The sequence below is a fragment of the Citrus sinensis genome, chromosome 2 (assembly GCF_022201045.2).
Source record: "Citrus sinensis cultivar Valencia sweet orange chromosome 2, DVS_A1.0, whole genome shotgun sequence".
Taxonomy (NCBI): domain Eukaryota; kingdom Viridiplantae; phylum Streptophyta; class Magnoliopsida; order Sapindales; family Rutaceae; genus Citrus; species Citrus sinensis.
Window position 1 is genome coordinate 10,152,642 of NC_068557.1, and position 70,914 is coordinate 10,223,555.

The 70,914-nt window shown below is 33.5% G+C and overlaps 9 protein-coding genes and 1 non-coding gene across 15 annotated transcripts; 4 read left to right on the top strand and 6 right to left on the bottom strand.

Moving 5' to 3' along the window:
• The first annotated feature begins 1,946 nt into the window (after positions 1–1,946).
• Positions 1,947–4,883, top strand: LOC102627723 (receptor-like protein EIX2). Its single transcript, XM_025095141.2, has one exon. The coding sequence runs from the start codon at positions 1,947–1,949 to the stop codon at positions 4,881–4,883; it is 2,937 nt and encodes a 978-aa protein (XP_024950909.2).
• Positions 4,884–5,410: 527 nt separating this feature from the next.
• LOC102626560 (uridine/cytidine kinase UKL1, chloroplastic) lies at positions 5,411–11,000 on the bottom strand. Of its 2 annotated transcripts, none has more exons than XM_006469976.4 (14): positions 10,626–11,000; positions 10,202–10,293; positions 10,038–10,107; positions 9,768–9,883; positions 9,574–9,670; positions 8,611–8,690; positions 7,995–8,189; positions 7,604–7,687; positions 7,416–7,476; positions 7,064–7,124; positions 6,720–6,813; positions 6,533–6,605; positions 5,909–5,991; positions 5,411–5,838 (listed from the first exon to the last, which is right to left on the bottom strand). In XM_006469976.4, the coding sequence occupies exons 1-14, from the start codon at positions 10,786–10,788 to the stop codon at positions 5,692–5,694; spliced, it is 1,416 nt and encodes a 471-aa protein (XP_006470039.1). In that variant the 5' UTR covers positions 10,789–11,000; the 3' UTR covers positions 5,411–5,691. The 2 variants fall into 2 exon arrangements, with proteins under 2 accessions (XP_006470039.1, XP_006470038.1); XM_006469975.4 differs by having other exon boundaries at positions 9,768–9,886; positions 10,626–10,999.
• Positions 11,001–17,151: 6,151 nt separating this feature from the next.
• Positions 17,152–18,519, top strand: LOC107175845 (UPF0481 protein At3g47200-like). Its single transcript, XM_015527625.1, has one exon. The coding sequence runs from the start codon at positions 17,152–17,154 to the stop codon at positions 18,517–18,519; it is 1,368 nt and encodes a 455-aa protein (XP_015383111.1).
• Positions 18,520–19,737: 1,218 nt separating this feature from the next.
• LOC102626264 (mavicyanin-like) lies at positions 19,738–20,580 on the bottom strand. The gene is made up of 2 exons (XM_006469974.4): positions 20,344–20,580; positions 19,738–20,237 (listed from the first exon to the last, which is right to left on the bottom strand). Exons 1-2 carry the CDS (start codon positions 20,513–20,515, stop codon positions 19,891–19,893), a joined length of 519 nt encoding a protein of 172 aa, XP_006470037.1. The 5' UTR covers positions 20,516–20,580; the 3' UTR covers positions 19,738–19,890.
• Positions 20,581–21,284: 704 nt separating this feature from the next.
• LOC102625976 (triacylglycerol lipase 2) lies at positions 21,285–24,910 on the bottom strand. The gene is made up of 9 exons (XM_006469973.4): positions 24,647–24,910; positions 24,427–24,540; positions 23,036–23,176; positions 22,829–22,939; positions 22,353–22,496; positions 22,209–22,249; positions 22,060–22,139; positions 21,825–21,920; positions 21,285–21,663 (listed from the first exon to the last, which is right to left on the bottom strand). Exons 1-9 carry the CDS (start codon positions 24,827–24,829, stop codon positions 21,341–21,343), a joined length of 1,233 nt encoding a protein of 410 aa, XP_006470036.1. The 5' UTR covers positions 24,830–24,910; the 3' UTR covers positions 21,285–21,340.
• A 3,095-nt stretch (positions 24,911–28,005) lies between these two features.
• On the bottom strand, positions 28,006–31,910 carry LOC102625689 (hypothetical protein). Its single transcript, XM_006469972.4, has 3 exons — positions 31,539–31,910; positions 29,138–29,218; positions 28,006–28,820 (listed from the first exon to the last, which is right to left on the bottom strand). Exons 1-3 carry the CDS (start codon positions 31,696–31,698, stop codon positions 28,360–28,362), a joined length of 702 nt encoding a protein of 233 aa, XP_006470035.1. The 5' UTR covers positions 31,699–31,910; the 3' UTR covers positions 28,006–28,359.
• A 9,764-nt stretch (positions 31,911–41,674) lies between these two features.
• On the top strand, positions 41,675–50,720 carry LOC102624559 (ribulose-phosphate 3-epimerase, cytoplasmic isoform-like). Of its 5 annotated transcripts, none has more exons than XM_006469967.4 (8): positions 41,675–42,085; positions 42,377–42,381; positions 43,191–43,253; positions 43,353–43,459; positions 43,585–43,682; positions 43,878–43,970; positions 44,098–44,139; positions 44,634–44,983. In XM_006469967.4, exons 1-8 carry the CDS (start codon positions 41,969–41,971, stop codon positions 44,787–44,789), a joined length of 681 nt encoding a protein of 226 aa, XP_006470030.1. In that variant the 5' UTR covers positions 41,675–41,968; the 3' UTR covers positions 44,790–44,983. The 5 variants fall into 5 exon arrangements, with proteins under 5 accessions (XP_006470030.1, XP_052291256.1, XP_052291254.1 ...); XM_052435296.1 differs by having other exon boundaries at positions 41,923–42,085; positions 42,377–42,419; XM_052435294.1 differs by lacking the exon at positions 41,675–42,085 and adding an exon at positions 45,743–46,077 and having other exon boundaries at positions 42,377–42,419; positions 44,634–44,800.
• Positions 50,721–53,712: 2,992 nt separating this feature from the next.
• On the bottom strand, positions 53,713–54,736 carry LOC102624272 (calcium-binding protein CML38-like). The gene has a single exon (XM_006469966.4). It carries the CDS (start codon positions 54,592–54,594, stop codon positions 54,169–54,171), a length of 426 nt encoding a protein of 141 aa, XP_006470029.1. The 5' UTR covers positions 54,595–54,736; the 3' UTR covers positions 53,713–54,168.
• Positions 54,737–55,989: 1,253 nt separating this feature from the next.
• TRNAK-CUU (transfer RNA lysine (anticodon CUU)) lies at positions 55,990–56,062 on the top strand. The gene has a single exon. It is a non-coding gene; the product is annotated as a tRNA-Lys (tRNA).
• A 1,654-nt stretch (positions 56,063–57,716) lies between these two features.
• Positions 57,717–59,807, bottom strand: LOC102623799 (putative UPF0481 protein At3g02645). Its single transcript, XM_006469964.4, has 2 exons — positions 59,520–59,807; positions 57,717–59,403 (listed from the first exon to the last, which is right to left on the bottom strand). Exon 2 carries the CDS (start codon positions 59,383–59,385, stop codon positions 58,096–58,098), a length of 1,290 nt encoding a protein of 429 aa, XP_006470027.1. The 5' UTR covers positions 59,386–59,403; positions 59,520–59,807; the 3' UTR covers positions 57,717–58,095.
• Positions 59,808–70,914: the final 11,107 nt, after the last annotated feature.

Below are 70,914 nucleotides of genomic sequence, written 5' to 3' on the forward strand. Positions count from 1 at the left end.
TATTGTATAAAAAATTAATTTAACAAATTAATCTTAAAAGTATAATAATAACATGAAAAGTTTTATGTTAGCTTTATTGTTAATTTGATAAATTAACATTTATTCTCTTCATTAATATTCTCGAGAAGGCAAGAATTTTGTAAGCATGTTTTTATAAAAGGAAAGCAAAGTGAGGGTGGGAGTGTAACATACTTTACAATAAGGGTGTCTTGAGATATTTTTTGAAATATAGAGAATAAACAGACCCTTAAATTAAGATATAGGGACTAAACGAGAATTTACGCTTCTTTTCTAATATAAATGTCTGTATAGCCATAAACTCTTATACAAACTTATTTTGTACAAACTGATGTGGCATGATAAAATTGGTTGAATTAAATATCTTTTGGCCCACATGATTTATTTCTATTATTTTATATTTTCATTCAACTAATGAATTAATGCCACATTAGTTTGTACAAGAGTTTGTGACTGTATCATCACTCTTTATAGAATTAGGGATGACAATGAATCAGATTTGACTCAAGATCCACGTGATCTAATTCCAATCAGATTAGATTTGGGTCAGTTTAGAATGGATTTGGATCGAATTTGAATATCAATGTGTGGATCTAAGACAGATTTGGAGCTAGTCTGGATCTATTTTAATATCTAGATTCATATCCATATACACCTATCTTTTAATTTTATTTTATTTTAAAAACTTCTTAAGAATTGTGTAATTATAAATGATAATAAATTTCATGCATAGCATATTAGACTTATTAATGGTATTTACTATGTATTTAAAATTTTAAAACTTAAAGGTTAGTTTTGTAAATTTAAATAATAATAATAATAAGACAAAAATAATTAAAGTCAACTAGCCCTAAAGCATGCACATGCAATATTCCAATTGCAAGTCAAGTAATAATGCATGGCAATTTATTTTATTATATTGGCCAAATAATTTTTAAGGAATATAGTTATTCATATATGTAGTTAAATATGTTCATAATAAAAAAAATAAAGCATTGAATATAAATCATATTTAATTTATATGTCATTATCTATCTTGTTGGAATGATGGTGGGTGTGTAGTTGATATCAGAATGATGAAGGAGATAGTAGGCCTCCCGCTTCTTCCTCATAAATCTCAGATAACGATTCAATCGTTCGGTAAGTTGATGTACAATCTTGGCTCTTCTCTTCTTTTCGTATGGCTGGACTGCGGTAAGCATGTCTTCTATTCTTTTTTGCAGGATTTCGGCTAGACCAACATATTTCCCCGGGGAACCGGTAAATACTTCGGCTACGAAAAAGGGTTGTGATAAGAAACGCTCAATTTTTCGCGCCCTTGCTACAGTTAAACGATCCTCTTCGGACAGTTCGTCCAACCCAAGGATAGCTATAATGTCCTGAAGTTCTTTGTAACGTTGTAAAGTTTGCTTAACTCTTTGCGCCGTTTCATAATGTTCCTCGCCAACAGTAAAATATTAGATTGATCTTATTACTTCAATCACTTTTGAAAGATATTTTATTATCTTTGTTATTTGCGTGATTTGGTGTAAAAGTATAAACTACAATATTTATTATATTTTTGAAACAAATTATATAATTTAATTGTTATCATTACATTTTAGTCATTAATTTTCATTTAAAAAAATTATTACTCTTTTATTGTTAAGTTTTAGAATTCATGATGTATATGAAGTAAATTTAGATTTTAATTTTTTTTTGTTTGAGCATATACAGATATTTATTTCTTTTTTAAATCTAAATATTCAATGATCTGGAGTAAATATAGATCTTAATTTTTATTATAGATCTGAATTTAAATCAGAATAGATCCAACCCATATTTGTTATGAAAGTCAACCTTTTTCAAAACAGTCATGAAAGTCAAGCTGCCATGGACAAATAAATACAAACGCTGCTTCAACAAAAAACCAATACATGGCAACAAACATGGCAAACAACCAATACATTCAGCCCGTCTTTCTCGTTCTTCTCTCAGGATTCTTGTTTTTCAACTCCGTCAGGCTCAGCACTTGCCAGAGTATTGCTCGTTGCGTGCAGAATGAGAAAGAAGCGCTTCTGAAGATCAAAGCGAGCGTAACAGATCCCTCAGGTCGACTCTCTTCGTGGACTGGAGAAGACTGCTGCAAATGGGAAGGTGTAATCTGTGACAACAGCACAGGAAAAGTTGTTCAGCTCAAACTACGGAGTCCCGAGATTCCTGACAGTTTTACGGACAATGGAACAACTTATCAACTAGAAGGTGAGATCAGTCCATCTGTGCTTGATTTGAAGCACTTAAATTACTTAGACTTGAGCTTAAACAATTTCCGAGGAAGTAGAATTCCAAACTTTCTCGGTTCACTAGAGAAGCTGAGGTATCTCAATCTCTCTGGTGCATCCTTTGCTGGAAATATTCCTCCGAGTTTTGGGAATCTTTCGAGCTTGCAGATTCTTGATCTCAACACATTTTACTATTCGTCGCTAGAAAGTGATGACGTGGAGTGGCTCAGCAGGCTTTCCTCTTTACAATACCTTAATTTGGAAGGTGTGGATCTCAGCAAGGCTGGAAGCAGTTGGGTTCAAGCCACTAATATGCTTCCTTCTCTTTCTGAGTTGCACCTACCAGCTTGCGGGTTATTCGAATTCCCTCCCCTTTCAGTGGTCAACTTTTCTTCCCTCTTATTTCTTGATCTCTCCAGCAATGATTTCAATTCATCAATACCCCAGTGGTTGCTCAACATTAGTAAGCTTGCACATCTTGATCTCAGCGCAAACAATCTCCAAGGCAATATTCCAGATGCATTTGCCAATATGACTAGCCTCCGCGAGCTTGATTTGTCTGAGAACTCACTTATTGGGGGTCAGATACCGAAAGATTTGGGAAGTCTCTGCAACTTGTGGGATCTTGATCTTTCTGGTAATGACTTGGATGGTGAGATAATTGAATTCGTAGATCGTTTGTCTAAATGTGCCAACAGTAGCTTGGAGTCACTGGATTTGGGGCAAAATAACCTGGGTGGATTCCTTCCCAATTCTCTCGGACAATTGGAAAACCTCAAGATTCTTCAACTGTGGGGAAACTTGTTCCGGGGTTCAATCCCGGAGTCCATTGGGAACTTGTCATCCTTGAGAGAACTTTATCTCCACAATAACCTAATGGATGGCACAATTCCAAAAAGTTTGGGGAAACTATCTCATCTTGTTGTCTTGGATATTTCCGGGAATCCATGGATTGGGCTGGTGACAGAAGTTCATTTTTCGAAGCTCAAGAACTTGAAGGAATTGCATATTGCCAAGTATTCCTTAGCGCCACGGCTTACCTTGGTGTTTAATGTGAGTCCCGAATGGGTGCCTCCTTTTAAACTTCGATACATGAGGCTGAGATCATGTCAATTGGGCCCCAAATTCCCTGCCTGGCTGAGAAACCAGAATGAGCTGCATACTTTCATACTCAGAAATGCTCAAATTTCAGACACCATACCAGAGTGGTTTTGGCAGTTGGATTTATCAGTGTATGAACTTGATCTTGGTTATAATCAGATAAGTGGCAGAGTTCCAAACTCCTTGAAGTTTCTACCCCAGTCTACAGTTTATTTAAACTGGAACCTATTTTCCGGTCCTTTTCCGCTGTGGTCTTCCAATGTGAGCGCCCTTTATTTGAGCAACAATTCTTTTTCAGGACCAATTCCTTCAGATATTGGTGATAGGATGCCCATGCTGACAGATATGGATATCTCCCACAACCTCCTTAATGGTACCATTCCTTTGTCCATTGGAAGACTAAGTTCTCTTACCACCCTTTCAATCTCCAACAACAATTTGACGGGACATATTCCAGAATTTTGGAATGGTTTGCCCTTCTTGTATGCCGTGGACGTGTCAAACAACAGCTTATCCAGTGAAATACCAAGTTCCATGGGTTCTCTACGGTATCTTAGGTTCTTAATGCTGAGCAACAACCGTCTGTCTGGGGAGATCCCTTCAACCTTGCAGAATTGCACAACCATTCGTACTCTTGATCTTGGATATAATAAGCTTTCAGGTAACATTCCAACATGGCTAGGGAAAAGCACATCTCTATGGATTTTACGTCTGCGATCAAACTTGTTTTTCGGAGACATTCCCTCACAGGTATGCAGTCTTTCCTCTCTTCACATTTTGGACCTTGCACACAATAATTTGTCCAAATCAATTCCCTCGTGTATCGGGAACTTGACTGGTATGGCATTGGATATGGACTCCGAAAGATATGAGGGGAATGTTTTGGTGACAACCAAAGGAACAGAATACTTGTATGAGTCAACTCTTTATCTAGTGAACAGCATTGACCTTGGTTACAACAGCTTATCTGGGGAGATACCCGATCTGACAAATCTTTCAGGACTCGTCATTTTGAACTTGTCCACGAACCATTTGACAGGGAAAATACCAGACAGCATCGGGAGCTTAGGACGATTGGAAACTCTAGACCTCTCCAAAAATCAACTTTCTGGAGCAATTCCGCCTAGCTTGAGTTCTTCAACTTTTCTGGCTCACTTGAACCTGTCATTCAACAATCTTTCTGGTGAAATCCCATCAAACAATCAATTCCAAAGCCTCAACGATCCATCCATTTATGCGGGCAACCCTGAACTTTGTGGATCTCCTCTATCCAACAAGTGCAACAAAGACTTGGGAACATCTGATTTCACTGAAGGAGATGACGAAGATGGAGATGACTTCGACAAGTTGTTGTTTTACAGCAGCATAGCGGTGGGATTTATAGTGGGGTTTTGGGGAGTTTGCGGAAGTTTAGCGCTGAAAAAGTCTTGGAGGCTTGCCTATTTTAGATTTTTTGACAAAGTCAAAGATAGGCTAATCTTGCTCGTCATCCAGAGAGAATAGACAAGATAAGAAGCTCTGTCTTGCTACACTTTATTTAGTTCTCAATGTTGCTTATATGTCAAAGAAACATTCCTTTTAATGCAATAAAGCAGTGTTGCTTATCTGTCAAAGAAATATTCCGTGTAATGCAATAAAGCAGTGTTGCTTATATGTCAAAGAAACATTCCTTGTAACGCAATAAAGCAGCTATTTCAAGTTGAGTCATAAACACAAATCATCTTAATTCCTTAACGTACACAACGGAAGGATAAAATAAACACATTTAATATAAATTTTTCCACCATTGAGACTTTACTTGAGCTACTCAGCTACAATGTACTGTCGCTGGACTGACACAAATTGTCTTCGCTACATCCATGCGGATATATTGAACCGTAAGAGGTAGTAGACTACATATAATACTAATATCCAATGTCGTGTCTATTAGCATTCTCATTTCCATTATTTTCATGGCTTTTTCATTTTGTTGAATATTTGCCATCAGGCAACTCATAAGCAAGGCAGCTAATGGAACATGAAAGCTCCAATTGAAACTTGAAAGATACAACATACCATAGCAACTATTGAAGATTACTGCATCCGCGCAAACAAAAATTAGTGAAAAGAAAAATGAGAACAATCAGCATTTGTATTATATTTTGCAAAGTGGGGGTCTCCCTTCAGACTTTTTTCCCCCCTTTTCTGTTTATTTTTCATCTTTCAGGAAACATGCCTCCCTCAGCTTTCAAAATATTGATTTATGTTATTTCTAGGGAAATCAACCCATTTGATAAGAGCTAACAATCTCCACTACTTGACCTTCAGCATATCAATCATCAGTGCCAAAGTAACGGTCACCAAACTCACCCAGACCAGGTATCACACGGAATTCTTCATTCAAAGCAACATCAATCTCTGAAGTGACAATTTTCAGTGATGGAAAACGTTTGCAAACACAATGGATTCCCTCTGGAGCCTGAAGTTAAATCATAAGATTAGTACATTACATGAAGGATGTACCATAACCAGTAACAAGAACCACTTACAGAGATGAGATTCAAGAATATAATGTGGGATTCTGGAACTCCTTTCTCTACGAGTAGTTGAATAGCTTGGTTGGCAGAGTTCCCTAAAAGGAAAACAATCAAGAATGGTTTCAATTATCAGCCTAGGTATATAATGTCCATCATATAATGATCCAGCAAGCAATCGCAGAGGGTGCCACTAAAAGTTAGGAAATGTATGTGAGCATCGTATTGCGCTTTATCTCAGGTTCAGAAAGATGGGTGATTCATTTATCAGTAAATCAATAGCTTGTGTGCAATCACCTTACTTTACGATTAGTATTTAAGTGAAGATACAGTTTCAAGGTAACTTCCAGAAAGCACAACTTAAACTAACAATTTGGTGTTTTTTTCTGCAAATAAATGTGAAAATGACAGCTTTGTTCATTATAGAAGGGATCAGCCCCTCCAGTCATCAAACAGCCGCCTCAAATATTTTTCAACGGATAAGTTAGTTCATGACATTCCATTGTGCTCTTTCTTGAGTACCTTCTGTTTTAAAAATGAGCCTCTTACATCTAGAGGGGGAGAAAGTGATGACTACAGCATAACAAATTATTGGCAGATGCCAAGAAAAAAGAAAGTGTGAAAGTACTTCAAGGTTACCTGTGGCAAGAACAGGATCTAGAAGCAGCACATGTCTTTCTGAAATATCATTTGGCAGCTTCTCATAGATAAGCTGATTACATTGAAACCAATAATGCATTATTAAAATTAATTCAACTTGTAGGATCAAAGAGGGAAACACTCTCTTTCTAGAAAATCTCTTCTACAACGAAATTATATTATTTACCTGTTTGCCATTGTCCCCATCACGGTGAATCAGAATTTTTCCAATTTTTATTCCTTTGCAACATGCACGCAATGCATTTTCCATGCTTTCACCACTTAACATCAAAGTAGAAACATGTTATTATCTATCAAAGAAAAACAAAGAAAGCAACTAAAATAAAATTTGCAGTGGAAAATTCCTCTATAAAGCTCTATGCCAAGCTTCCAGAATCACATGCTGAAGATTAGACCTTAAGATTCATCAGAGTCGTAAGATTGATAATGGCACCAGCTCGCTAAATTCAAGTGCACATGCCATCCAACTGACCAAGAAAACAAAACCTCAGTGAGAGGCGGAGAACTCACCTTCGAACAATGGAGACCCCACATAGTTTCTTGCAAAAATCGACCCCAGTATACATCGACCCTGATGTAAAGTAACAGAAATTTTTCAGAGTTATTAATTTTAAGGCCAAATAATGTAAAGAGGAAACAAGACAATAGATAATTTGAACTGACAACAAGCAAATATACCAGGTTAATCAGAACAAATACTGCGTGCCCAAGACTAGCAATAAACAAGAGAGAGAGAGATTCTAAATCCTAAAAAATCAACACACCGATAAGCCAATAGTAGAGGCACACCCATTTTCACATAGCTAATGCATTGAATAGCAGAAATGAACTAAAGCCTCGCTATTCATTATTCCTAGCACACCTGTTGGGGTCACTACTTGCTTCTCAGTGAATGGCAAATGGCCAAGGCCATGTTCCACAACCTGAAAAGTCAAAATCAAGGAAACAATAACATTTTTCAGCATGTCTGAACCCAAAACTCATCACAAACAAGCACATGCGCACACATATACTAATGAATATCAGCTAAGCAATGGAGACATAAATTACCAGCCGAATTAGTCGATCTGAATAAAACACAAAATCATGCTTCGATATTCCCCGGTCTCGAATCAGTGTATGCATACCTCTTATCTGAAACACGGTTCTCCCACATCAGAATAAACTAAGAAAACTAAGAACCTTATAGAGTTAAAAAGAGTAAGCGGTAAATGAACTCCATATCATACTACAAGGCAAATAGGAAACATTGAGAATACAGTTATTATCTTAAGTCAGTGCAGATGCCCTTTCATGGGCACTGGCTTGGCATAAAGTAAAATTCTGTGCTGACCATTAACAAGCAAATGTATCTAATCTATATTTCTGTTTCATTACAGAATTAAACCCAGAAAATAAAGTGAAAGGAAAATCAATAATACAAACACATAAGAAGATATACCTGGAATGTTGACTGAATCACATACACATTGGGATATATTTTGCAGAGGTCATGCTGACCAAGCTTTGTGTGGATATGTTGCACAATCAAATCAATGGCAACATGGTTATCACCTCCCCGGGGTATGATTACATCAGCATACTTTTTTGACGGCAGAACAAAATCATCAAAGGCAGGTTTCACAAACTTGGCATACTGAAATTTTGCATAATTCAAACAATCCATTTTATCAATTAAAAAATAAAAAGAAGTTTAACAAATTAAAATTAAAGAGGCCTACAGATCATATTTCTGACAGCAGCAAGTCTGTGTGGAAATTAGAACCATACAAGACATATAAGACATAGTGGCTTTGACATATGCATTCCATAATTATTCACAATGAGAACTCTTGTTTAGATGCTTAAACCATCGTTAACAAATATATCCACTCATAAAGATAGGCTTTCGCTTTAGCACAGATAAGCAAGGAAAAAGAAAAAAACATTTTGCTTATTGAATTACCAATAGGTTCTAACTAAAAAATTAACTAAAATTATGACCAATAGGTTCTAACTAAAAAATTAACTAAAATTATGTTGTATATTAATTGAAGATATCAAATAAAAAGCCTTACCTGTTCGAGAACAGAATCTACGTCTCTACCCCTCTCAACTGTGTCACGTCTTATTCTACGAGCAAGCCTCACATCAGCATCTACAACCAATGAATATCAACTGCCAACATAAGATATTGAAACGACAGAGCAATTGCACGAGCAAGTAGAGCATGATAGATTCAAAAAAATAACATTCTGATGTGCTATTCTATTATACTGTAAAAGCCAACTCTCTATCGATCCAAAAGCTACCCATCCCAAAACAAATAAACACACAAAAACACATGATGCAAATTGAGAACGATTAACCTGTCTTAACATAAATGATTTTAGGCAAAATAAAAGGACATCTATTATGTTATCTTCAGAATTGTCCAATATGATGAATCTATAGCATCAAAAGAACCTAATTATGAGAAATATGAAGTGTAAAAACACAGTTTTTTCCTTTTAAAACAAAACTGAAGTGCACATTACTACAGATCCTATTAGCATACCAAATTTGGGAAGCAGCCTCTGAAATGAGTAACCATACAAATGAGTATTCATGGCCATTTGACGGCTGAATACACAGTTTGCAACCAGAAACAGATTGGCAAGGCTGCAGAAAATTGATTAACTAATTGCCAACTAGAACTCAGAGAATAACATAGAAATTTTCCATCAGCTCTAGAAATCACTTGATTTTATAAAAAGATAAAATTTATATTCGCTTTAATTCTATTCCTTAACTATTGCCAAAGATAAATATACCCAAAGGACTATCTATTACATATTTGATACTAAAACTATACTTGATGACATGAAGCATCCTTGTTGCCAAAGAAAAATATCCCCAAAAGACTATTCATTACATATTTGATACTAAAATTAAACTAGACGACACAAAGCATCCTCATTCAACAATTGAAATCTAGAACAGCTAATACATTTAAAACTGACACTAGCAAAAAAGATTCAACAGGATGGAAGAGGTCAAACCTGTGTCAACAAAAATCTTCATATTCATCAGGCTGCGGACATGCTGGTCATGAAATACCAGAATTCCCTCCAAGATAATAACATCTGAAGCATTGACCTGTCAAAAAATGAAGAATATGAGGCTTAGTATCTTCTGCCTCCCAAGGTAAAAACATCAGATAGTCACACTGTCTCAACATTTATTAAGTACGTACCAGTCGAAAACTATCTGAACAACGTCGATGTTTCTTAAAATCATAGATTGGAACTTGGTATGGTTGCCCAGATTTGAGGGTTTTAATGCAATCTAGAAGCTGCTCGGTGTCAAAAGCTTCTAGAAGAAGAGCAACATAAAATAAAAAATCGAGTGCAGTGTAAATATGTTTTGGCAATGCAAAAAGACTAATGAAACAGTAACAATTAAACTAAAAAACAGTAAGAGAAAAAAAAATAAAATTAAGAATCCAGTCACAATTATTAATTACCAGGATGGTCAAAGTTGTACTCGTGAACACGTTCAGACTCTTCAGGTGTCAAACCACGATAGAACGAATCCTACAGCATGCACAATAACAATCAAATCAGAATACAAACACATTCGAAGAAAATAGTAAAATGAATTTAAAAAATAAATAAATAAATAACAAACCTGATTGACAAGCACTACACGGTGATCATGCAGTTGTTGGATGATCATGTCACAAACAGTGGTCTTACCTGAAGCTGTACCTCCAGAAACTCCTGCACATTTTTTTTTTTTTGTTTGTAATTTCATATTAGAAGACAACATAAACAATTTTCAAAAGAAGATCACCAAACATGCACAAGATTATGAACCAATAAAGTCTTGAGTATCAGTAAAATTGCTTCAAGAATCAACAAAAAGCACTTCCAAATCGCTTGAACCAACAAAAGGCACAGAAATTGGCTTCCTTTAAATAAAAATAAAACACGTGCCAAATTAAAACCTAAAAGAAATGGTTCGTCAAGAACAAAAAAACTAAAATTTACTCATCAGAAATTGAAATTAGGGGGAAAAAGAAAGAGTGAAAGAGCGAAAGTGAGTCAGTTACCGATAACAAAAGGCTGTTTGGGGGCGTTGACGTCGGCGACGGAGGGAGCCGTAGCGGACGAAGCTGGGGGAGAGGAAGTGGGGCCGTCGATGCGCAGGCCGGAGAAGTGGGGCCCAGAGGCCTTCTCCATCACGTAGTCAATCGACGTCGTTGCCTCAGGCATGGCTCCCAGTCAGTTGCAGTTAATATATAAGAAATGCAAATTCGCAGAGGAATCCTACAGCCGCGTGGTAGTGTTGATTCGAATTGTACAAAGACTGAGACAGCACGGGTTGTTATTTTAGTGGCTTCTTTCTCACAATATTCTTTTCTCTTTTTTTTTTCCGAGTCCGGTGGGTTTTATAATTTCGCCTTATTTTCCCCTTACTGTCAATTTTTTCAAATTTGTTCATTTAAATATTTTATATGACTGCTCAATATTCGATCGTTAAGGGGTAATGTACAGCCGTCAGTCATATAGATGAGAACCGGAATATGCCGCCATGATGTTCGTTTTGTTATTCGTGTCGTCTTTCTATTGGTAAGAAAAGACAAAAAGAAAATTTTTTTTTCTTTTAATGAGTCTGTTTAACATATGGCTAGCCACGTAACATCGTTAACTTTTCTGATGACTTGGATGACGTAATATTGTTTAAACAGATTTTTCAATGTTGAACTGAAGTTTTCGTTGAACGTTTAATTAATAAAAAAATTTATTTTTTTTTATTTTTATCTTTTTCATTTATATTACCACACAAGATTTGATTAAAACTCCGCTCAGCACTTAAATCTTATCTAAAATTCTAAATAAACTTAAAAAACTAATTCCAACAAGACTCCATAAAATACTGCCCATGTGACATTTCCGAAATAGAAAAACAATTTACATCTAATAAGCCATTTTATGGTAAAAATAGGATTTGGCATCTTTATTCTTGACATGAATTGGTGTAGAAGATTATATAAATAAATGATGGATCAAATGATTCAAGTGATTATTAACATACATCAAAACCTCTTGTGTTCACACTAGAATGATAATTTTGCCTATAAAAACCCATTCGCTATGGGTGATTTTATGGTTAATAGGTATTTTTTGTAGTATAAATCAAAAGTTATAGTGGGTAGTATGCGGGTTTAGTTTAAAAAAAAAAAAACCACAAGATACTTGTGCGGATATCCACTAACCTGCTTAATTTTTTTTAAATCTTTCAGTATTTTAAGTTTTAATATTTATTTAAATATAAGGTAAGAGTAAGATCGAACACTAAATGTAAAAGTAATATATAAGATAATTATAAGAATTATGTTGGATGGATGCTAAGTAATGAGAATATAAGCTAAAGATATTAATTCTTCGAGCTTGGAGCTTGGTGTTCACCGAGATGGATCACGAGTACTATTTTTAGATGCTAGTTTGTGGATTGTGATTCTTTATTCTTTGGCTTTTTAAAATAAAGTATTCGTGATGGTTTTAGGTACCGTTTACATTTTGGATTGGAATGGAAATCTTGAAGAGTTAGAATCCTAGGATTGAGAGTGTGGAGTAGGAGTGAGAGTAGGTTATTTACTTACATTGGAATGAGATAATGGAACTGAAATCAGAACCCCAATTTATGTGTTTACATTGTCTTAGATTGGAAGTAAATAATTTTAAATTATAAATTTACCCTTATTTAAAGAATTATAATTTGTAATTAAAAAATTAATTAAAAAATATATTTAAAAAATAAAATAAATATTTTATTATATTTGTAAATTAATAATAATTAATAATATTCTTAATTATGTAAATCATAATTTTTTAATTAATTTAAATTTAAATTATGTGAATAAAAATTATTAATAATAGCAACACAAATGAAACATTATTATTGATAATATAGTACAAAATTAATATTTTCTTAGAATAAAATATTTACTATTATTAATTAAATAAATAATTAATACTTATTAAAATTAATGTTTAATATTATTATTTTTAATGAATTTAATTTATAAAATAATATAATATTATTATTTAAATAAATATAATATTTATTTATTTATTTTTATTTTATTAAATTTCATAAAATAAATATGTTTATAATTATTATTTTTAATAAATATGATATTATTTATTTTATTAAATTTTATTTATTTATTTTAATTATGAGGGTAAAAATGGAAGAGGGGGGAGTGGATTCCCACTCCCACCTTCCCCCATGGGAGTGGAAATCTCACTCCCCACTCCAAAATTAGGTGGGACCTACGGAGTGGGAATCCTACTCCCGCTTTAAATATGGTAAGTAAACACTGGAGTGGGAGGAATTCACACTCCCACTCTAAAAAGTAAACACAGCATTAATGTACTTGAATTAAAGAATTTGTATTAAATTGATACAATTTATGTACCTGTTTTAATGGCAAATTTCAATTCATTTCTAAGATAAAAATGATAATTTTTAATTTATCTAAGTGAGAAAACTTCAATTTACTCCTCATTTTCATTTAAAAGATAAGGGCAAATAGGACCACATTGATGAAATTTTTTTTTATATATCTTCTTATCAGTAAACAGATATAAATTGATGTTTTCATACTTTTGAGGGATAAATTGAAAATTGTCACTCTAAAAAAAGATAAATTAAAGTTTAACATTATTTTAATGTTGAGGCTTTTATGTACTCACTTACATTGCTAAAAACTAGAATTAAGAATGTCATGGATATTTTTTGGGGTAATTTTTTAAATATATAGTTTGAATTATGTAATTTATATTTATAAGTGCAGAAACTCATGAAAATTCATTAGGTACCAGTGCAGGTTTAGAAATTGCTGGAACTAAGAGTGGCAACTGGACAGTCCCAAGCCCATATTGCATGGAACAAACCCAACCCTTAATAGGCCAGTCCAATTTCGGACGAGCCTAATGTGCGAGCCTTGGATGGGTTTGGGCTTCTGAAATGTTTTATATATATATATATATATATATATATATATAGTAAACCCTATCTTACATGCATATAAGATACATTCCCCTCACATAAATAGTGCATGTGTGAGACCCACATACCATTCATGTGAGAGGAATGTATCTTACATGCATGTAAGATAGAAGGACCCTTATATATATATATATATATATATATATATATATATATATATAATTTAACATTTGATTTTAAAAAATGACACTACCTCCCCTAAAAAAATTAAATTGCAAAAACTTACAACATCTAGCATGTAATTTTTAAGTGTTCAACATAACTCTACCCCTAAAAAGAAAATCAAACTAACAAAGATTCACATCACTAGCAAATTATCATGGGATGAGTATTTTGTGCAGTAAACTCATGCGGTACTTAAACAACTATTATCCGAAGATTACTAAATAAGCCTATTGAGTTTCTTGGTTAGTTAAGTAACGTTTCTTGTGGAAGAGCTAGAGAGAAGAGTGAACAAATAAGCCAAAGAGTAAAGAGTGTGTGTTTGCGTAAAAGAGTCTTGAGAGCTTGCTTATAAGTACTTGTGTTGCTCTTAATTGTTGCTAGCTTGCTTCAAATGCCAAGTACCATACCATATTTTTAAGTAGACTTGCTTAGTTCTAGAATATTATAGGCTTAGAGAGTTTTCAAGCATTGCTTAGCAATGCCTAGAATGATCTAAAGAATCTATGTAAAAGTTATAAATAATTTAGCAAATTCTAGAGACTTCCTAACTATGCACAAGTGTGAAAGGTGCTAAAGATGGAAACTTCTAAAGACAAGCCAAGCTAGCACAACTTAAACTAGCAAAGTTAGCCTCTATGGCTTGAAAACTTGGACGGTCTGCGGCAAAATGCTGACATCTTAAGTTCATAACAAATTACAAGTTTATAATTCCACAACCACAAAAGAGAGTAATCCAATATTTGGCCATCTTCTTCCTCATCTTTTAATTCCTCTCGGATAAAAATTTCCTCTACAGGAACTCCACCTAATAGGAGAAAAAAATAATGTGACTATAAGTTGTTTTATTTTTTTATTTTTTTCCCTCCCACCGCGTGAACATTTTCTGCTTCTTCCTCCTCAAGGATCGAAGGTAATCAGAAAGGTTTGATATAATAATCCAACATAAAATAATAATCATTACTAAATCAACTAATTTAACATAAAATTAAAAAAATTAATAATCAGCAAAAATTATCTAACTAAATTATTCTAAAAGACCTCTCAAAAAAAAATTATTCTAAAAGAACAGAAACACTTAAATGATTCACTAACTAGTAACTAAATTAACAGTTAGCAAAAATTTATCCACACAGCTAAGCAAATCAAGAAATCAACACAAATCCTTTTTCGTGGCTCGGCGTAGTGAAATGTGGGTCGGCGCGTGTGTAAATTTAGATTTTTTTTTTTATATATTTTAGATTTTAAAATAAAATAAAAATTAAAAAGCCGGTTAGGCCCAAGCACGGTCTTTATTGCTTAAGCCCAGCTCATGATGGGCCTGTAAAAATTAGGCCTAGATCTAGGCCGTCAAATACATTGGCAAACCCACACCCTACGTTACCGTATCATCTCTAGTTCACACTCATCTAACAATTTTAGTTATTGGATCCAATGAATTTTACATTCACGAGTCAACTAAAATCAACATAGGGACTCAACGGTAGAATATGGCCTCTCAAGACTCAATATTACGGGCGGCAAGTTTTTAGCGCTGAGACAAAGCTAAGTGATTATGAGATAATAGAGCTTTTTTTTAATATTGTTATATAGGATTAGGACTGTCTCTACATCACCGTGGCATGTACTCATCTGAAACGTTGTTTAAATTCTTTAAACCCTATCTAATATTCGATAGATATTCATTTCACTCACATTTCGTGAGAGAGAGACTGTCTCCACATCACCGTGTCATGTACTCCTCTGAAGCGTTGTCCAGATTCTTTAAACTCTGTTTAATATTTAAGAGATGTCCACTTCACTTACATTTCGTGAGAGGGATATCCATTTCACTCACATTTCATAAGAGACGTTCGAGAAATATCCACTTCACTCACATTTCATAAGAGACATTTCGTGAGAGAGAGACTGTCTCCACTCAATTATTTAATAATTGTAGGAGGACTGGAACTAACCCTATAATGCTTTTTTGGAAGCTCGAAACCTTATTTTTAACATTATAAGTGTAAGGGCTCTTCCACTGTGCCAAAAACCCATTGGTATACGATAATAGAGCTTGAATCAACATCAAATTTATTTATTTTAAATGAGATGTTAATTTCTATCAAAAAACCAAATGAGTTGTTGGTTACTTCATACAACGTCAGTTAGTTAAATAAAGACAACAACAATTAACAGTAAAATGTAAAAAATCAAGTGAATATATAATACTTTGTCTATGTAATTTTTTTTTTTGGAATCTTTTGCAAAATTCTACTACTTATATGCAAAATTAAATTCTCAAATAAATAATGTCGTGCAAAAATTATGGCTATATAGTTTCTTCTTCATATATAAATATTTTCTTCACTCTTCACATTACTGTTTTAATTTTTATACGTTCTAAATGTTGAAGTCGCACATTCTTAACTTAAAAAGGCTTTTATTAGTTATTACTCATCCATCATCTAATTCCAATAGATCTTCTTACGAATTTAAATCACCACTCATATTAGTGAAAAGGATGTGATAAAGAACAATTTAACTGCCCTATGGGCTTGATCTAGTCGTTTTTTATTATTATTTTAATTAATCACTTGAATTGAATCACTAAAAAGACTAAAAGTTGAATTGTTTTTCCCCAATCCTACTTTCTTTTTAATTAAAATGAGAAAGGACAATTTGATACGTAGCATATTATCATAACATTGCCATGCATGTGTGTGCAAGGACAGAATATATGGGATTGAACATATAAGTAAATGTTAAATTGAAATTTTGCTCATTTATTTGTAAGTTTAATTTTTTTGGGCCCTCCAAAATAATTCACAATTTTTACTATTATTAGCTCCATCAAACCAAATATTGATCCAATTGCCACTGCATAATATAAATAAGCCATATTATAGAGTTAGAATAAATAAGCATAACATTATTGAGTTTAACTACTGTTTATTAGTTATTTATTTGCTTTTATATACAGTACAAAAGTATTAAAAGATCAATGACATAATAAAATAAATATTAAAAGCAATTAAATAAAATTTTTATACTCAAAATAGACACAAATGTGGGGTTCAAAATATTTCAACGTCCACACAAGGACCACAACTCACAGTCCTCTCCCCCGTCTCAGTCGGTCGAAAGAAGTACAGAGAAATTGTTGCTATTGCTTTAGTCATTTCTACCCAACATCACTCGCAAGCTAAAATTTTTCCTTTCTAATTTTTCTAATATTCAATTTTCAGGATTTTAATTCCCCGACGAAGGATTTGTAGACTTGCATGCATTGCTTCACACTCAAAAATTAACTCCTATCTAATTAATCACTTGAATTACTTGCACTCTTTCGACGAAGCCCTCATCGGAATTTTGTTTCACAAAATATCAAATGCGTCATTACATTTAGAATAAAGATTATGGATAATCAAGAGAATCCAACGGAGATTGTTAACAAGAATACTGCATCGGAAGATGATCGTCATTTCGCCATTTCAATCAAATCATTGGTATCATCACTAGAACATATGATGGCTGATGATAACATATCAATATCTTCCAATTGTTGCATTTTCAGAAACCCAGTAATACTCTCGTGTCACAACCAAAAAGCATTCGCCCCCAACGGATTTTCCGTCGGCCCATTTCACCACGGCGAAGATCATCTCAAATTGAACGAGAAAATCAAACTCAGGTACTTGCAAGGCCTCCTCCGCCGCTCGCCGAACCCGAAAGAAAAGCTGACGGAGCTGCTGGAAGAAATAACCTCCTTGGAGGGGCTGGCCCGCGAGTGCTACGCTGAACCAATCCGATTTGACAAAGAGGAATTCGTAAGGATCTTGGTGGTTGACGGATGCTTCATTATTGAATCAGTCCGTAAGCATTCCAACGAGGTGAGCAAAGAACCTGACGATCCCATTTTCTCAATGGCTTGTTTAATGGAGCTTTTGAATCATGATTTGGTCTTGCTGGAGAATCAAATCCCTTGGTTTGTTCTTGAGCGTTTGTTTGTGTTGACATTGAACCAAGAAGTTCCCGGAAACATGGATCTAATTCGACTTGTGCTTCAGTTCTTTCAAGGGTTGTTTTCGTCGGATACAATACAAATAAATTCGGATCAGTACAGGAGCCATAAAATCAAACACATTCTCGACCTCTTACGATATTCTTTAATTCTACCAATACGATCCGAAAAATACACTGAGAAAAACGCCGGATGGGAACCCTTCAGCTGTGCTGCCAAGATCAACGAGGCCGGAATCGAGTTCAGTAGAAAAAGAGACTACAGCACAATCCTGGACATAAAATTCTACAATGGGACTCTTGACATCCCACCATTGGCAATACACGAGACCACGGAGACAATCTTCCGAAACCTCATCAGCTTCGAGCAATGTTACCCGAATTGCGACCCGTTTATCACGTCTTACGCGAAGTTCATGGATAATTTGATCTACACCACGAAGGACGTTGATCTGCTCACGGAGAAGGGCATTCTGAACAATTGGTTGGATCCTGACGATGCGACGTTGTATTTTAACAAGCTGTATAATGATACACATGTGAAGAAGTTTTATTATGATGATCTTTGCAAGCAAGTGAATGAGTATTGCAGAAGCTGGTGGAACAAAACGAGGTATTTTTATATGCATAATTATTTTGGTACGCCCTGGGCTATTGTTTCTCAAATTGCTGCTACTTTCCTGCTGTTGTTTACGTTCTTGCAAACTTATTACACCATTGTTGGTGGGGTGCAAAAACCAATTAGAGGATCAACTTACTCCTGATTTGTTTCAGATTTTAGCTAGCTAACATCTAAAATTACCTGAATTTTGAGGTTCTCTGTGTTTGAAATACTATCAATTGTAAAACAAATTAATTAACAACTTTCTTTTCTTTTTTTTTAAATATTTAGTTAGTTTTAGATGTGACACTGTTACCTTGGTTGATCCTAATGCTATGTCCTTTTCTAAAGTTATATATTGGAAATTGAAATTGTATAAAAAGAACTAGTCTCTCATGTCTCATATATAATCTCTCATTTGGTCCTGGTTGGATTTCGTTTTTGCGAACAGAAGTAATTAATTAAAGTCTAAACAGTACTACTACATAACATGTATCTTAATTATGTGATTCTTCGGTAACTGTTTAATCTGATTAGAAACTTAGGGGGCTGTTTTTTTTTTTTACTTAATTATTTAATTGAGTTAATTTTATCAGTTAAGTTATTAACTCAATTTGTCCTTTTTATTTAATAAAAATTTTCAGTCATTAAGGACCTATTTGGGGCAGCTGCCCCAAACGCACTATAAGTCAATAAGTTATTAAACTAATTTATTTAGCTTTTTTGTTTAATCTAAAAAGTCTAAATGACACCATTAAAATATGTTCTCCAAAATATTCCTATCCAATTTATTAATTTTCATCCTTACCTAAATCAAATATACTTTTTAGCAGTATTACCCATCTCTATAACTTATGATAATACGATGGTAGAATATTATTACTTATATCTTTTTATTTTCTTCAAATTAGCACTAATTATCTTTATAATTTTTTTATGAATATTTTTCATATAAAAACTATAATAAAACTAATACATATTAAAGGGTTACATCCAATTGAACAAAAATTATATCATGATAATATATTATCTCATTATGTTCTTTAATAAGTTTGTTATTTGTAATATTTATAATTTGTAAGGGCACAAATGAAAATATATTGGTTTTCATATATTTTAAATTAAAATAATAACTTAATACTTATTTTTAGCTATTTAAATAAGAAAACAAACATGTCATTTAAATTCAAACATTCAGTTTTATTTAGAATTTATACTAATTCAAGTCTATTCAATTTTTTTTTTTTAAAAAAAGGCCACCGCATATATTTGCTTACATCAATTTTCAAAAGAAATAAATTTAATATTCTTGCATGAAATTAATTGATTTGAGGCTCACGATTAAGAAGTAAAGATGTCAAAAGGGAAAGTGCTTACAAAATTAATTAACCAAGCCAATTTTATTTCACTCTTCTTTCAATCAAGAAGAAAGAATATTAGATGTAAATTCAATTATGACTATAATTTATCCCCTCAAATAACCAAACAAAATAATACGCCCGTACTAGAACCAATAGACTCAAATTTAACATACTCAAACCATATAAGCCAAACTGCTGGCCAATAATGCAACAACAAGTGGAACAGAGGAAGCGAAGGAATTGAAAGCCGAAGATGAAGCCCCGGAAGTTGAAGCCGGTGATGATGATGATGCTGGAGTCGAAGGCGCGGTGCCGGAAAAGGTGGTGATCTTGACCTTCATGCCTTGCTCACAGTGGCCTGATGTACCGCAAGCAAAGTAACGTGTCCCAGGCTTGACCAGTTTTACGACGTCGTTTCCACTGTTCATTGAGTCTTTTGCTGTTCCCAGGTCGCAGCTCTTGTAGGCACTCTCACTTGGGAGCTCTACCACGCTGTGGAGCCCTGGTGTGTACTTGAAAACTGCACACAATGTGTGTTAACTTGGTCATTTAATTAATTAATGGATCATAATTTTCTTTTGATCTGAACTTCATTGCATCAGACAAGAGGGATAAAGCAAACGTACCTATTTGATCGCCAACCTTGAATGTTTGGCCAGAAGCCCATGAATTGAGGTCAGCTGATTCAACCCAGCCTTGGCTACCACCTACAGTATGTTGTGCTGCTGAGGCCTCTTTAGCTGTCAATGCACTAATGATCAACACTAAGAAAGCTCTTTTGATATTCATTCTCTCCATTGCCTTAATTTCCCTTGATCAATATTTCACTTTTGACTTGTTGCAACTTCTCTATCTATTTGTATTTTGTACTTATATATATATAAAACGAAAGGCCCTATCTGTCATTTTTCATTAAATTTATATTCTTCCTTGTCTTATGATTTTACTATAATCCAGAACGTTGATTACTAACGATAGCCTTCAAAAGATGAATCCTGCAGTTACCATTTTGCCCCGGAACAACAATTATTTTATATTACACTACTTGACTGATTCTTCCTTATGATAGGGGCATTTTTGTGGAAAACTATGTTCAATATAAGGTTTGCCCGCAAAGCAAAATTTATTTGGTTAAAAGGTCATTGAAGCTTGGCGTTGAAACAAAGCCATCACAGCAATCATTTTCAGTTGAGGGCTAACTTGGAAACTTAATGATTTAGACATTACACAGATCAGATTTAGACTTTCTCCAGATTTGGAGAACAGCTTGCACAAGTAAAGCAAGTATTGGGTGAGCTGTTGTGATCATTATGTACATATGGTTAATTATCAGCTTTACAAGGTATGCATTGTCTCATTAATGTTCCTTTTTTTGATTTCTTATACCATCCTAGCAAAATGAATGAAGCCAGTAGGGTTTCAGGATCATAGCATGTAATTGCTTGCAGCTAATTAATACTGAAACATTTAAAAGATTTTGGTGAAATGATTCATATCATATCATAAAAGTTCAATTTTCTAGTGGATAATGATTAATTACCTATCCAGTAATTAATTAATTAAAGGGTAAAAGGAAAATTCATCGGGCCTAGCTCTTTTAAGGACATTAATTGTAATTATTGATTAGTTTTGACGTTTAAAGAAAGCTACAACTTGGTTATACACAATATCCTTGGCATTGATGCCCATGATGAAATCTGCATGTCCATAGCTTTTGATGAATTGAACACCAAGCTTGTCCCCGTCGTGAAACTTGAAACTGTCGAGCAAATTCTCGACATCGCTAACATCAGCCAGTGCATCGTTGCCTCCATAGCTGACGAAGAGAGGCAGGTCATGGGGAATGTTGGAGATATTGTATATGGGTGGTCTAAATTCCCCGTAATGCATTAGATTGTAGTCAGGTCTCCCATAGTTGAACTTTGCAATTACTCCATCTCGAACAGCTGAATCCAGAATTAAGTGTTATTAATATTTAGTACCTCCCAAATATTTTGTTGCACTATTGCATTCTCACCAACTTTTTTAAGGGCCAGAAAAAAAAAATTCGAGACACGTGTGGAGCTACCCGTAAGATGCTTGATTTTTACCAATTATTAGGACTTACTTTGAGCCAAGTGCACCATGTTTTTGGTTGATGTTGATTGAGGTTCATTTCTCAAGAAGAGATCGACTGTGGAAGAATTTAGACAGCAATTTCTCCCTGGCGAAAAGTTCATTAATTAGCCCGAAAATTCAATATGACCGTAAAACATTTTCCCAAGTAAAAAAATTTAAAATCCCTCTCAAAATGCATTGCAGAATAGTAACACAAATATCTTTATTGAGCTAAAAAATATTACCAGTAAGTGATGTTAATAAATCGTAGCAGTTAACCACAGGATTAGTGCAAAGGCTCTTGAGAAAGTCAGCTACGGGTTTCCTATTATCAGGGGAACAAATTGTTAAAGAAAATTAATTATTCATTTAGTTCTTGGTAATTAATTCTTACCCTTTTGGATTGAACTCAGCCAAACCTAACAGTGTAGTAATCTGTCAGAAAAAAACCAGAACTTAATTGATTAGGAAATGTTGTTACACTTACGTGCTTTGTTGGAATTAATAATCTATAATGAAATTCATTAAACTCAGTTACCTCCCCAACAAAAGATTTGGCAGCAATAACGCCAAGAGCAGTTCTCATGTAGCTCAAGTAAGCAATGGGGCTCAACAAGGCAGCTGATTTGAGCTTGTCCACTTGTAATCCTTCTGAGAATGATGCCAATGCTATAAGAGTTCCCTGTTAATTAATAGGTTTACTTATTGCCCAGTTTATCAGCTTGATCAATTAATTAAAAGAAATTTATGCTAATTATTAATTTATTAGATTTAATTTGTACTCAGCAAACCACTCGCCCTTTGGCTAAGTGGCAGTTACAGACCCTACAAAGTATTAGCGGGTTTAATTCTTTTTTCAATTATAGAAAATAATTAAGTGAAAGCGGTTTTTTTTTTTTTTCAAATGTGAGTAGAGAAATATTTCTAAAATATTATAGCAAATTTTTTTTTTCAAAATGTGAATAGATTAAACAACATTTAAATATTAGAGAGGATAGACAAAATTGAACTCACCAATGAATGGCCCACGTAATGAATCTTCTGCCCAGTTTGTTTGTAAACATGGTCAAAAACAGCTGGTAGATCATATGCCACAAGTTCATCCCATGACCAATTCCAAAATTCCTGCCGGTCACTGATTTTGATTAATAGCGTGCAAATTTAATGTTCATGTGGTAAAAATAAATAAATAAATAATAAAATTTAAAGAAGAAAGAAAACCATTTGACTGGGGTCAAGGGAGGTGTGACGTCGGCTAAATCTGGTCCCTCTAGTGTTAGCAATCCATACATCAAACCCATGATCAGCTAAAATCAACGGTAGATTTTGTTCAGGTGGATTAAGCAGCCATGTCAGTCCATCCTGCACGCCAACAAACAAAATCGACCTCTCGATCAAACAAATCAGAACTCTTAGCACAAACACAGACGAAATTAGCAGCCAAAATAAATATATCGGTCTGCTGCCATAACACTCCGAAGCGGTGGCCTTTGCCCACGTAAGTAAACCGACAAATAAAAAAGAGACGTCCATGCAGCGCATGTGAATGTGATCTGGCCTCGCAGCAAAGCTAACATTGAGATCTTGATTCCTGGGCCCTTTTTTTTTTTAATTGGAGCCTCAAAGGGTGCATGTTTTTTAGCGCCATCAGAAGATTTAGCCAGTAATACTGAAAGAATACAACGAAGTAACAGGGACAAAGAATCACAAGAGTTTTGCCTAGGAAATCAAAATATGCCGAACAAAAATCCTTAGCTCATGTCTATCTATTACTATTAGCCTGGCTCAAATTACTCTTGTTTTGCTTCTTCACTTGGTGAATGACAAAAGTGATTGTTAACATAGATCATCTTCTTACTTTTTCGAAAAAGAAGCTTTGCCTTACTTTCAGTAAGCCGTTTACATTATCCCTTCACTTTACCAAGAGGCGGAAAATTTTCTCTCTACTTCTTGACCCACGAGTAATTTTTAGAGGATAGCAAGCATGGGGCAAGCACGGGTGGTGATTCAATTCCAAAAGGGTATGCTCAAACTTGGACGCTTTGGTCAAACAATAGTAGACTTGACTTTAAAAGATGCACTAACCAGGCTGGCCATATAAAAAGCAACTTATTATCTTTTTCTTTCCTAACGAACCTTGATTACATGTTGAGGCATGAGAGACTAAATTTGAAATTTGATGGCGTAAATCAAGCCACCTTCTATTGAAAAACACCTTTGTTATTGGAGCCTTTAGCTGATTTCAACTGCATGATGCTCATGAGTGAGAGAATTCGACTTGCAAAGTTTACTTTAGGACAAAGAAATTATTATTAATAATGACACTTTCGGCAACATGCGTTGATGGCACATGTTAATTATTTAATGTCATTATTTTGATCAGAATCATTGCAATTTCAAATCACCATAATCTCGCTTGGACTGTTAGACAGGGTACTTGGACTCTGTATTTGTCATGTTGTTAAACCCAGAATCAGGTTTCACACTCAGTACAGAGTGATCACAGAAGCAGGCACCAGCCCAGTGTCACCTTGTGCCGCATGAGGCAGCTGACTAAAGACACATTTATTAACGCATGCGGCGTGACTAAGATATTAAGTCAATTAACTTACCACTAAGACCCCATGTTGTATTAACACCGGCGGTCGCTTAATCTGGACTCCACCAGCAGCACGGCCTTCCGGTATCCTCTGCAAGTTAAGTATGTACCCATCTTTGGTTGTCACCTGAAAACAAACATGCCCCACGTTAATTAAAATCATTTTCATATACAAAAATTCAGTCAGTCAATTGTATTATAAAACTGTACATTTAAGATCTGTGTGCTCTTACATCAATTTCCTGGCACTTGTAGCCATGTATGATCACAGAGGAAGCGCATATACCAATCTCCTGTGCAGCCGTAGCATCCCCGGCTCGACCCAACCAACCCCGACTCGACCCATATGCTGAACGGGACTCGAACACCAAAAGGACCAACACACGGAAGATCAAGAACTGGCCACGGAGAGCCATATCTTGTCTTGTTTTGCTTATTGCTTGGCAGCTTGGCTGTGAAGATGTGACAATGAAACTTGTCCTTTATATATGTGATGCTGAGGAGGTATATAGAGTGGGAAAGCAATTTTTGTTTAGTTTATCTTTGTTGGCTTGCACAACTGATTGCTAAAGCATTTTTGGAATGGGGTCGCGGGGCCCAGCTTTTGCTTTTGCTTCTTATCGCCAACAAACCGGATATTTGTGTACATACGTATATGCATAACAGCTACGTACGCGCATATGCAATCCAAATCCATGAATCATGATTGATACAAAGCTGAAATCAAAATGTGAAATGATAATTTCGATTCTGAAAGCTAAACAGATTGCAGTTGACAGAGACAGCTTCTGGAGTCTGGTGACTGGATGGATATTGGAGGTTACAGGGGAAATGGGGCATTCGCCTTTACGTGTATAAGAATAATAAGTAAAGATTCATTGGGTCCAATCCAATAAACGGCCACAACAAATTTTAGATTCAGTTTGTGTTTCAATAACTGATGATGAATTCGTTTCATGTGGAATTGCAAGTAACTTCGTGTTACTCTTCATTCTAATAAGTAAAATCGTGTCATTCATTGAACATAATACTTGTACCATAGCTTGTATAGAAATCTTGGAATGTCTGGAGTTACTATGAACAACATACGCAACAGGTCAACTTATGTATTTGCCCATTTCCAGATGTACTTCACACAAGGTCAAGCCCCAAGTCAACACTCATTACTATAATTTGTGCCAAAGGAAAATTCATACACACAGCGTCAGTGACAACATATGCTGCTTTAGAACCTTTTGCAGTACTCCGAGTCAGTGCTACCAGTTTCAAATGGTCTTGAAATGTGTGGGAAGAGCATCAGAAGCTACGGGCACAGTTAACGGAGTGTGTGATGGATAAAGGAGTAGAGAGATAAAGAAATAATCGGAACAAGGCATGTGCCAAAAGATGCCCACCCACCCATCAATTTCATTATCAGTGTCTTTTGACTTTGCAAGCGCCTATGCCTTTTCAGTTTTCACATTGGTGTCCCATAATCAGATGCAGTGGAATAAATGTTAACTTTCCAAAAGTGCTCGGTTTTTCACTCTCTAATTTCTATCTTTATGCCTCCATCACCCACTGTCCGGAAAAAGCTACTAATTAACATCTTAAATTCGTGACTCTCATGTGATGTGAGCATGGTTTGTAAATTGCAATTGATGCACTTTGGTCCTTGTTGGCTTTTCGGGAGGGCCAGTGTCCACAATATTTTTGCTCATTCATTGGGCTAAAACAAAGTGGGCAAAAGTAAAATCAGGGCATGGCTCATAGGTTTTTGTATAAATTGCAGTGAAAAGGACTGTTAGCCCTTAACGTATGTGGTAGGAGGACATAAAACTCTTGTACATCGGGAAATTCTGTTAATTACTAGTTTATTTTAATTAAGAAAAGGATAATATTGTATATCTTTAAAAAAAAAAAAAACACTTGCATTTACAAGAAATGACATAGAATTTTCAAAAGGAAAATGCTATTTTTTCCGGGTCAAACCCCGAGTTAGTTCAAAACGGCGTCGTTTTGGCCTTTGTTTTTTTTTGTCTTTTTGGTTGCATGAAACGTAGTCGTTTCATCTTGTAAAAAGAAAACAAACTAAACGACGAGGAAGGCAGAGGAACGAAGACGCTGTGCAGAGAAACAGCAACAAAGACGATTTTTCAGCAACGGTAGTGTTCATATTTGTGCTGCGTTTTGATTTGCACATGGGATTGTGTGTTTTTCGAGATTGATTGAATCGGTAGAGATTATTTTGTGCATTAAATTGAGCACTAATAGTTTTTTTTTTTTGGGTTTTTAATTTTGTTGTTGTTGTTGTTGTTGTTGTGAAGAATCTGATGACTTGGAGCCTTGCAGTCTGGTCTTTGTCATCAGAGCTCACATAGTTCTTGTCTGTTTGGTGAGTTTAAGAAAAGCAAATTTAGAAGAAAAGCAAATTTATTCTTCAACAAATATGGGTATAATATTGCTCTTCAAACTAACCACCAAGAGCTGCTTATTTGAACAAAGAAACTTAGGCAAGTCAGCACCTGAAATACCCACTGATTCAAAGTAGTCAATCTTAGGTCTAAGGCTCTTCTCAGGATCAGCAAGAAGTAAAGTAGGGTTCTTGGAGATTAAAGTAGCAATTTGGGATTTTTCGAACCCACGAGAAGTTAATAATTGAAGGGTTTCACTGTGTTGTGAACGTTAATCACCTTAGCGACGGAAATAGCTTTTTCTAAAGACAACCCACATGAATTTGTGAGGAAAGAGGAGGGGAAGACGAAAACGAAGAGGACAAAACGAATGCGAATTTCTTTGGTGAAACGAAGAGGGGAAGATAAAATCGAAGAACGAAGAGGGGAAAACGTAATCGAAGAACGAAGAGGGGAAAATGAAGAGGAGAGATTTTGCTAGGGTGAAACGGTCGTTTTACTTTAGTTTTCGGGGTTTGACCCGAGACAAATAGCAGAACTCTTTTTAAAATCATTTTCTTAATTAAAATTGCGGCTGCTACTGCTCTAAAAATAACAGGATTTAGGGATTATATCTCTTTTCTAAAATATTAGAGAGTTTTATATCTTTTATCTAAACCTTGGGGAGCTAACAGTCCTTTTATGTAAATTGTATTGCAACCGGATATGGAAAGAAGCTGGCCGGCTCTTTGCCGCTCAAGATAACTAGCACACAAACTGTTCAACTATTTCAATAATGGTCATTCTTTACAGCATAAATTAGCAAAGAAAAAAATTCCAAACGAATTATAAATCCACACAGCAACAGCAATATACTTATCCAGACAATAATACTGCACCTCCCCAGCAGCATATCCTGAAATTCACATTGTTTCGCAATACCATTGGAGAAGAGTCCCACCTAACCTGGCAAAAGCCTACTAGCATTTTTACAGCTAACTGGTTTCACTAAACCTAGCACTATCTGGCAAGCTAGAGGTTGACTGGCCACAGCTATAAGTACAACCATATGTAGCAGAGACAATCCAGTGGCACAAAGTAGTCGTGTATACTGACAATGTTACGACACTAAATTGACAGCAAAATGAGAAAGCAATAAACCAACGTGTGAATCATGCACTTTTATGAAACTTAGTAAAATTCAATAAATATGGTGGACATGCAGGCTAAAAATTTTTATAGCAAACTGAAATTTAAAAGTAGCAAAAACATATGAACACTATGTATATACATAGCCCCGGCTTCTTTAACACGTCTGTGTTCATTACTGGGTCATTTACTGATTCTGCTTGTAAAACTCTTATTATAGTACTTACCTATCACATCCTCATGAAGTCCTTTGATATCAAACATATCCTTGGCTGCATTTTACATATCCTTTACTCCGAAAATCCCATGAGGGCTAAAAAGTGTAATATAAACTTTACATGACTGTGACGATGAGTAAATTAGAATTCGTCATCTGAGCTCACTTCTCTTCCATCTACATAGTCCTTGTGTGCCAAAATATAAGGTTAACCATTTACAGCTATGGCAGGACTCATCTTCTTCTTCCTGTCAGTAGAATTACGACATGATACAAAGCTTGGAAGGCAACATTGTGCCGATCTCATTGGCTTGTCCTCCATCATAGAATCTCCATTAGGAGTCCTTTCACTACTACACACAGAGTTAACTCCAGAAACATATGGGGTACCATTTGCTGATGGAAGTACATCAAGTATAGTTGTCCTAATTTCTGTCTTCCCATTGGCCATGTTTTGGCTACCTTGGGTGTTTTGTTCATCAACATGTTGGTCTTCTGAACCTTCTTTAGAAATTTGCCGGAACAGTTCAGCTAGTTTCGGTTTCTTTCCTGTTGGGGATGGTTCAGAAATGGAACCGGGAGTTTTGTCCGGAAGAGAAGTGCTGTTGACTTGAGGAGCCCCTGCAAAGTTGTGATGGACTGGAGTATTGCCACGAGATGGGGTAAAATCTGCATAAATAGTCAAAATAATGAGAAAAGGAAAAAGGAATATCAACACTTCAAAATGAATAATAGATGCTCAGCATTAAGTTTCTTCAACACAGCAAAGTTACTACTGTAAAAAGACTCTAATTATCAGAAGACAGGAACACTGGCTTCTTCAGTTTATTCAGTCCATTATTCTGACTTCTGAAAATGAAATGGCGGGCTATGAGCGTACATATTTTCACAGAATAACTCTAGAAAGGGGAAAAAAAGAAAAAAAGAAAAAATGAAAACGGAAACTAAAGTAAGCTTACAAGACAAAACAGCTCAGACATTCTTACCTCCATTGACACTGTAAAAATCATCTTCGCAGTCAGAATCTAGCCATGGTTGAGAATCGAAAAAGGTTTCCTCTTTACTACCTGCATAGAAATCAACATGTGTTTCAAATTTAAGCAAAAAAAAGGGCTACCACAGACAGGAAGAAAAGAGCTGAGTCAATAAATTAATTGTAAATTGTATTTGATAGGAATGGCTCTAGACATACATTAGTACATTCGCAAAACAAAATACAGCTATTAGATTTATCAAGAAGATTTTTCTCTCAGATTCTTTATTCATTTCTCATGCATTGTATCAAAATTCTGGTCAACATAAACTACTCCTAAAACCCAGAAGCAACCAACCTTGTCATCCAATAGGGTCCTAGGTAGAAAGAGTTAAGTGTCAATCGGAAAACAGTTTATAAGTAGCCAGTTTGAGAATCAGCAAAGCCATAACAATTTTAGATTGCAATATCTTAGTCCTCATTATGCTCAGATTGAAGTGAACGGACTCACTAATTGGTCAATCTCCATATGTATCCTAGATTCAATCTTTTTTTTTTTTTAATTTTTGATAACCCAAACTCCTGCGCGGTCAGTAGGGTGCCCCAACCCCATGACTCATGAGACAAGAAAGGGTGGAATTTTAAGCTCACCGAAAGGATCAGATCTGAGACCTCAATGCAACCAAGCACCAGATCCCAAGCCCTCAACCAACTGGGCTGTAATAAGATTCAATTTTGGTGGGGCTATTCCAAAGAATCATCCAAGGAGTTTTAGAGACCCCAATATAACTAGTATCTTCATCTATCTTAGGTGTTTCTGTCAAGGTCCGAAATCCTCCACAAGTTCTCACGAAAATCTATCATCTCATTTAGCTGTCACATTCAATACCCCACAGTGTGGTCCATCCATCTCTCCGCCTTCCTCAAGGATAATAACTATCACCTCCAACATGATTTATTATCACCAATGGAACAATAACTAAGGCCCCAACCCGGGGAGCGGGGGGGGTGTGGTTGGGAGTATTGCCAAAGGCTAAGGCAACACTCACAACACTGCTATCCACATTAAATGCAGGGAGAAGCCAGAAGATAAGCTACAGCATGTTACACATCAAAGTTCTACAGGCACAGGGCACCTGGATTTGAATAATTTAGAAACTGCCATGTAAGAAAAAGCTTCCTATCAGCTCTGCTGAGTGCTCACTCCTTGTATCATCCGTCCAAATAGCGAAAATCAACAAGTACATTCTAAAATCTGTCTTTTATCTCCACTACATTTAGTATGGCTTCCTGATAACTGTCAAAAGGCTATCATCTAGCTATGATCACAACAAGAGTTTATATGAACATTGTCTAAACCTTCCATGAAGTTATCGTGAACGAGTAAAACCTTTTCTGCTCTCAAAAGCCTGGAATAATAGTCCTTAGCCGAAAAGCAGAACTACCTTAAATAGAGTTCTTTATGCTATTAGCAATCCAAAAATAAAATACAATTACAGAAAGGGACATTTGATTATATATTCAAGTATGCTATTAAGCAAATAATAATAACCCTTCAATCTCAAATATAAGCTACCTGATCAGCAGGCACAACAACCTGTCATCAATTCTTTCCTCAAGAAGTGATTAAAAAAAAAGGACAGGGCACCCAATGTCAACTGACAAAACCAAATCATACTCTATTGGCAAAAGTAAAATACCCAAAGAAAACTAAAGCAACAAAATGATGAAACGACCAACACAGGGGACAAAAAGATGATTACATAATTAAGCTCAAATAGAAAGCCATGTTGTACGTAGTCAGTGATACTCACTATACTAGTGGAGGATGTACAAGATCATTTAGTTCATAACAACTTTTATGGATGAAAAGTAACTAATAATTTTAAGAGCAAGAAGAGGAAAAAGAAAAGATTATATAAACAAAAGTAATTAAGATAACCAAAAAAAAAAATGACAGGTAAACAAAAACAACACACAAATAAAAAAAAGTAATAATAATAAATTAAAACTCCATCAATCACTACAATACAACAAAAAGATAAACAAAACAAAACCACCGAAAGGGCATAATTATTTCATATGCACATCAGTGCCATGCAAATAAAAAAATTTTCAAAAAATTATTTGAAAAAAACCATAACAACAATAATTGACATCATCATATTCATATATTTTTCTTTTAAAACCGAAAAATAAATTAAAATAAAGAGATTAATCAGTTGCTATCTACCACACTCATCGATTGACATAAGATAAAAACTTCCACAACCCAGTTCAGATCATCATCAAAACATCACCAAACAAACATTAAAAACAAAAACAAGATGATCATTTGATTGCTTTGACTCCCAATCAATATAACAAAAGAGAAAAGAGAAAAAAAACAAGAGATTGAAACTTTGAAAGAATACCAAGGCCTCTAAACGCGTTGACTGTCGCCGCTTGTTTCACGGGGGAAGGTGGAATCGCAAGCTTCTCACTATTGGACCCAAATGGTGATGATAAGTCCATTTTCATGGCAGCGGCTGAGTCTGCTGTTCTCTTGTGTGCTGATGATACGCACGAACCCATGTCTCTAAATTCTCTTTATTTAAATTGACAAAAGGTATAATAAAACTAAGAAGCCAGCGACGCTCTTAGCATCAGAAAATCTTCTTCTGTAGAGACACCAGAAGAGAGAGAGAGAGAGAGCGAAAGTGAATTATACAAAACAAGACCCAGTATCAGTATGGAGTCGTTTTTGGCGTTGTGTTAAAGGAGAGTGCAAATTAAAAAAATATGGGGAGACAAAAAAAAAAAAAAAAAATGGAACACAGAGTGAGGGCCTTGAAAGCGAAGTTGATGGCTTTTAAAAGTACTGCAATTGTATAAAATTTCTTTTTATCTAAAAAAATATTGTAACTTCACTGTTTCTTTATTTATGTTCTCTGAAGATAATTATGATAAGTTTAAATTGATTTTTAAGACTTAAATGGCAAGCAAAAAGCTTTAAAAGCAGTTTGAGACCGAAGAAACTCTAAAGTATATCAAAAGTATTATATTTAATTAATACATATACGATATATAGAGTTTAATTAAATATAATTATTAATTAAATAGTAATTTTTTTTTTAAACAAATACACACACATATACATATATTAATTGGATGGAATATTTTTAATGTACTCTAAAATATTTCTGATTTAGCGGAATGGGTATATCCCTCTAATATTGATAAAATTAAATATAATAAACTCTAATTATAATATATCAGTAATAAAAAAATAAATAAATAAAACACATAATTAATTCCCAAAAGTAATTATAATATTCTATTATTATAATCGCCAAAACAATGAATCTTGCTAGGCAAAATATTAGGCCAATAAATTATTTTTTTTATAGTTAATTCGGGAAACGAATTTTGTCTACATAATTAGGTAATTAGCTTCTAATTTTACTTATATATGGGAGGGGTGGCAAAACGAATAAACGAATAATAAATGAATCGAATTCATATCGAATCGTAAATGAATTAGGTCAAAATTCTACTGATTCGGATTCGATTCATTTATAAAACGAATTAAAATCTCAAGATTCAGATTCGATTCGTTTACTAAATGAATATTTGGTTCGATTCGTTTAATTCGTTTAGTAGAATTAATAAACAAATCAAATCGAATTCGGATTCGTTTATTATTCGTTTATCTTATTACGAATTCAGAACGAATCGAATCAAATCATGATTTATTTACAATTCGTTTAAAAAATTATAATTAATAAACAAAATTATGCAAAATAAAATATAAAAAAGCCACAAATTTAATATCTTACAACAAAATACAACCAAACCATATTTTAGCATTAAATATACAGTCATTCAAATTACAATATTAACCTTCAAATTTAAAAAAAATTCAAATAAATTTAAGGACAAAAAGTAATTTAATTAAATGAATAATAGATTAATTTTAAACGAATCGACTTGTATTCGATTCGTTTATGACCCGTTTATTAAACGAATCATAAATGAATAAATGAATCAATATCTTTAAACCCAGATTCGATTCGTTTAATTAACGAATCGAATAGAATTCACCCATTTAGTAAACGAATCAATTTTTTTAAACCCAAACTTATTTAATTTGTATCGAATCAAATTAAATAAATGAATCTTGACCCATATCGCCACCTATAAATTAAGGCATGATTAGATAGCGAGGGTTAGGGATCACATGGGTTGTTGTGACGGACACATTTGATTAGATAGTCAATAGTTAATACCCCCACAATGATATTTTTGTTTGCAAAGTACAAAAGTTTGATCAACTGTTGGATTAGATTCAACCACATAATTTAGTTTTTTACAACATATTTCAGGAAAATAAGTCAAATATTTAAGTCAGAAGGTTTAAACTTTAAAGTCTCCGAGTTAATCAATAATCTGATGATCACCTCGCTAATCATGCTTTTAGTTTAGGCAATGATGCAAGATTCTTCTTCAAAATCTTTAATCTTCCTCGCTTCATTTGCCCCAAAAAGATCAAAGTGATGAATTTAATTTTACAATTTTATGGGAATTCCCAATTTTTTAGATTTTATAGCTCACGAACGGCCTTTGGAGTTTTGGGAACGGCGTGGATCATCATGTAGTTACCTCTTTGTATGAAGCTAATTAAATATGTTTATATATATATATATATTATTTCTTAGAAATAATAAATACAAACAAATCGGTCGCATCAATGCCCATTTATTGTATTTAAATAAAGGGCTTATCGTAGCATGATCAAAATTAATCAATGGAGAATCAATTTCACCAAGTATTATTCTAGCCACACAAGCTTGACCCAATCTTATTCAAAGCACGAGGTATTGAAATTACCCATGTGTAAATAACGTGGCGTTCTGTTTTTCTCTTGATTTGAAGCTGCGTGGAGGTTTGAGAATTGAAACATAATAAATGGATATTCCCATTAAATTTTTCGGAGACAAGACCAAATATTACTTTGAACTCATCCTTTCACTTTGAATCTCATTCCTCATCAACTTTCAAATTGGGTGGATAATTCTCAGTGTTGTGGTTTGAAAATTGACATAACACCAAAAAAAAAAAAAAAATGAAGCAAAAGAAACATAAAGTGAGGGCCTTAAATTTTGCATATGGTGACTTTTGCCAACTAGCAAGAATATAATTCTCATAGATGTTAATTTTTTTTTATGGCCACTTAAGCTTGAGTTTGCCTGATGACTTTAAACAAGAATATATGTGATATCCCAAAAAAAAAAAGTAATAATAAAGAATAAAGAATCATGCATTTAATTTTATAAATGGTGAAAACTAGAGTCAATTGAATGGTAGCTAAGGTTTTACATAAACATTGTAATAATCCTTAATAGAACAATTCAATTTGTTAGACGTCTCAATGAAGAAATTAAAAATAGGTCTAGGAATTAATTCTTGATAGTGTCATTCAAATATTTTTTTTTCCCTCTGTTTTAAGTTTCAAGATATGACAAAAAGATATTAAAAAAAAGAAAAAAGAAAAACAAGACAAGGCAAGCTTTAGGACTCATCGGATAGGTGAAATTAACAAAGACATTAAAAGTCACACTCACTCTTCAATTTATGGCCTACGAATCTCGTTAAAGACAAAACTCTAAATGTGGTCGATAATTTTAGTTAAGAGTAAGCTTGAAAATGATGGCAATTACCGACATCTAAACGAACATAATTTGTGTCGTTATTAAATAAAATAGTGTAAGCTTTAACATTTACCACCAAAGTAGTCATACAATTTATGCCATGCAATAAATAACCTTAAGCATAAGTTTTGAATGTCACAATGAAAATGACATCGGTAACTTGAAGTGATCTTATTGTTTGTTGATTAACTAAATTATTCTATTTAATGGGAACTTCGTTTAGTGTAAAGTCGGGAGAGGAGCTTTCAGTTTCTCTATTCAAGGGTTTGGTATATATCTTTTTGGCAATTTCTTTTTCTATTCGCATATTTGTTTTGCTTTTTTTGGGATTCTTGTCCTTTAAGAGTCGTTTGGTGATCGTTTCCTTTAGTCGAAAGCGTAAAAATAATGAAATTGCGACGACAAGAAATCATCAAAAAGAAAATGGGACTTTATTTATGGAAATTTTATCTTATCCGTGTGAATAATGAAAATTGTAAGAAGATAGAGAAATGAATTTATATAGTGTTCAAGAAAAAGTACTTGATATTTTTATCAGTCTATTCTATCAGATTTTCATATTTCTTAAAACGTTGTCCTTCACAAAACCATTACCACCACGAAAAACTTAATCACAAATGTAATCATGATTCATTTCATGGTCCTTTCCAGAAACCATGGCTTTCCGATTTTGAAAAATTGACCATTTGTTGTCATTACTTGGATCGTGAAAGTGTGTTTATAATTTATTTTTTTTTTCTTGAAAATTATTTCGGACAGAATTTCGTGCATAGAATAGAACCCGACCAAAAGTAGTGGAATCTCTTAGCAGTTCAGTTACAGTAAGAAAGAGTGAGTTTAAAGTTTAACACGTACACATACGTATCGAGGGTTGAATTAGTTTGCGAAGTCCGGTAATGTAAGGTGTGCGAACCCCGCACAGTTGATCGATATATATATATATAAAGATGATTTAATCATATTCTGATTAAATAATTTAAATATTGATTGATAATTAATAAAAAAAATTAAATTTTACCCATACACTACTACTAAAAGACATACGATAGAAGATCTTTAAAAACTCAATAGAGCTTAGATCATGAGATGATCATATTCCATATATAATCTGTGTGTGACTGTGTGCATAATATATATATATATATATATATATATATGGAAGGAACTAGAACATAAGAAAACAAAAATTAATATAATTAGTAAACAAAAATTAATATAAAATAAAAATTAGTAAACAAAAATTAAGTAAAATAAAATATAAAAAAATCACAAATTTAACATCCTATAGAATACAAACTTATTATCATTTGTGATTACTATATTAACCTTCAAAGTTTAAAATTTTTTCATACATATTTATGGATAAATAAGTAATTTAATTAAACAAAATTTAAACGAATGGATTGTATTCGATTCGTTTATGACACATTTATTAAATAAATTCTAAATGAATCAATGTCCTGAAACTCATATTCGATTAGTTTAATTACTGAATCGAATTGAATTCACCTATCTAAATCCATTTAATTCGCATCGAATCGAATAAACAAATACGACTTAGATTTCCACCACTAATTGCAAATTACTAATTTTAATTTCAAGAATTACAATGCAGCTTAGATGTTAATATTTATGTGTAGTGAAGTTCGCATCTAAGTTTGGATAAAATATACTCTTATGCGAAAGGGAAACGTTATTGAGACTCGATCTCAAAACTTTACTACACTAAATTATAGGTCCAATTATTCGATTACTTTCACGTTAGCGAATTGAGATAAATTATATGTTAAAATACTATTTATATATTCAATTAAGATAAAGTTGGAAAGCTAGCAATGATGCGAGAGAAGAATTTCATGGTGAGTGAATATAGCACGTTTGTTGGGGTGGGCCAAATTTTCCATGAAAATCCAAAGAAAGATGTGGAAGATTTTTGTGAACCGACCGACCCCTACTTTTTCTTAATGCCAATTTGCCAAGGAAACAAAAAGTTAATTCAATAAATGGCATCATCAGCAATTCTCATTAATCAAAGAACAAAAACAATTTGTCGTAGCTTGACGTTTCACACTTTCACGCACCTACCGCTTGCAATTAATTATACGTCGTTTTCTCGAATATTTATCAATATCTTATATTGTACGCATTTGGATATTTGGCATTGCGTGCGACATGATTAATTAATTAATTCAAATCAATCAATCAAGTTTCTGAATAGAGAGAGAATTAATTTCCTTTTCCTTTTTTTTTTAAATTTTTCATGCAAGATGCGCCACCCAGGTGGCCTCACTTTCTCTCATATGCTCTACCAAAATTTTCGAGATGAGATAATGTTTCAACTGTTTCGTTATTATTATTTTTTTTTGGTTTGAGTAAAATTGTGCTTAAAATATTAGTTGTTTAACGAAATAATGCAACTGCCAAATCAGCATTTTGGCTAGTGCGGATCTCTGCCTCCATGATCCATGGCCCATGTACCATCAATCTGCCGTTGACAAATGCCATCACAGCCCATCACGATGGCCCATGATTATCTGTCTCGTGACTCATTACAAATTCAATCGACAAACGGTCAAAGATCCCGAGCCTCCATCTAAAAGTCCAAGTCCAACAGCCACCTTAGACAGTTGGCCAAGTGGCAAATTTAAGGTAAATTTTAAGCGTAGGTTTTTTTTTTTTTTGTTTGGAGGGGAAATTTGAAGCGTGGTTAGAATTATAATATTCCACATACAAGCTATGCAAAGCACAAACACAATATCTCAGTCATTTTCACTATTGGAGATTTAGAATAGATGATTTGCGTGAACTCATTAGGTCTTTATTATTAGCAAGGACTAAGGAGGCATTTTCCTTAAACATCACCCATAGTAAAATAATAAGAAAATAACCTAAAATTTTGGAATTAGCAACACGAGAGTGTGACTTTTTTGAAAAATAACTCATCGTAATTCGTACAACAAATTTAAAAAATAAGAGAATGGATAGTTTTAAAAATTTATCGAAATGGTGCGACTATTTGAACCTACCAATTTACTCTCTATACATTCTTTTTAATAAAGAAATCTTATTATATAATAATTTTTTAAAAATAACTTAATTAGTCCTATATTCTATTTCTCTTACCAATTTCACAACTCATTCAGATATATGTTTTTTTATCTACAAATTATTGATATCGCTAAATAGGGATGGCAATTGTACCCGCAAACCCGCCCAAACCCACCCGCCAAAATCCGCCCGTTGCGGGTAATTTTATCCGTTGCGGGCGGATTTAGTATTATAAATTAAAACCCGCATATGGATGCGGGTGAGTTTGGTATTAACCTTATACCCGGTGGATACCCGCATGGATATCCACCAAACCCGCAATAATTTTTTCAAATATTTTTAATTTAATTTAAATATAAAAATATATAAAGAAAATAATGTAATTAATCAAATTACCAAATAGCAAAAGGCTCAAAGTTGTGTATGTGTGTATATGGCTCATCTCTTATTCTAAAGTCATAACCTAAAGAAAACTAAAGGCATTTCCCTTTGAATTAGTATTTGAAAATATTAATCTTAATTATTATTTTAGGCATTGTGTTAGATGGGTGCTTATGGTGGTGAATAAAATAAATATATTCTCTTTGATCTTGTTTTAAATGATAATATGAAATGTAATTATTATTTTTAGATATTAGTTTGTGTTTTTTAAATAGATTTGTATAATTTATACTTAAATTTGAGAATTTGTGTTGAATTGATGTGGAAATTTTAATTTTTCATTTACACTGTTTAAATATAAAATTGAATATGTTATATGGAACTTGAGGTTATTATTATAAATTTATATATTAAATATTTGTGATTTTAAATACGGAAACCCGCAAAAAATCCGCCGGATACCATTGCGGGTTTGGTAATTGTTAAAACCCACTGCGGGTGGGTTTTTTAAAAAAAATTAAAACCCGCTGCGGGTGGGTTTTTTAAAAAAAATTAAAACCCGCTGCGGGTTGTGGGTGGGTTTGGTAATTTAAATTTTGTGCGGGTTTGGGTTTAGTAATGGCAAACCCGCTGCGGGCGGTGCCCATTGCCATCCCTATCGCTAAACAAGAGAAACAAAACCCACAACATCAACAAATTTTTATCAATCATAAACAGTTAATAAATATAAAAATTATTTTTTACTAAACATAAAAGCTAATAAAAATCAAGAAAAAATTTCTTATGTATAGAGAGCTCGAAAGAGAGATCATGATGTACTAAAAAGGATTAAAAAAAAACGAATTAAAAAAAAAAGTGAAATTGAGTATGTAGTTTGCAAAATATAAGAGAAAAGAGATATTACATAATTGTAAGGTTAAAAAGAGAAAGAGATTATTAGAGGGTAATCCTGATATTTTTAAATTTTAAATTTTTAATAGTTAATTAAGACAGTTTGATATTTTTAAAGGCTTATTTTCATTTTTATTTGGAGGATACAGATGTAATACATGTTAAGTAGATGAATTCAAAAAAAAAAAAAAAACAAATTATAAAAAAGATAATTCAGATTTTACTAAACACGTTCTCAGTGAATCAGAAACCAAATTACAAAATAACTTTTAAAAACAAACTTAATTCAACCACAATTCACTCTCTTAATTCCAGATCTAAATTTACAGCCATTTCCCCTTGTGGGATACTATTCTTCTTCAACAGCCTCTCTCTCTCCATCTTAGTTCTTTAAGCAAAATCGACTGTTGCTGCTGTGTCTCAGCTCCGTCTCAACTGCTAGTGGTGGTGGTGGTGGTGGTGGTGCTGCTGCTGTATCTCTACTCTGTTTCAGCTGGTGGCAAATTGATTGCTGAGGATCGATGTTGCTGCTTCTGCTGGTGGTGGAGCGACTACTCCTGCTGCTCAAGTGCAACAGGAGTCCATGACAAGTGCAGCCAAGATTGATGAAGTTAAAGCCAAATAATTCAATGAGGAGATGAAGAGCAAGTATGGGCAGTGATCAAAACTGATTTTTTTTAATTACTTTTATATGTACTTTTGTTCTGTTTGGTCACTGCAGTGATGCCCAGTTAGCTATGAAACAATGAATGAATGAATGAAATATTTCATGTTCTATATTAATTAAACTTGGAATATTTCGTGTCTTATATTAATTAAACTTATTTTTTTGGATTCTAAAAAATCTATTAGTTAAATCATTGGTTTTTAGTTGTAAGTATGGCTTAAATGTTTAGTAAAAAATATTTTTAAAAATAGTACCACCGAACACATATTTATTATTTTTATTCTTGTTAATTATGAATGCCGAACATATATTATTACTTTTAATAATACAGGATACAAAACATGATACTAAACCCATACTTAAATTCAAAATGGAGCAACTGTAAAATGACATTTTTATTCTTAATTTTGTTTTTAGAAAATACTAATTCAGAAACAATATTAAACAGGTCCTTAGTTTTTTAAAATGGGTGTGGGGAGGAATTTAGTGTGTTCAAATAACCCTATACATTTGAGAATTAATTTTATACTTAAAATAATTTCATATATATCCTTACATATATTATAAAATTATAAAATTATCTTTATTCAATTAAGAAATAAAAGAGATTGTTATTTCTCTTAGATGACGTTTGATCAGCAGGAGAGGAGGGTGGAAAGGAGATGAATTCTGATTCTTTTATGAATTCTTTTGTTCGTTGGTCCAAGTTGATTGGAAATCAATTTCTAAAGTAATTTCAATCTACAAAACTGAGGCATATTAAGTCTGCACCAATGGGTAAGGAGTTTAAATTCCTAACCAATTTTAAAACAACAGTTTTAATATTATCGTTTAAATAAGTTAAAATATCATATTAACTAGTTTAATAGAAATAACAAATATCTATTATTTAATTAATTTGAAAATATTAATATTGAACAACAGCAATAGTCATCGGCGAACCACTGCCAATTTTATTTCTCAGTCACTAGATCGTTAGATTTTGAACATTTTGATGTAATTTTAGGGACGAAAAGCTCTATTCCGACAATGATCCAACTGCGACGGTGCGGCGGCTCTTTGACAGTTTTTCCAGCGATGTTAAATTGATTATCTTGATTAAATAATAATTTATTCAGAAAATAATTTATATTATTTAATTAGTTATGCAGTGTTACTTAATTGATTTTAAATTATATTAATTAATCGTAAGTACACTGTTCAACTTATTTTATCTATTAGTTGTTTAATTTTTAAATTAAATTATTCATAGTTTAATTTTTTTAATTATATTTATAACAAACGTTGAAAGTTTAGTATGTAAGATAAAGGATAAACTAGTCTAAGATTTTTTTTTTTGTAATATTCTTTACTTTTAAAATTTTATGTTAAACTAAACAATCAAATTTAATTTCACCATCTCCTTATTTATTTTCTTATTCTCTTCTCCTCTCTTGTTTCTTCAAACCGGACACCACTTTAATAGTTAATTATTTTTACAGAATGAATGATAATAATTAGAGTAATGATATATGTATAAATTTTTATATAAATTTATTTTGTACAAACTGATATGACGTTAATTTATTAGTTAAATTAAATATATCCTGGTCCATATGATTTATTTTTATTATTTTATATTTTCATTCAATCAATAGATTAATGTCATGTCAGTTTGTACAAGATAAGTTATATAAGAATTTATAATTATATCATCACTCTAATAATTATTTTAAAAGACACAACATTATTAAACTGGCACTTTAAACTGTATTATACGAAAGTGTAGAAATTTAAATTCTTACCGTGAGTGTAATAAAAAATAAGAAGATTACCAAACCCCCCAACGCTAACAAAATTTACTTTCTTTATAAAAAAAAAAAATCGTGAAAATAGGATTAGGCGTAGTCTACTCTGCCGCGTAATCCTCCGTTAATTTTTCACTTTCCGTTGTCAGAGCCGCGGAAGTTTTGTTAGGTACTGAACAGAGTTAGGTCAGAGCGGGTCTTGGTAGTAATTAGAAAAACAAAAACGAAAATCTCAAAAAAATAATATTTAGCTTGCAACAAAAAAAAAAAGAATCTTCTTGTCTCTCCGATTTCTCTTCTCCGACAAAAAGAGTCCAAACCCGTGCGCATCTGAATCGGGTCGCGTCGTGTCGTAAATCCAACCAAAACAAAAAAAAAAAATGGGCGTAACGGCAAAAATAGCACCGTCAATGTTGTCGTCGGACTTCGCCAACTTAGCATCCGAGGCCGAGCGCATACTCAACTGTGGGGCCGATTGGCTTCACATGGACATCATGGTATGCTGCCTTAACTTTACGCTGTAAGAATTAATCGCCATTATGACGTAATAATTTGGTTAGCTTATTGTATTTTTAGTTTTATTTACGCCCTGTTTGGCAAATCCTTTTTATATATAAATTCAAATTCCAGATTGATGACAGATACGAGTAATGAAACGAACAACAACAAGATCATTATTTTTATTTTTCTTTATCTAATGTACTGTTTGACTTGCGTTGACTGCATCATACATTGCTATTGTGAAATGTTCTTCTAATTAACGTGTTTTTCTTATTGTTTGTGTGCAGGATGGGTAGGTTTGATGCGCATTCTCTCCATTGAATTAATATCGTAACCATTCGATTCGTAATTGTTGTTCCTTTTACACTTCGACAGATTCTATTCTGTAATTCTGTTTAAGAGTTCCGTTCATGGACTGTTTATTTACCCTTCTCTAAAAATTTTAGAAAATTAAGGTCTACTATCATCAAATAATAAAAATGCTACAATATTTTGGATTTTGATAGTTTTATTTGGTGTAAAACAAGGAAATGAAGTTTCTGCGATGTTATTAAACAGGACGAGGACAGTTTTACATTGAAGCCTTGAAAGTGATTCTTGTAATTTGTATGTGGGATGCTGCTGATGCTATAAGCAAGTGGGAATTGAAAATAATGTTATGTAAAATTTAACTAAACTGAATGACATTGTGTACCTACTAGTTCTGTTGTCATTCTTAGGCCATCGTTATTTGCTAGTAAATTCTAGGAGTTGGGTTTACTAAATAATCGATACTTTGTTTGAATGTTTATTTATAAACAAAAGAAAGAATCGTGGTTGTCAATGAGGATATTGATACTTGAAAGGTAGAGCAACTAAGACCGGCTTCTCTGTTCGGTGAGTCACACTAAATCATATTGTGATTCTGAGAGTAAGAAACTGTTAAATTCTATGTGTTTTGCTTTTTAATCTGGATGGTTTATGTCCTTCAATATTCACATGACCTTCGCTTTGCTGCTTGTGATAGTTGGATCAGTGCTGATCAAGTATTGCACATTGTTTTTTTTTTTTGGGTTATTCTTATTTTTTATTTTTTAAACGCTTGCCTTCTTTGTTTTGTAGGCACTTTGTTCCAAATCTAACTATTGGTGCTCCAGTGATTGAAAGTTTGAGAAAGCATACAAAGTAACATCTTTTGCCTATCATTTCAAAATTTTTAGTTCTTGTGGGAGTGGCATGTTTAGAATGGTTATTAGATAAACAATCATCGTTAATCTGTCACAGGGCATATCTTGATTGTCACCTAATGGTAACAAATCCTCTTGATTATGTTGAACCTCTGGGTAAAGCAGGTGCTTCAGGTTTTACCTTTCATGTGGAGATATCCAAAGGTGGGCTATGATGTTGTCTTCTTTTCCCTTTTCATTTCTATTCTTTTTCTCTTCGATATTATTCTCAATCTCTTGTCATCTCCTTCTTATCATCTTATGAAGAGGTATCCTGGTTCATTTTGCAGATAACTGGCAAGAACTTGTCCAAAGAATTAAGTCTAAGGGCATGAGGCCTGGTGTGGCATTGAAGCCTGGTACATCCGTTGAAGAAGTTTATCCCCTGGTATAAATTCTTTCCTCCTTCGATTTTGAGTTTTTGAAAAAGAATACTCAAAGAGAATAATCTGAATTAGCAATATGAAACTCAATTAAGTTTAATTTGTTGTGGCTTATCATTCAGTAAACTGATAGGATTGTTTTTTAAAAGAATCCAGACATTAAAAGTTTTGACCTTGTTATAATTTCAAAAAATTTATAGGTTGAAGGTGCAAATCCTGTGGAAATGGTTCTTGTAATGACTGTAGAACCTGGATTTGGTGGTCAAAAGTTCATGCCAGAAATGATGGATAAGGTGCCATTACTTTCATCTTCCCTTCTTTCTCTTTGTTATTATGCTCGTTATTACTGATATGATGATTATTTTGTCTTCTTACTTGTGGTAACCTTTCCTAATCTCTTTATTCTGGTGGATGATTCAGGTGCGTACATTGAGAAATAGGTATCCATCTCTTGATATAGAGGTAAGTCCATCTCTTATTTCATTCTGTAACTTTTCTTGTAAGAAGCTCCAGTGTAGATCAATTCATTGAATTTGATGTAAATGTTAATACTTCTGTTGATTTAATCATGTTTATTTTCATATTAATCTTGATCATTTCTTAACCATTGCTAGAAGTAATCCCGTAAGTAAGAGAATTACAAGAAATTAATGTTGATCCTACACCTTTCAAAACTACTTGTCTGTGCCAAAATCCCCATTTTCTGTGGTTTTGATATTCACTTTGCATCTAGGGGCTCTTTGGGATGGAATAGCTGGTATAGGATTGGGAGAAGTCTGTACTAAGGTTAAGAAATGAAAAAGTAAACGAAGAAGTGGTCTTTTTCTCTCCCACTCACCCCAAAACCTGCATATACAAGTTTAAGTTTGTGAGGTTTAGAATGATCATATGTTTTTTTTGGAATACTCGAGAGTGGAACATGCACATGAATATATTTTTTCCTGTTTGGTTTTCAGGTCGATGGTGGTTTAGGACCTTCAACCATTGCCGAGGCAGCCTCTGCAGGTGCGAACTGCATTGTTGCTGGAAGTTCAGTGTTCGGGGCTCCTGAGCCAGCCCATGTTATATCACTCATGAGAAAGAGTGTTGAAGATGCCCAGAAAAACAGTTGATGTTTTTGCGGGTAAGATAACACCATGGCTATACTCTGTTCAATGTATGTTTGCAATTCGTGTACCTCGTCACTTGTCAAAATTTTTCTTTTTCTTTTTCTTCTCTTTTTTCTAATAAGAAACAAGAAAATTTGTTACTAATAAGTAAACTGTATGTATAAGATACTTTCATATGCATATATATTCTTTTGGAAGATAGTGCATGCATACTTACATTTGCAATTAAAAAGATTGTTAATAAATTTTGGACACAATATGCTTAAGAAATGCATCCCTGATGTCACGGGCCACTCAAATTGGACATACTTATGCCATGACACTGAGCTGAGAACTTAGGTGCAATTAGCCAAATGCACAACTCTGTAGAATCTAGTCAAAAGTCAGAATGCCGGCAAATACCTCGCACCTGGGAAATTTTTTTGTGAAAAATATTATCTCTAGTTGTTTGCTTGGTGGATTAAATCCTTGTTTTAATAAAGTGCAGTGTAAAATGCTTAGTAAAACTTAATTAAAAGATATCATGATATATCCATCCATATATCTTTCGAATCACTCATCTTAGCAGCTAATGCTATTTAACACATTACTTCATCATTAAGTAACATCTTTCCTTTATAGGCAAGTTGTAGGGGTTGCTTTGTTTCTGAGTTCTAATGGATCCAAGTCCAAGTGGCTTTTAAACTCACGAGATGGCTTCAGTTGTAGTAGCACACGAGTGCACACTATTATATAATTTGTAATCTTCGATCAAAGATAAAAAAAAAGTCCTTTCATGTCCCGGATGCTTGTTGAGTGGTCATCACGTGTTCTCACGTGCAGTTAATTCTCTAGTCTCAGCTCTCTCAATAGGGTCCTTTTTCTTCGTTCTATTGGTGTTGGTACTTGGGATCATAAAAGCACTTATTCCCTTTGTTTTTAAGAAAAGTACTTTTTCTTCTTCTTTGTGCTTGCAGTCGTGGAATGTTCCTGTGTGTCACTCAAATCTCCCTATTCTGAAGACACTCGCGTGCTTAAACTTCATGCATTCAGCACTAATTACTTGGGGATTAGACACAAGCCACATTAGACACAAGCCACATTAAACACTCTTCTTATAATTAAAGTTTATATTTTAATAAAATTTAATTTCTCCATATGCAAATTTTACTAACTCAAATACGTTTTTGTTGGATGATCCTCAACTTTCTTCTCCAATTTTGTGAGAAGGGGTTGAAATCCTCCAACTGTACATATGACAAATAAATTTCTCCATAATTTGTTATGAATATATTTTGTTTTCTCTTTTAAAGTTAATTTTCAAGCTTCTTAGCTCATTATTATTGCGCTAATGAAAATCAGTCCTAATAAATTTGTAATGTAATATATATAGGGTAAAAGCTCATTTAGTCTCTATATGATGAGATTAGTATCCATTTAGTTCATATATTTTTTAAAATACTTCAAAACATCCTTACTGATAAATTATTGACACAATGCCATTACTTTTTGTTTCTTTTAACTTGCTTTTACAATATTACCCTCTTACAATAATGTTTCTTTTTTTAACTTTAATAAAAAGAAAAAATTAAATTACCAATTTTACCCCAAAATAAAATAGAAATAAAAAATATAATTATAATTTTTGTGGAACACTTTGCAAAGGAGTTAATATATTAATTTTTTATTAATATCCAAGAAAATTGATAGTTTAATTTTTTTTATAATATTAATTTTTGGACATACGTGAGCTTTCACAAAAATTAATATATATTATTTTTATTTTATTTTATTTTTTGGAATTATTTTAATTTTTTCTTTTATTATTGTCCCACAAAAAAGAAACATTATTTAAGAGGATAATATTATAAAAGCAAGCCAAAATGAATAAAAAGTAATGGCATGGATGTCAATAGTTTAACGGTAGGGATGTGTTAAGATATTTTTAAAAATACTGGGACTAAATAAGCACTAACCTCATAATATAGGGACTAAACGAACTTTTACTCTCCCTCTCTTTCCATCTCTCTCTATATATAATCATTCTTTAATGTAGATATTTATTTACAATATTTTAAAACACCGAATTAGGTCTTTTCAGTTGCGAGCGCCATTGAATATTAACTTTATTAAACTATATGATTTAATAATGTGTCAGCTTGAACAAAATGAAGACACTTGTACATGAAAATCTCTCACTTTCTCTACACACACACATACATACATATATAAAGAAAAAATTTATGCCTTTGTTCTTTTGGGTTATCATTGGAAGAGAGAAAATGCTATTGAATGATAGAGATACCTAGTGGCCTATGATATGGTGTGATGATTTACCATAGTGGGTACATTTTACTTTTGGAACGTTGGTGCTTGCTTGTCAACTTAGGAATTTCATGGCCAAATTGACCTATCAATCGCTAGTCTCACTTTACTGCCTCAGCTTTACCATGCATGGACGTCTCCTCGATATCGATCATCAATATTCATCAACCTCTAATAACGTCTTTCAAAACCCACATCATTCCTATCCTCGCTGCTTTACAAAACTTGTCTCCATTTCATTTTCAATCCTCAGAAATGCATGCACGAGTATTCTACACCATTATCATTCGTATATGCAATTTAGAGTTTAATTTTCATCCTTCGAGGTCCATGCATAGAAAGGCTACCTCTCTCACAATTTTTTTTTTAAATGCCCATGTTGCAAACAACCGCAATTCACGTGACCTGTTTTAAAATTCTTCTTTAAATGAAAGAACTTTGGTCATCAGTGACGTGATATACGTGAAGAAAAGCCAGAAGGATCATCAATTCAGTTAACAAACGAAAGCAAATCTTCTTATACATTTTGTCTGAGAGAGTCCGAATTACACTTGATATACAGACGGATATCATAATTTTGTCGACAAATTCTTATCATGTCTATTACCTTTTTCTCCCTCTCTTCTATTATAATTGGTATTCGTCAAAGTTTTAATGGATTAGGTTTAAGATTTTTCTTTAACTTGTTCGATGCATCAATTGACATGCACTTGTGCCACGAATTACAAGAATGTATGCACATGCATATAAATCAGCATTTGTATTTTGATGCATGTACAATTTAAATTAATTTGTTCATATATGTATCCATGAACTATGTGACAAATCGTAAAATACTTCACATTTTCCTTTTATCTAGATAAGGCAGAAACCAGAGCATTGTCTTATCTTATTAAGACATGTATGGTGTATGGATGGATTTATCTGCATAATTTGGCTTATAAAAAAGCAGTTTTAAAACCCAAGAAAGATAATTATGAAAGTAGTTAAACTCAGGATACTGATGGTGGTTATTATGGATTCACCGGCCATTGATTTTCTTTTTTCTTTTTTAGATTTTTGAAACAAACAGCCACACCCCCGGCTTTTAGCGAATGGTATGAAGCCCAATGTTAGTTATAAGTGCTTAACCCCAAACAGCTGGAGTCAGTGAAAAAGAGAAGAAGAAAAAAACAATTCCTTTGCATCCCCAAGAATTCTGTCCCTCTACAGCTTTGCTAAATACTCTTATTTAACCCCTTTTTTTTGTGTATGGATCCAAAATATTCACTCTTAACTTATAAAATCTCTTTTGTTTTTAATAACCCACCTGCTTCGTTGAATTGAGTGACAATGGCAACAACTCTCATCACTCATCAGCTCTACTGTCGAGCTGCTTCTGCTGCTTTGTTCTTATTCATTTGTTCACTTGTGTCTTATTCATTTGGACAGAACAACAACTTGCCTAACTGCGATACAAATTCATCTGCAGATGTTTCAGGTTATCGATGCAGTGGCTCACAGTATCAGTGTGGCACATTTGCAATTCTCCGGACAAATTCTTACTACTCATCTCTTTTCAATCTCAGCTTTTACTTGGGATTAAACCGCTTTGTGATTGCTCGAGCCAATGGATTCTCTGCTGACACAGAGTTCCTTCCCAAAGATCAGCCTCTGTTGATCCCTATTGATTGTAAATGCAATAACAATGGTGGCTTCTTTCAAGCTGATTTAACCAAAACTACAATCAAAGGCGAGAGCTTTTATAGCATAGCTCAATCACTTGAGGGCTTGACAACTTGTGGAGCTATTAAAGAAAGGAACCCAAGTGTGTCTCCTTGGGATCTTGATGATAAGGCTCGGTTACAAGTTCCCTTAAGATGTGCCTGTCCATCTTCATCCGAGAATCTGCCGGAGACAAGAATCCTTGTTTCTTATCCGGTAGGCGAGGGTGATACTGTATCTGGCTTGGCTGCTAAGTTTAACACAACCCCAGAAGCTATAATTGCTGCTAATAACAAATCTTTGGAGGGTTTTAAGCCTGAGGATTTACTAGCTTTTACTTCTATTTTGATTCCTCTTAATGGTGAGCCCGTTCTTGCTCCTCTTGCAAAACTCCATGACCCCAATTTGCATGTTCCTGAAACAAATTACAGCATCCCGGATATTACTCCACCCAAGAAAAAGTCCAAGATGTTGAAAGTGGGAGCTTATATTGCTCTCAGTGGAGCTGTTGTTGGAGGCTGCATTGCTATTGCTGCAGTTGTTATTGTGATCCTATTGAAGAAGAAGAAGCAGCAGAGTCCAATGATTAGCCATAAGGATTGTAGAGATGTGGAGCTGCAACAGCTTAGTGCAAGCGTAAGAACAACAAGTGACAAGAAGGTGTCATTTGAAGGATCTCAGAGCACCATTGAAGGCCAAATCATTGACACTGCAGAGCAGCATAAGCTGCTATTAGAATCCTATTCTATTGAGGATCTGAGAAGGGCAACTGAAAACTTCAATTCTAGTAATCTTATTGAGGGAGCTGTCTACCATGGCCGGCTCAATGGGAAAAACTTGGCAATAAAGCGCACAGAGCATGAAGTTATCACGAAACTTGAGATGCAGCTTGTGCAACAAGCAACTCATCATCACCCCAACATAGTCAGGCTTCTGGGGACTTGTTTAACAGATGGCCATCACTCATTTCTAGTCTTTGAGTATGCAAAAAACGGATCATTAAAGGATTGGCTTCATGGCGGGTTAGCAATGAAGAACCAATTCATTGCCTCTTGCTATTGTTTCTTGACATGGAGCCAGAGGTTAAGAATCTGTCTTGATGTAGCCATGGCGCTGCAATACATGCACCATTTCATGAACCCCAGTTATGTTCACAGGAACATAAAGAGCAGGAACATTTTCTTAGATGAAGAATTTAATGCCAGAGTTGGCAATTTTGGAATGGCAAGTTGTGTTAATGATGACAACGAGAGCCCACAATTTTATTCAACAAATCCTGCTTCTTGGAGCATGGGATACTTGGCTCCTGAGTACATTCATGAGCGGGTGATTGCTCCAAGCATTGACATTTTTGCATATGGGATTGTCTTGCTTGAGGTGTTATCAGGGCAAACGCCAATAAACAGGCCAAGGAAGAAAGATGAAGGCAGTGTCTGGCTTTCAGAGAAAATCAAGTCCATATTGCAAGCAGAGACGTCAGATGAGCTTAGAGAATGGATGGATAGTGCATTGGGTGAGAATTACTCATTTGATGCTGCTGTCACAGTGGCCAATCTTGCAAGAGCTTGTGTTGAGGAAGATCCCGAAATGAGACCAAGTGCTGGAGAAATTGTTGAGAAGTTGTCAAGACTAGTGGAAGAATTGCCACAAGGGGAACATATTTCAATTTGTGAGAGCTCTTCAAAACCTCTAGTAAAAGCATCTGCTACAAAGTAATCAATCAACAGCAAATCAGTGAAGCAGTAAATGTAGTTCTAGTTCTTCTTTTAAATAATTGTGTTTTTGAGAAGTGGCTTTTTTGATAAGGGTGGTGGGATCCAGTATATATGTAATTAGCAAAGTATTATTGGATATGATGAGGTGCAGGATTCTACTTTTGTATTCTACTCTCTATGTTTTCTGAAATAATATGTTACATGTAATGATACCAGGTTCTAGAGTTTCTTTATCACATTTCTGACCCCGGTAATCTGACTGCACCAGTAAATTAAAAAGAATTATAAAATAACAATTTATTGATCAGAAACTATGTTCTTGCCTCATTATTGAGGTTGAAGATTTAAGACTTTCCGCGTGTCGTGAGTGTAAGTTTTTCCTGTTTAAGAATTGATTTCAAACTGAGTTTTTGATACATTGAAGCAGGTTTAATTAAAAAAAATTCGATATAATACAATTTACACATCAATTTATAGGGCAAAACTATGTTGCAACAGTAGTACCGTACCACTATTACAACCAGCCATTTGATCTATAGTTGTACAATTGTATTAGTTAGATCAAATTGCTGAAAGCAACCGTGGTACCGTACCACTGTTGCAACATAGCTGGACCCCTTAGATTGTACTTGTAATAATTAATCTCCAATTGTTATACATGAGATGAGATTTATTATGGTGTGAAAAGCCCTAAAAAAAAGTTAAATATTTATCTTGAAAATACAATATCTTATAATTTATGTTCCATTTTTGAATCCTATAAACTATAACCCCGCAAATTAAACTCCTAGATATTAAAAATACTTTGATAATTTTATTAATTTGAGTTTAATATTAAGTATTTGATTGAATTATTTGTTGTGAATTGAGTGGATTGAATTAGAGATGGCCAATGGGCCGTGTAACACGTGGCACGGCACGGTCTCGGGCACGGGCATGTACGGCACGAGCACATTTTGGTGGGGCACGAGGCACGGCACGACACGCATGTAGGCCGTGTCGGGCCTAGAATTTTGAGCACGCGAGCCTTAAAAGCACGACACGATTAGAGATGGGCCAAAACACGGCACATGAAAAAGCACGGTTCATTGGTGGGCTAGCACGCGGCCCGTGGGCAATCAATAGCACGTGAGCCAAAATATATTTAAGTAATTTTTTTTAATAAAAAGTAAATATAAAATGTTATGAAATTAAAGAAAAATATCTTGAAATTAATTGTTTTAATATATTTTTTAGCATAGACTTTTAAAAATTAATTTAAATAATCAAATCTTAGTTTAAATAAATATTCTAATTTTTTTATATTTATAATTTTTAAATGAATAAGTAAATAACATGATTTTAATAAATAAAATTATAAATATCATAGTTTTATTTATGATATTTATTAAATGAATAATATTATTTATGATATTTATTTATTTAATTATTTATGTTTATAATTTATTAAATGAATAAGTAAATAACTAAATATCATGATTTTAATAAATAAAATTATAAATATCATAAATTTATAGATGATAAATAAAAAATAAAAGATTTTACAACATTAATAATAAAATATTTTTTATATGAAATATTTTTCATATTAATATTAAATCATAACTTAGTTAATATTTAATAGAGATATGTTTCATTTGTGAATGAAATATTTTTCATATTTATTATTGGTAGGCTTAAAAAAGCATACCAGACATGTGGGCTTGAATAAAGCACGTCAGACGTGAAGGCGTTTTTAAGCACGCTAAAATAAAAAATTGGTGATTTTTTTTTTTGCACAGCCCACAGCGCGGCACGAGGCTCGTGGTGTGGGTCATGCTGAGCTCAACTAAAAAAAAAGATGGGCACGGCACGGCCCACCAAATTAATAGGCCGTGCCATGCCAGCCCACGAGCCCTTGTGGGCTGCTAATTGATGGCCAGCACGGCCCATTGGGCAGAGTTAGATTGAATCACTAGTGCATCAGCATGGCTATATATAATATTAAAGCAGCCGCAGGCAGCAGCAGCCCACCTCCTTTAATTTTGACAATTAATTTGTCAAAGTCACAAAAAGGCAGAACCTGCCTCGTTAACAAACTTTGACAAAATATTTTAATTTTCTATGGAGTAAATTGGAGTCAATCCAATACTGTCGGACCGCGCTTTTACAAATCGCATCACGCTTGGCATAAGGAGTAATTAATATGTTAGCCCACATTTTATGCATTATTTATATAGTAGATGGTGAATCTAATAATTTTATAAAATTATTTATCTATTTAATAAATGAAGGTTATATGGTATTTGAGATATTAGTTGAGAAGTGTAATATTAAAGCATTATCAGCACACTCTTTAAATAATTTTTTATTACTTATTTAAAAAGGTATAATAACAAAAAGGGTTTTGAAATTGAGGAGAGAGAAAAACACTCATTCATTTGAAGAATTTTATTTTGAAGTCTTTAATATAGTATCATATTATTTTAGTATAGGAAAATGTTTGATTAAAATAATAAAATTTATTTTATTTGAAGAGCTTTTCGGAGATGACTTATTTGTGCTATCTGACAAATAGAAGAATGACTGATAAAAAAGAAAACATGTTAGTAACTAAACCCCCACTCCAATCCTATAAGCGAGTTTCAAACTTCAGCATTGGCGGTCCAATAATTTTATAGTCAAGTTTCGTGTTTTTTTTTTTAATTATGCTAGATCACACGTTTCTCTAACTAAAGCACACGATCCCTCTTCCTTTCATGATGAGTTGGCTTTCTATGACTATTCTAAATAGATGGATATTTTACTTCAAATAGATTATTACTCAAATTACAACTCATAGTACATGAGATTAATATTGATATATTTACAATCAGATAATTATTGGAACTAATTTTATATCAAATCTTATATAATATTGCCCAAATTCTAACTTTATCTAATATTAAATAAACGTCTAATCCACTCACATATCAAAAGAAAGAAGACTATTAGATAATTATTGAAACTAATTTTATATTAAATCTTATATAGTATTGTCCAGATTCTAACTTTTTCTAATATTAAAAAAACGTCTAATCCACTCACATATAAAAAAGAAAGAAGACTATTAACATGATATTAAGAAAACTAGAAGCAAGATAGCACAAGGAATGATAAAGGAGCCCAATAATTCTAGAAAAAATGAAGATAAGATGATGCTATTATTTAAGATGACCTACATTTTTGAGATAATTAAAATTTCAACATAACATTCCTATCAAGGGGATAAAGGGAAAAGTTATACTTTTTCAATAATTACCTAAAACAATAATAAGTCATCACTATTTATAATATAATTAACCTGGCTCCCTAAATTAACTGAAACCAAAAAAAAAAAAAAATGAATTACAGTCGCACTATGATTAAAGAATCCTAAGAACACACTTAGTTTAACTCTAATTAAAAAAAATATAAAAAAAAAACTGAAACGAACAAATTCTAAAATTTTCCTTACATCAATGGGATCACAACAATTCACACCATAATGATATTCTAAATTCATAAAAAATATACATGAATAGTGAGTGGACCCACATCATTCACTATTCATGTGAGAGGGGTGTAAGATACATGTATGTAACTTAGCATTAGCCAAAATATAATAATCAATATACAAATGTACAAAACGATCTATGAAGTCACGACATCATGATCCTAAACTCATCAAAATTTAGGACTCCATCACCATTGAGATCAAAATAAGCAATCATCGACTTACATTCATCATCACTTTTGGACTGCCCTAGCCTACTAAGCATCCTCTTTAAACTCTTAGGCGTAATACACCCACAACCATCCATCTCATACATCTTAAAAGCCTCCTTCAAGTCATTCATTTTCTCTTCCTCACCACTGCCTTCAACTAACCTAACAAAGTCATCAAACCCTAGCAGCCCATCTCCATCTGCGTCCAAGAACTCGACCGCTGCCTCCGCCTCAGCCAATGAGAGCTCCCCTCCAATTGCTTCAACACACTGTTGTATCTCCGAGGGAGATATTTTTCTATCTCCATTGCTGTCAAAGTGATTGAATACACGCTCATATTGTTGGTACTTCTCCTTCATTTCCCGATAAGAAATATAATGCAGCTTGGTTGGTGATGAAGCAGCTAGTTTGCGTGTGTGTACATATAGATATAGATATAGATTCAGATGTAAAATGCAAGAGCAAGCGAAGAACTTGAAAACCCTAAGGATTTGGCAAGGAGCTTATCTTTATATACGGAGACCAGTCGGTGACAGGAAGTCTGAGGAGGAAAAGTAGAAGTTTCCGATTGAGAAACCCCACGCGTGGCGTGAGTTGACTGGTTTGCTTGTGATTTGGGGTGTCCTGCAATTTGTACAGTGAAGAAGGAAGACCGTTGACTTTTATTTTTTAACAAAAGAAAATTTAACTGGTCATGCCTGCCATATCGTCATGCATTAGGAAATTAATGATGCGGTGATGGTAATTTGTGAAAGGAATCATACCATATCAAAGTGGGAATTAATTGAAATTATTGCGAGCTAGCTTTCTTTTTTTATAAAGACCTTTTGGACGGTACAGCAATACCGACTTAATATCCTAGAAGATTTTCCACAACCGTCAAAACTTCCATACCCACCAAATACCCAAAAAAAAAAAAAAAAAAAAAAAGAACAAGGACTTGAGGAAAGAGGTGGGAATTAATAGGGAGAGCTTTATAATTTCTTTTCATAGCCATTCTTCGTTGACTGAATTTCATTCTTAAAGGAGGTGCAAGGAAATTGAGGTGTCCCAGAAATATGGAAAGGGAAGAAGATTCGTGCATGGATATTAGAGGGAAAAAGTAAATTAAAAATTTGTAAAAACACTTGCGATTCTACTTTTTTTTTTAGATTATCTTTCAATTGAATGATAACAACAATAACCTTTTGTAAAAGCTGTACATATAAATTAAATTTATATTTTCGTTGATATGACAAGAATTCTTTTTCCCAAAGATTAAATAGACAAAAAGAGAGGGCTAAGAAATCTTATTTGAAAGTAGATGCTTTATTACTTTAATTATTACTTAACTCCACAATATGTAAGATAGAGCACACTCCTAACACTTGATCATTAATCAACTTATAAAATAAACCATAATGCCATTGGACCCCTAGCCCGATGTTGAGAATTCACACGCACAGCATGAGTTCAAGTTTTAAAGGGACAATTTCTCTTATATAGGATGTATATATTTCTCGCATGAGTTCAAATCACCACAGGAAGATTTTTTTTTTTTTTTTCAAGAATAGATTTTTCTCCAATAATTGTGGAAATAGATTTCGAGTTATATTGCTCGGCATCCTTTTTGTGAGGTTATGTATATTAAAAAAAAAAACACATAACAATTAAAAAAATAATTATGTAAATCAGAACGCAATTATGTAGTTTGCGGAATTGTACGAGAAACATATAAAAAGACATATTTTACGATGGACAATCTTCCTAAATCAGCCCGTCTAGCTCAGTCGGTAGAGCGCAAGGCTCTTAACCTTGTGGTCGTGGGTTCGAGCCCCACGGTGGGCGCATTTATTGTTTTACTGCGGGATCTCAAGGATGCCATTGCTAAATGTTCTGTCCAAGATGATATAAAGGCTGCTGCCAACTAGGGGTGGGTAAAAAAATCGTGCATTAGAGAAAATCGATCTGAAATATTTTGTTTGGATCGGTTTTAATTTTTTAAAAAATTGAAATATATGGTTAGTAAAAAAAACCGAAATGCAGGTTCGGTATTTGGTTCACTCAACTGAACCGAAAAATCGGGTTATTCTTAAAATTTTATTTAAATAAACACGTGTTAAATTTTAATTGGTGCGTAAGATAACTAAAATAGGCATGCACACACACGATTACAGGTATATATATATATTTAAAAATTGTTGTTGGTGTTTGTTTTTAAATTTTTTTTTTATTTTGTGTTGTAAGTTTTAATTGTTGTTATTTTTATTTATCTTTACAACATTATATTTATGTAGATGGAGTATTGGAGTTTGATTATGTATTTTGAAATCTTAATATTTCATATTTTGTAAGTACCTTATTAGTAGTTAGTAAGATATTAGTGATAAAATGTGTTTTGAATACTTTGTTTTTATTGTTAATATTTATAATGAAATTAGGATAAATTAATTCTTAAAAAAAATTATTACATTTATGAGGTCTAATGGGCTAAAAATTTAGAAATTCAAAATAGGCCCAATAGGCCCAAAACCGAAAAAACCGAACCGAACTGAACTGATCCAAAAAGATCCGTTTATATTCGGTTTTTATTGAGTTCGGTTCTTATTTATTTCTTTTTATAAAATAACCGATTTAAATCGGTTCTGCTTAATTTCGATCCGAACTGAACCGGATCGAGCCGTACCCACCCTACTGCCAACCCAAACGCATTCCATCGGATTCGTCTCGTCCGAAAGGTAAGAGTATTGAGAGCCTTAACTGGTCAAGACTCAAGAGTATGCTTGATGTCTTGGTTCCTGAATTGTTCAGGATTTATATTATAGAAGGTTTATCGGCTGAGAATATGTTGGTAACTTGCCTCGGGGAACCATTGTCAAGCTAAACAAAACGATCAAGCACAAGCAAGGAACTTGGTTTTCAAGCAAAATGAGGTCATGGTTTAAGAACCCTAGCAAACAGGACATGGAGATGCATGAGCATGCGTGTATGCTTTCTCATTCTGCCTGCAGAGAATTTTTGGGGCTCTGAAGATGCTAGCATTGAGTGACATGCTGAGCCTACCAGTCATGACTATGTTATCCAATTCCTTAGGGTAAAGTGAAAAAGAAAAGAAAGAAGAAGAAAAAGAAGATTCCCATGACAATATCCATTTCTTCTATAGCCAGCATTTGCCAGTCATTGGCTAGCAAGAGATTATGTGACAAGCTTACTGGTCCACCAACCGCATCAATCTTTTTGGACAAAAGATAACTCTCTTATAACTCACAACTTCAATGGCTTCACCATTGTCTGAAAATTGACAAGTAGATGCATATTACTCAAGTCACAAGACAATACCAGGCTGTGGGAATCTTGCGGGTCTACTTCTCAGGTCTTTTCTTTTTTGTTATAGTAAACCATCCGGTATCCCAAGATCACATCTCACGTCTTTTCTCTTAACCTCTTTTGCAAGCAAGATATGTTAGTTATAAAGGTTCAATTTTCTTTTTAATACGTAGAGAAGTAAGGTTACTTGTATATTTAATCAAAGTTAATTTATGCTTCACATTCACCAACAACTTGAGCAATCTGGTTTTTCCATGCCACATTGAATTCACAGAGAAAGAAAAGAAACTAGATTTGGTATTTACAAGGTTAATAGTATCTTTTTGATAGGAAAAAAAAAAAAGAAAAAAAGAAAATGGGTATAGCAAAATGAAACCACCATCCCTTACTGCACAAACAAACAAGAGTATCTCACTCCAATATGAACTATAAAATACATTTATTTCATACCTGGACTTGCCCAACTTGTATCACAATCTAAGCAAAAGCAGATTCTTGGCTTATACAAGATTCAACCAAATTAAATTTGGTTTACACAGCATTCAACAATTTGATCATTTAAAAGGAGGACTGGAAAACAAAGTCTGAAGGATAGCCAGAATCAAAAGGATAGTACCAACAACTTGAGAAACAATGGCCCAAGGGGAGCCACAATACCTGTGCGTGTATGCATATCTCAAACGAGATCTCCAATGCCTGCAGTACAGGTTCACTTCCTGGCAAACAGGAAGATAATAAAAATTTTTGACACGAGCATCATAGTACAGCTTTTTGAAAAACTGAGTTACATCCCCGATATTCAGCCAGTTATCGATAAGGTGATACTCGAAGAGTAACTTTACATCTTTATTGGTGTCAATGAGACTATCCATGAGCTTGGCATAAGAAGTGACTATTGGTTCATAATTCGGACAACATTGCTCAAAGCTGATGAGGTTCCTGAAAAGAGTTTCTGTTGTTTCCTGGATAAGCAAAGGTGGGATTTCAAGAACACCATTACTTCTGAATTTTATATCGAGGATACTAGCTGAATTTACTCTCTGTAACTTGATTCCGGACTCCTGCAACGTCATGGCAGAAGGGCAAATATCCCATTCCCTTTTTCGATTACTGCATTTGTATCCTTTTTCCAAAGGCAAAACCAATGAATGCCGCAGTAGGTCAAGAATATGCTTGATGTTACGGACTTCGAATTGCTCTGGCTTTGTTTCATCAGGTTTTTTAGATGAGAAGATGTTAGCGAAGTATTCGAGAGTAACCATAATCAAAGACTTTCGTTCAGAATCAGGAGCCATTGTCAAGCTGAACAACCGCTCAAGAACCAGCCAAGGAATTTGGTTTTCAAGCAAAATGAGATCATGGTTTAAATATTCTAGAAAACAAGACATGGCAAATATAGGATCATCAGGCTCTTTTGGTAAAATATCACAGTCTTTGCGGAATAGCTCAATAATAAAGCAACCATCAAGCACTAAAACTTCTATAAATTCTCGATCATCCAAATCAATAGAACCTGCGTAGCACTGTCGAGCAGGATCTTTGAGAGAAGCGATGGCATCGACGAGCTCCCTCCATTTGAGATGTGGATCCGGTGATCTTCGGAGGATGCCTTGCATGTACTTCCATTTGATTCTTTGTGTAAGTTTGAGTTGTTCATTTTTACAGTGGAAAGGGCCAAATGAAAATGCATGAGGGATGTATGCGCTTTCATTATGCCTCAAGAGAATTTTCGGGGTCTTGAAGATGCTAGCATTAAGTGCCATGGCGAGTGGTTCTGCCATCATATCTTCAAAGGAGGATCCCAATAGTTTTACATCAACCACGATCTGATCCCTTTCTGCCATAGCAGTGTTCTTCTACTTCTGCTTGGGTTCAACAAGAATCAGAGTGAGAACTTGAAAAGCTGAACATTCATATATACTTCGGTATACTAAAAATGCAAATGAAACAGTTGCTGATTTAAATTGCGCATACTTACAACTTACAAATTTGATTCCTGTTCTGATTTATGAATCAAATCTTCATGAGTTCTCACTCTATTCTTGAGCAACCTGCAGAATGTACTTTTTTGAAAAAAAAAAAAAAAAAAGTTTAAGGGCGTTAGCAAGAAAATGCAATGAACCTTGACCATGCATGAAGTATTGAAGCAACAAATGATCTTTATATGCATGGTAAAGGATACAAAAGAAGACGCAGGAGAAAGGATTTATCTATTGTTGCAGGTATGCAATGCCTTTCGCTGATTAAAGATATTAAAGACAAAGCGCATATGAAGAATATGTGGGATTTTGTATCGAACAAGTTTACTAAAGTGGGTAAAGTTCACATGTACAATGTGAAATCATCCTTAATCCCTTTTAATTTGGAGCCAATCATATAATGTGAGCTAGCAGAAATTTTAGAATACAGTGGAGATAATATAATCGACTAATATGTGTAATTATATTTAATATAATCATCACTTGTATGATAATTTTTTTAAAATAAATATACATGTTATAATATGATCTACTTATTATATGACTAATATGATACTTCTAATTTATTTTAGAATTTCTCGTAAGCTAAAGAGGAAAAGTAAAAATCATTATTAAAAATACCAGTCCTGGAGAATTTATACTTTGCTTCGGCTAATAAAAAGATATTGAAAATGCCATTCTTCTTCTTTTATTCTTTTTTTTTCCCTTTTCCGGAATTTGGGAATTCAAATACTTAGACACATTGAGGCATTGATTGGTTTTGCCATCGGAAGTCGGAAGTCTATCGAGACTCGGTCGAAAATTTTAACCCCATCGAGGAATATTTAATTATCTACGACCACCATCCATATTTGTGGAAAAAGGATTATATTGAGTCCTTATATAGATTTTAACTTGTAATCTGCTTTGTCCAGAGAACAAGTCTACTATTAGATTAAGGATTTACAGGCTCAGTTTGCCATATTTTTCAATTAGAATTTATTTAAGTAGTACTTTTTCTTAATAAAATTTTTACCAATAAAATTTAATTGTTTATTTGTCGACAAAAAAATTTAAAGTTATATTATTAAAAGAAATAAATAAGGTGGTGAAATAAATGAATTATGTTTTAGGTAGTTCAACATTTTAAAAAAAATTTCTAACCATTACTTCCAAAAACCCATAAAAGAGCCCATAATTAAAATTTTTAGTAATAGAAGTAAAATAATTTATTTAATCATTTACTTAAAATGTTGAAAATGCAACCAAACAACATAAAAAATTATAAAAAGAACTTTTAAAATTAAATAAATATTTTTAGTCATTAGATTAGTCATACCAAACATGCAATTACGGGGTTCTAAGACAAGGACAAATATAAAGTAAGATACGCATTAATAATTAAAAAATATGTAATATGTAATAACCTTTTTGGTCTTTGTCAACATAAAATGGGTGGGCTATTTTTTTTTTAAATCGATTCTTAAAAGTAGGAACTAAATATTAATTTCCATTAATTGTTATAAAATTAAAGCGTGCTAATGATGGTAATGGCCAATGGGCTTTCTTTCATTTGCGATGCTTTTGTGACCTTTGGATGTGATTCTAAAGTTCACGGTTTTGCTGTACATGATGACAGCAAAAAGTTAAACAAAGATAAAGTAAAGATCATTGGATTCAATCCAACAGCTCCTATCCGTTTCCAAAATAATATTATAATCTAAAAAAATCTCAAATCAGATGATTTTCCCTATTACTGAAACTGAGCTCCAGCCAGCTTGCAACCGTGATTTGATGTCCTTTTTTTTTTTTTTATTTGTGATCCAACCATTAGATTCAACTAAAGAGTTACAAAATTATTCGAACGGCGATGATGCAATTACTTGGTTACTAATGTTGCAGCCCCTGCTTCATAAAAAAAATAAGAAGAGGGTAGGTTTTAAAATTTTGACACATAGGTCCATTAAAATATTTTATGATCTTTATATGGGTCAAGGGTAATTTGGTGAGATGAATATATTTAGGTATTAAAAATATAGATGGATTATTTTAACTTGCTAAAATACTTTCCACACCCATTTTATCTAAAATATCAATTACAAATTTTTTTCCATTTTTTAGTATATTTTTTTAAAAATAAAAAACGCATTTAAATGTTTTACCATTTAAGATAGTATTACTTATAATGATAAACAATTATTTTAATTAGATAAATCAAACTTAACTTTTATTTCTATATACTTGCTCAACATCAAATAACCTTATAACTCTCATCTCTTTCATACTTTTTTATTGAAAATTTTTAAGACCTTAATCCACTTAATCCTCCATAAAATTAAGGTAGTATGGTACCAACTAATAATTTCAGCAGAATATATAATAGTTTATTTGAATAAATTTACCTCTTATCCTTGGTTAATGGTTATACATTTGATCGATAGTCATGTTTATCATTTATGGCATCTGCGTTTTTACATTTACGTGATTAATTTGTGTAATATTCACATAAAAAAATGAAAATATTCTGGTGGTGATTGATGAATCTGTAAATCAAAATTTTTTTTCCCTAAATATGAATTTTAAAACAAATGTTGAACTTCCATGAATTTTATGAGCTTATGTTTTTTCTTATACTAGAAAGATTAGTTAATAAGAACATGAAGATGGAGGGAAAAAAAGGGGAAATTTATGGATCTAACCACTTAAAAAATAAAAAAAAGAATACTATTTGGTGGGTGTGTAGAGGAAATTAAAATCTATAGACATTTTTGAATAGAACATCCCTTTAGAATTCTTATCATAAATGTGAAAACAGGTGTGTAGAAAAAATTAAAATCTATAGACATTTTTTAATAGAACATCACTTTAGAATTCTTATCATAAATCTAAAAGCTTGTGTAGAAAGCTTCTTTTCGCTCTTGATAAGGAGCAATCATAGTCACTGGAGCCACGCAAGTCCAGCAGAGGGCATAAGCCAAATCCCAAGTACATGACGTGAAGACTTGAGCTTTGTCCTTGCATGGTTCATGCATGCATGAGTTCATGAATCAAAGTTGTTAGAGCAAGAATCAAGGGATTTGATAGCTTCAACAATCGTGCAAGGATTGTGGATAAGATCAAATCCTTAGGATTGAGGATAAGATCAAATTCTTAGTAGTTGTTGTTTAGCCTTGTGTTTCGTAAAAGTAGCAAGGGTATTATTTCAGTTTACGTATCTTGATTACAACTGAGATTGTGGGCTGAGTTTATTATGTTAGTATTATAAATAAAGGCTCCGGCATAATAAAAGGGCATTCAGTTAATTAAATCAATTTATCTTGGTTTTTTTTCTCGCCATAACCAGAAAAACTCTTGTGATTGTTAGCTAACTTTGGTTGGGACATATCATTTGGTATCAGAGCTAGGCTATCAATGACGACTAACAAGGAACGCATGGAACGAATTGAAGTTGATCTTGGGAGCTTGCAGGACATAATGTAATGGATGGAGGTGGGAATCAATGACAAGTTGCAGCGTCTTGAGGAGTCAATAAGCAAACTTGTGGAATCAAACAATACAACCAAGGGCACCACCAGTCATGACTCAGTTGAAAATTTAGATTCTACAAAACTTGTTCGTGAGGAAAGAGATGCAGGGCGGCACATGCTTCCAACATGGATTACCAAGCTAGAATTTCCCCATTTCGCCGGCGATGATCCAACAGAATAGTACAACATGGTGTCTCAGAACTTTGAATATAAGGAAATTATGGATGAACACAAGGTAACTTTAGCTGCATATCACTTGGAGGGAAAGGCAAATCAGTGGTGGCAATGGATGCGAAGGACTTGTGAAGAAGAAAAGCCACCAGTTACGTGGAAAATATTCGTTGAGGAACTATGAGCACGTTTTGGGCCGACAGAGTGTGAGTATTTTGATGAAGCTTTATCTCGGGTCATGCAGACGAGATCGCTGCGTGAATATCAGAAGGAGTTCAAAAGGCTTGGGAACCGAGTTCATGGGTGGTCTTAAAAAGCATTGGTGGGAACATTTATGGTGGGCTTGAAACCAGAGATTGCAGAAGACATCCGTATGTTTAGACCCCGCACATTGAAGGAAGCCATTAGTCTAGCACATATGAAGGATGATCAAATATTACGACAGAAGAGAATGATCATATCACCAATTCCTATTTGTTCCCCATTTGCTTCGAATCGAGCCACACCAACAACACCTTATAAGAGGCTATCATAGGAAGAGATGCAGAGGAGGCGAGCCCAAGAATTGTGCTTCAATTGTAATGACAAATTCACCGTTGGCCACAAGTGTACCAAGGCACATTTATTGATCCTGAAATGCGAAACAACACCGGAAGAGGGTTTGTATGAAGAATTTGTGGTAGAGGAACTACATGGAGAAGAAAACAAAGGAGAACAACATGGAAAGACACGACATTGCTACAACAATAATTTCCTCACATGACCCTTGAGGACAAGGGTGCTCTCCGGGGAGGGGCTAATGATAAGGAGCAATCACAGTCATTGGAGCCACGCAAGTCCAGCAGAGGGCATAAGCCAAATCCCAAGTACATGACGTGAAGACTTGAGCTTTGTCCTTGCATGGTTCATGAATCAAAGTTGTTAGAGCAAGAATCAAGGGATTTGATAGCTTTAACAATCGTGCAAGGATTGTGGATAAGATCAAATCCTTAGGATTGAGGATAAGATCAAATTCTTAGTAGTTGTTGTTTAGCTTTGTGTTTCGTAAAAGTAGCAAGGGTGTTATTTCAGTTTACGTATCTTGATTACAGCCGAGATTGTGGGCTGAGTTTGTTATGTTAGTATTATAAATAAAGGCTCCAGCATAATAAAAGGGCATTCAGTCAATTAAATCAATTCATCTTGGTTTTTTTCTTGCCATAAGCAGAAAAACTCTTGTGATTGTTAGCTAACTTTGGTTGGGACCTATCAGCTCTCAATCACATCAATCAAATAAGCCATGCACTATGATCGGAATGCAAAATTTGATGATTGGATTTTGCCGTAACTCGCCAAGGAATTTATTGATCATATTTAGAATATAGAAAGTAAACTGCAAATATTACAAATATAAGTTTTTTAAGGGATTAACTAGATTAGTGAAATGGCAGTTAGTGAAATGGCAGTTCTTCTATATGTTGACAAGAGTACACTAAGGGCATGCTTTGTGTGCCGGATAAGATATAATAGGATAGGATGAAATAGGATATGTTTATATTTAATATTATTTCATATTTTGTGATAAATTAAATTAGATTACAATAATATCGTTTGTGTTTAGTGTAACGTAGGATGGATAAGGTTTAATGTAAATTTCAACACTATTAAAATCAAAAAATAAATATTAAATAAATGTTTGGATAGTAATTTAAATTTCATTATAGAGTTTATAAATAATATTTTCAAAATAATAAATTTATATATTTAAATTTAAAATTATGTAAAATTACTTATTCCTTATCACATATATGGAGTTAAGATAATATTTGAGAAAGTGTTATCTCAATTATTTATTTAATGTGAAAAAATAAATTGTATAACATTTATTCTATTACTTACATTTAAAATACAAAGAATCAATAATAACTTAAATTAATAGATTAGAGAGAATCATCTTTCAAAAAAAAATTAAGATTAACTAATTTTTGGGGTGTCCAACATAGTCCTTTTATCTCATGTTGTTAGCATAAGATATAGTCTAGAAAACTTATTCGAAGGGTCCCCTTAGGGAAAAAAATATTATTATTATATGAGAATTTAGTTGGCACAAGCTGTATTATTTTTAATTTACTTATTCACACTAAACACTATATTGGGATTAAATTTTAGTAAAATAATCCTATTTCACCATCTTTAACCGCACTCATTATGCCCTAATTGTTTGGATCTTATTATAGAAAGAAAGATATACTTCTTTTCTTATTTTAGTAGTTAAAAAAAAAAACAATAGATTTCTTTTGAGAGAATGCAAGCATCATTTTTATGAGATTTAAGAATTAATCTAGTTATGTGGTTAGAAGACTCTCTATTTTTTTTTTTTATATTTTAGAAGAATTATAAGTTTGATAATGAATACATTAAGATTAAAGTAGAACATAATGATTGAGGGAAAATATTCTTTTAGAATTTTAAAATCATCACATTTTAATTGGGACTTATTATGTAAAATTATTGAAATTTATAGCTTTTAATGTTAGAGAAAAAATAGAAACTTGCTGAAGAAAATACCAAATGTATTTTCTAGAATTCGAAAATTATTATATTTTAATTAGAGCTTGTTGTGTAAATTTTTTTAAATTTTTAGTTTTTATTATTTACGAAAACAATGGGGACTGTTAAAAAAAAAAGAAGCCAAAATTAGGTGTCTGGTACAAATGTAACGTACTCCCAACTAAATCAAGTGCAAGGCTTCCGTCTCCGCAATATCAACAACATCAGAATAAACTACCATAATATCAGCACATGCTAACATATCCAACCCTTCATGATTTTATATCGCAGCTGCTAAACTAAACATACCATGATGAACGTCCACACCCGCTAAACTAATCACAGTAAAAAATAAATTAAATGAAGTTTCAGTGAGAGTGAAGGTTGAGGTCTCCACTAGGGGCATCAATATCTTATCATTAAGACAACTATAAGTGCAAATAGATTTGTACCTTTATTGAAGCAAAATTTCAAATTCCGCCCTTTTTGGATTTACCTTTAAAAAAAAAAATTCTGCAGGTTGAGCTACCGGAACTTTTGTTTGGATTTGGAAATCTAAATAAAATAGATGCTGTCCACAAGTCCATATAACTTCAATAAGATCGGTTAAATTTGTAAATAGAGAAAGGCGTGTTATTAGACTTTTGGGGGGTGTCTTTAGTAAAGCCCACCCTCGAATCCTACACGTGGCAGAACGTCAGGCACGTAGAACCCTAGCAAACGGGACATGTAGATGGATGAGCATGAGTGTATGCTTTCTCATGCTCGGGAGATGCTAGCATTAAGTGACATGCTGAGCCTATCAGTCATGATATCTTCAAAGGAATGTCCGAATCAATCGCAATCTCATCTCTTTTTGCCATAGCAATCATCTTCTAGCTCTGCTTGGATTTAACAAGAAATAGAGAAGGAAAAGCAGTAGTAGTGAGAGCGTGAAAAATGAATAAAAAGCTATAAACTAAACGGCGCCGGCCAGCAATAATGTTTGGCATTTAGGAAGTACTTTTACTTGTGTTTGGAAGCAAATCCTAACTGATTAACAAAAAGCTGAACATTAATTCACATTACAAGTACTTTTAAACTGCTAATGAAACATGTGCTTCTTAGTTCCCAATCTATTCATAACCAACCTACAAATTGTACATTGAATTTAATAGTTTAATAAATATTTTTGAGTATGAAGCAGTAAATTCATTGAAACCTAAACTCTTTTAGACCACTGAAGCTATAAATTTTCAGCTTCTTCAGCTGTCAATTTGCACCACCATAGAGTGCACTTGGCGTTTAGAACCAAAATAAAAAGGAGAAAACATTATATGTAAGAGAGATTGTAATATTTTTCAATTTTGGTTTGACATTTTGGAATAAAACGGCTTGCCGTTTTTGGATAAAACGGCTAACCGTTTAATTCCAGAGAGCATGCTTTCTGTTCTACAGAAAACGATTAGCCGTTTGGAGAAAACGGCTAACATTTTATTTCCAGTGAGCAACTTATTTTTATATTCTGGAATAAAACGGCTCGCCGTTATTGAGAAAACAGTTCTTCCAGAGAGCGTGTTTTCGCGTCAACTGGAAAAACGGTTAGCATGCTTGAAAATTTCAATTGTGAATGGATGCAAATTTCAAACAAAAAAGAGTGTATTTGAAGAAGTACCATTTCTAATGGTTGTATTCTTTCAAATAAACATCTTCTTCATTAAAATAGACATACACATTACATTAATATCAGATTTTTATAGATTTCTTAAGTGTTCTAGAATACAATCTTATTTGCTAGAGATTGTATTCTAGATTTGTTATATCTTGGGGGTAATTTACCATTAAACTCTATAGCAAACCAAGAGTGGTGAGAACAAATAAAACCTTAAAGGAAAGTGTGCAAACACGTCTCAAATCCTATCAAATTCTCTTGCTGTTATTTGCCTCCATATCCGAAAATCCACCAACAATCTTTAAGGTTTTAATTTTTTGCATATTGAGGCTGAGAAGAATCTGACTTCATTTCTTAATCCTAGTGTTCATCTCGATTGTTTTGATGGCAATAATTTTATTCGTTGGAAGGGAAAATTGTTCTTCATTCTCACTGTTCTGAAAATTGCATATGTTCTTGATCCAAAATTGGAACCATTTCCAGAGCCAAAAGAAGATGATACCGAAGTTGTTAAGGCTGGAAGGAAAAAGCGTGAAGATGATGAATTGATTTGTCGGGGTCACATACTCAATACACTTTCTGACAGGCTCTATGATCTTTACAATTCTATGACTTCTTCGGTGGAAATTTGGAAGGCTCTTGAGTACAAATATAAAACGGAGAAGGAGTATACTGACAAATTCCTTGTCTTTAAATATTTTGAATTTATTATGGTAGACACAAAATCCATTCTTGATCAAATACATGAATTACAAATTATAGTTACTAAGCTTCGGGATTTGAAAGTTGAAATTTCTGAATCATTTTAAGTTGGGGTTATTATTGCTAAATTGCCTCAAAGTTGGAATGATTATAGAAATAAACTTCTTCATAGTAGAGAGAACATAAATTTAGAAGAGTTACAGAAACACTTGGTAATCAAAGAAGAGACAAGGTCTCAAGATTCTAAGTATAAGCATGATTCTACTAAGGTTAATGTTGTTGAAGCTAGTAAATTATCAAAAATTTCAAGGTCAAGAATGACAAGAAATTCAAGAAGTCCAACACACAAAAGTTTTCTGGAAATTGTTTCTTTTGTGGCAAGAAAGTTCATCGCCAATGTGATTGTAGATTCAAGAAGAAAAATAAAGAAATGAATTCTTATAAGGCCAATGTTGTTGAAGACAAATCTGAAGAGATTTGTTCTATGATTTCTGAGATGCAAATTGGCATGATTACTGAAACTAATATGGCTGATACTAACTAAGTCCTACGATTGGTGGCTCGATTCGGTGCAACCATTCATGTTTGTAATGATAAGAAATTTTTCTTATCGTACAAAGAAGAAACAAAAGGACAAAAGGTCCTCATGGGGAACAATAATGCAGCCATAGTAGCAGGGAAATGAGTAATTGAGATCAAATTTACTTCTGGAAAGAAAGTTACATTGTATAATATCTTTCATGTACCTTCCGTTAGGAAAAATCTTGTTTTTGCTAGTTGTATGTGTAAGCATGGGCTTAAGATTGTGCTTGAGGATAATAATTGTATTATCTCAAAGAATGGAATATTTGTTGGGAAATGGTATTCTTGTGATGGAATGTACTGTTGTGCAAATTTTATTGAACTCGCAAGTGCACGAATCTATTGTAGAATAGATTAATGGTGACGAGTGTCGATCCCGCGAGGATGTGGATTTTAATTATATCTAGAATTAATTTTGTATGAGGGTGGTTGGATTTGTAGTGAAAGTGACTTAAATTATCCTAAAATTGGAATTGAAATGACGAGAATAAATTGAAGAGAAGTCTATTGAAATGACGTACTTGGGTATCTGGATCCGTATCAACATGCACCATGGGCTAAATATTCCTTATTAATGCCAATTAAATCATGAGGGGGGTTTCCACACCTCATGAACCACGCTCTAATCAATATGGTGCTAAGGGCTTATCGTGCCAAATAATAATAACCTTGTACTAGAGAGCCGGTGTAACTAAGGCGGTATCTAGACAAGATTATTATTATTTGTCGACGAAAAGTCAAATCATCCACAAAAATTAGAGGGGAAAAGAAAATAAATTTACCAAATAAAGCCCATGACATATGTTGAGACTTCACCTTCAACCCAAGCTGGAAAGAAAATTAGCTACTCATAATTGAACTAGGAGCAAAATAGAAATGTATTAAAATACATAGAAAATACAAGATGGAGAAGGAATTACAGAAAATGGATCCCAAAAATGGATTCAGAGCTATTAAATTAGGGGGGGAGGCCCCCTTTTTATAAATACATGGAGTAAATCATAGCCATCGGATTAAAAACAGTTTGGACGCTCAGGATTGCGCCACGTCATCAATCAACAGTACGCGGTTCGACCACGCGGATGAACAGTAACACGGTTTGACCCGGCTTTGAACAGTAACGCGGTTTGGTTGAAAATAATTCTGTGTAATGCATATACCGTACGCGTAAGTTTTGGTCCACTAATATGCTGCCACGTCACCATCAACAGTTCATAAGAATTTTAGACCAACAGGATCATGACACCTCATCAGTCAATGCCACATCATCGGTCAATGCCACGTCATCGATCCGTCTATGTGAACAGTGTCGTGAACAGTAACGTAGACAGTACCGTACATATGAATAGTACCATACATGTGAACAGTGCCATTTTTCTTTTTATGCTCCTCCTAAGGTTTTCGACCGTTCTGAGTTCAAAAGTGATGTCCGTTTTGCCGTTTGATCTCTCGTTTATTGTGAAATGACTATGGTGCCCTTAATATATACAAAATACTTAATTAAAATAAAACACACATTATTAAATTACAAGAACCTTAAATACATAAAAGTAAGGGTTGTTAGTAAGACTTGAAATGTAAAATGACGGTTTTCTCCTTTATAAATATATATTTTCTAACACTCAACATGTACAAACTCAGCATTAATAATAATGATATCAATTTAGCTTATATTGTTGAGTCTTGTGATGTTTGGCATGCTAGATTAGCACATTTGAATTTTAGATCTTTGAAATACATGTCTAAGCATGGTTTGATTAATTGCAATGATGTTAAAAGTCATAAGCGTGAAATCTGCATCCAAGCTTAATTAGCTAAAAAAACCTTTTCCTAAAGCCGAACGAAATACTTAAATATTGGATTTAATACATACCGATATTTATGAGTATAATGACATTTTAACAAGAGGTAAGAGGTACTTTATCACTTTTATTGATGATTGTTCTAGATACACGTATGTGTATTTACTTAGAACAAAAGATGAAACTTTTGATAAATTTAAAATTTTCAAAGCTGAAGTTGAGAACCAAAAGGATAAGAAAATCAAGATGGTTCGAAGTGATAGAGGTAGTGAATATTTCTCAATTGAGTTTGATAATTATTGTGAAGAATTCGGAATTATTCACCAAAGATCAGCTCCATTTACTCGTCAACAAAATGGTTTAGCTGAAAGGAAGAATAAGATCTTTACGGATATGATAAATTTCATGTTTCTTAATACAAAACTATCAAACAATTTGTGGGGGGAAGCAT

Bases quoted from the DNA above. Each gene is read 5' to 3' on its own strand.
- LOC102626264 (XM_006469974.4), bottom strand. From the start codon at position 20,515: ATGGAGAGAATGAATATCAAAAGAGCTTTCTTAGTGTTGATCATTAGT. The intron at 20,238-20,343 runs GTACGTTTGCTT...CATTGTGTGCAG, and splicing joins CAAGGTTGGCGATCAAATAG to TTTTCAAGTACACACCAGGG.
- LOC102626560 (XM_006469975.4), bottom strand. From the start codon at position 10,788: ATGCCTGAGGCAACGACGTCGATTGACTACGTGATGGAGAAGGCCTCT. The intron at 10,108-10,201 runs GTTTGTTATTTA...TGCATGCTGTAG, and splicing joins GTGTAGTGCTTGTCAATCAG to GATTCGTTCTATCGTGGTTT. The intron at 7,688-7,994 runs GTATATCTTCTT...ACCGTGTTTCAG, and splicing joins TGATTCAGTCAACATTCCAG to ATAAGAGGTATGCATACACT.
- LOC102625976 (XM_006469973.4), bottom strand. From the start codon at position 24,829: ATGGCTCTCCGTGGCCAGTTCTTGATCTTCCGTGTGTTGGTCCTTTTG. The intron at 24,541-24,646 runs GTAAGAGCACAC...GTTTGTTTTCAG, and splicing joins ACAAGTGCCAGGAAATTGAT to GTGACAACCAAAGATGGGTA. The intron at 22,250-22,352 runs GTAACTGAGTTT...TTTTTCTGACAG, and splicing joins CCAAATCTTTTGTTGGGGAG to ATTACTACACTGTTAGGTTT.
- LOC102623799 (XM_006469964.4), bottom strand. From the start codon at position 59,385: ATGGCAGAAAGGGATCAGATCGTGGTTGATGTAAAACTATTGGGATCC.
- LOC102624559 (XM_006469971.4), top strand. From the start codon at position 44,770: ATGCCCAGAAAAACAGTTGATGTTTTTGCGG. The intron at 44,801-48,561 runs GTAAGATAACAC...ATTCATCTGCAG, and splicing joins AACAGTTGATGTTTTTGCGG to ATGTTTCAGGTTATCGATGC.
- LOC107175845 (XM_015527625.1), top strand. From the start codon at position 17,152: ATGGATAATCAAGAGAATCCAACGGAGATTGTTAACAAGAATACTGCA.
- LOC102624272 (XM_006469966.4), bottom strand. From the start codon at position 54,594: ATGAAGGAGAAGTACCAACAATATGAGCGTGTATTCAATCACTTTGAC.
- LOC102627723 (XM_025095141.2), top strand. From the start codon at position 1,947: ATGGCAAACAACCAATACATTCAGCCCGTCTTTCTCGTTCTTCTCTCA.
- LOC102625689 (XM_006469972.4), bottom strand. From the start codon at position 31,698: ATGGGTTCGTGCGTATCATCAGCACACAAGAGAACAGCAGACTCAGCC. The intron at 29,219-31,538 runs GTATTCTTTCAA...ATTTCTATGCAG, and splicing joins CAACGCGTTTAGAGGCCTTG to GTAGTAAAGAGGAAACCTTT. The intron at 28,821-29,137 runs GTAAGAATGTCT...CTATTTATGCAG, and splicing joins TTTTTACAGTGTCAATGGAG to ATTTTACCCCATCTCGTGGC.